Source organism: Sinohyriopsis cumingii, chromosome 1 (genome assembly GCF_028554795.1).
Source record: "Sinohyriopsis cumingii isolate HCF-2022 chromosome 1, ASM2855479v2, whole genome shotgun sequence".
Classification (NCBI taxonomy): Eukaryota; Metazoa; Mollusca; class Bivalvia; order Unionida; family Unionidae; genus Sinohyriopsis; species Sinohyriopsis cumingii.
Window position 1 is genome coordinate 50,065,717 of NC_142961.1, and position 72,089 is coordinate 50,137,805.

Sequence of the window (72,089 nt, forward strand, 5' to 3'; positions counted from 1 at the left end):
TTAGAAGTCTGTCCAACTATCAGCTGATCTGGCGTTAACATCATGATTATGCTTTGCGTTTAAGTCATTTCCTCAGACAAGTAGAGTCACGTGAAAATGTATATAGTTGTTTCATCGCAGTTTCTTGTGCTACGTGTTTAGTCTCGAATAAACAGTAACACAAGAAAGAGTGAAAACAATAAGCTTTGAAAAATTTAACAAATAATTTATTTCCCTGGAAAAATACTGTAAAAATGAAGAAAAAAATAAGAACTTACGGTTTTAAGAATCAAATCCAAAAATAATCCACAAATTAAATTTTAGAAGTTATAATAATGAAATGTTCTATTGAATTCAAGCTCGAGTCCCGACGAAGAATCCAAGATGGAAGACGATGACGTATACTGTATCCTTTGTGGTTTTGTAAGGTCTACAGTTCTGTATTATTCACAAACAATAATCCGGTTTTTGAATTAATGAAATGTCTTTGTCCAAGAATTCTTTATGAGTACTCAAATATTTCCAAGAAAAAGAATTAATCCTTTTGAATACAAATAATTCGAATAACCATTAAAATAACCCCCCAAACTGACACAACAAAAGAACACATTGACATCAAATGTTTTAAGCCCAGACTGAGAAAAATCTCTATAAACAATGATTATACAGTAACTAGAAACGCAAAACAAATTCCCGGATGAGGGTCAATTTTCCAGAACCTTCGAGAAGTATTTGCGTATAAAAGCACGTAGTCCCAGTATGACCTTGACAAGAGCCAATCATTTTGCTCACAGAATAAGATAAAAATAAAAAGTTGTTTACTTCTCCCACTGATTTCTGATATAAGGTCGGGAACTAGGTCAGCTTTAGGTGTTTACAAATGAGCAGTCGAGGTCAAACTATTTTCTGGAAAAGTATCGAGTTCCTAGTAAACAAAACTACATTATTTTGACATATAATGAAATTAAAAATAAAAAGATTTTAAAAGTTACAAACAATCAAATTAAATCAAATATAAATTAAATCAAATATACGTAACAAGATTCATTAGCTTGGCGATGATTATGAAACGCTTTACAATTTTCAATTAAAGCTAAATCATTTTGACATATATTTCACTTTCCAGTTATCGGCATTAACCTTTGCGTTTCGCTCAGCTTCTTAGATATTATTTACTGCAGGGTTGTGCAATGTGATACATTAGATCCATTTTCATAAAAACCAAGCTTTGCAATTCGGACATGCCAGCATTGGCGATTTTATTTTTGTTTACCTTGGTCAGCTACGTGAACGATTTCTGATCCACTTGGGCCTCTTGTTACATTTAAAGATGTTTCATTGCCCATACTTGAAAAAAAAATGGGCCGAAGTACAAATTATGTAAAGTAAGCCCTTTGTTTTCCTTTCAGTGCTACCGTAATAATGGTCTTTTGGCATAATAATATAATAATTGCAATTAAAAAAAGAACCCAGATGCATGGAATAACATTATTCAAGTTTTGATGTGCATGTACGTTGATGAGTTTCATGAATTTAAACTGGGAATGGTGTTATGCAGAATAGGACGATGCTGAAAATGCAGATCCTCTGTTTTTCTTGTCTTTGTGGGAGACAACTTTGTTCTAAAATATAGCTCTAAAATTAAGACGTAAACAGTAAAGTCCGTAGAGGAAATGAGAAACGGATGGCACGCATTACCAATATGTGCTATATTTGATGTTTAACTTCCTCTCCACTAAGAAGTTTAAAAACAATAATAAAAATCATGGGGGAGGAGGGAAACACAAACACAAAAGGTACAAGATCCTGTACGTCTTTATAGATTGTTAGTTAATGTCCTTGTTAAAATTTAATCGTTTGGTAGCACATTCATAGTACATGCAAAGCAAATGACAATATTATTGATATGAGCATAAATACACTGATGTCTCCTTTTCTAGTTGCTGAACCGTATAATTTCACTTTCTGTAATCCGGAACTGTTATGTTTGTTTAATGTCATCACTGCAAAGTCCATGACAAAAATGTGATTGATATAAGCATAAATACAAGGATTTCACCTTTTGTAGTTGTTGAACCCTTTATGCAATCCGGAACTGTTATGTTTATTTAATGTCATCATCAATTTGCCTTGAATAACAATTAATTTTGATTGCTTCCACATGCGCATGTTGGTACATCTGTCTTTCGTATTTGACCTCGTTCAGAGTCATAATTTAACCGCTGTACGTGTTCTCGCAAATTTGCGGTATGATTGTGCTATAAATGGAGCAGAGGTTATATAAATTCTAGACCGGTCTTACCGACCTAGATCATCGCTTTCTATACCCAAATTCACTTTGCTGCTGGTGAAAACTACAAGACGACAACACACGCACACACACACACACACACACACACACACACACGTGTTTTTATTTCACGAGTACGACTGTTTTTTATGGTGATTTCATCTCGCAATGGTTGTTTTGCTTCATTTATTTTTTTCACGTCGGTTTCTTTGAGGGCCCATCACAGTTCTACTATTAATAATGTGATCTTGTTGTACAAATGTTCCACAGGATGGTCTTGTCCAGGCGCAACACACGAGTATTTATATCTCCGGCAATTGTGTTTTCTGCATGAATACGCGTCGGAAGCGATTAACCGATTTTGTCATAGCGAGCGTATCGATATTTGGCAACAGACGCGCAAGAAGCCTAGCTTTTGTTGCCATTAACGGTGACCACAATCGAGACCTCATTTCTTTCGGGTCCTGGGCAGCCGAATACCTCTTCCTCCCCGAGTTGTCTGGGGTAGTCGAAGATCTTTTCCATTTTTTGTTGATCCGCCAATAGTTTTTTTGAGAATCATATCGGATGCATCTTCGCTAGCCAAGGTTCCGATATGTTAACGCTATAAACACCTGGGCGGATCGAACAGACATTTTAGCTTTCCTAGCGACTTCTATTAGATTTCATGAGTTGCCTCCCTTAGAATGTGATGCCAAGTGACCAATAGCTTGTTACAGCGGTGCATTGTACATCGGCTGAATTGGTGGCGGCAGTTGACTTCAGAAGGAATACTTTGTTAGTTTAACATCGAAAGTACCAGAAAGAAGTCATTACACATTACAGATTTATTTGAGTGAGTGGTATTTGTACAAACGCGGACCAGGAGTGGAAAATCTTAATTGGATGCGGTGGTTTGCCGCCGCATCCTATGAAATTCACAGACCCGAAGCACAAAAATATCTGCTCGTTACGCCAGGGTGTAGATTCGGTTAACATATATGAACCTTGGCTAGCAAAAATATATCGGATTCTGTTATGACAGCCATTAACGAAGCCGGTTTTGCAACCGCAGGAGCCTCCGCCAACAACAGTGCTAGACTGGACATATTGCATCGCTCTTTTGCATTTGTGTCACCTCTGACTTGGACAGTTTTAATGTTGCCTTCTTATTATTTTGTTTATCCGTCTTGATTTTATCAAGATGCGTTGGGGTCAACCAAAAAGAGTCATTTATGGTCAGATTTTCCAGAAACAGTTTTAGTGTGACAACACACCCATCCATTTTTATTGTGCTCTTTATTTCCCACTCTAGTTGTCGCTAAAACCAAACTTAACTTCATGATCTGACATTATTTTAAATTATGCTGTTCAGTTACTTGTTTTCTGTTGGAGCGTTCACGACCCTCGTTCGGCCACCTGTGCCCTCCAACATCAAAGTCTTGACTGGAAGAATCACAGCAATGCAACGGTAACTGCTTGCTAAACAGCAGTAACACGTTCATTAAGTGCATATCAACCACCGACTATTTCAACAGCTCCATGTGTTCTAATGAGATAAAATAAATAAGGTACCAATGATTGAAGTCATGCTGGGAAATCTGCAGACCTATGTCGATATTTTGATTTTGAATCAGAGGGTTCCTGTGGGCCGAGAGAAACACAACAAACGCGTGTCTTGGAGCACTGATACTTCATTGATTAGTTAGTTATTTGCCATAATAACTGCTTATCAGTTACTCCATACGAGTCTGTGATTAACGCGAGAGATGATAACGTTGAAACGCCTCCTGGGTTCATAAATTATATCAAGCATGCTTCTGCGGTCATCGAAGAGGTTATCACAGCCAATTACAGCTTTATTTTCAATGATTCGGCTTTACTAGCAGTGGCATCATTATCACGCCAATTAGCAAAATTATCATGGCCTTTTCGGTTTAGAACAACTGTGTTTAGCTCCAAAAATAACCTTGCGAACATCACTGCAAAAACCTGATATATGACTAAGAAGAATCACACATGAGAACATTAATAATCTCAGTGAAATTGATCCCGACTTTGTACAAAGTTCAAGGTCGAAATTCGGGTTGATGGAAATTACAGAGGACGTTTCGACATTTCCTATCACGTTCCTGACGTTTCCAGTGGCATGCTGGATACGATGTCGGTTAGCATCGTTGTGAAACATCATTGATGGACCAGCAGACCTCGCGAAATCATAGCTGTATCTGGCGATTCCAAGAATCGTCGTGGCAACGTCGACTTAGTCCAAACTTCGATTTCCTTTACGTAGATGAGATATGCAGTCTTGAAAAACATAATGATGCGTTTTGACTAATCCAATCTTGTAATTCGTACCACAATTTGAATTATCGGCCTGTTAAGTTTTCCACTGATTTCCAAGGATGCATCGTATTGGTGAAAGTACCGAGAAGTGTAATGGACTTGTAATATTCGTCCCTCTCCAATAGGCATTTAGTGCGGTATGAATACTACTGAAAACTTAACTTGCTTAGATCTCGCATGGACAGAATTGCGTCCATGTCAAACTCGGAATCAGGTACATCTTTGAAAAGAGCTATCGTTTATACATTATCGATTTCGTTTAGTACCTTTTCAGACAGCTCCGTTTTCCGAATCCGATTCCCAATGCTTTATTTCCAATAATCGAATCAGTATTGGCATGTACTAACACGCCAGTCGTTTTTGAAAAGCTTTGTTGACCGCCCTGGATGGAATGTAACCGGCTTTTCTTGCCGAGTCACTAAGCATCGTAGTTGATCTTGAATCGATTGGACCGTGCGCAATACCAGATTTTATATCACATCTCAGCGTGTTTAAAAATCGGTGCCACACACGTGGCCAGGCCCACTAGCATTTTCGGCACACTTGTGAAAAATCCCAGGACGATATCGCCAAGGCCTTGTCCGTAATATGTCGCATAAGCGGGTTTTCTCACGTCAACACGCACTAGTATCACACATTCACGTATAACTCTCATTGTATTAAATATCTAGTCAATTTCTAATGAACACTTGTAGCGATAAGGTTTCTCCGCGGAGATCCAATGCGTACTTGTCCTGGTCCACGAGGGAAAACTATACGTGTGCTAGAGTCGAGGATTGTTGCATAGAAGTTACACGGGCGCCGCGGCAGTAATTGACAACAGATCACCCCGGACGCTTCGGGGAAAACCCGTACAATTTGAAACCTGGGAGGCTTGCGTCGTCGAGAATGAGGCTCTGTTACTGCCACTGGTGGCATCGCATGTTAGATTAATTTGAAGCGTTGAAGAAATCCTGACAATGTATGGCGAGATATTGTATCCCGTGCGTAAGATTCATTCGCTTTCGGTAATCTTATTAATATCTTAAAAGCAACAAAGAACAGTTCTCAGCAATGACCGAGTGATGTCAACCGCGTACTGTGGAGATTCGACTGAGATTGCAGAGCTGAGTGTAGGCTCGTGTTCGTATATGAAATTTTAGAGTTTTTGCCGATCACCAATGTGATCCTTTGTCGGATCTCATCATTGATCTATTCAACTAACACGCGAAACGTCTTTGGGTACATGCTATCATAGTTGAACAGCCACTGACAAATAAACGTGGCCTCTTTGATAACTTCTGGCACATAATTACCGATGCGAAGCGGCCCAACCAGGGTTTCCAATCTGTCCACGAGTTCATTGATTTGTTGCTTATTACACGCGTGGAGATCCGATGGACCAAAGTCTTCTCCTGCATGTTTCGTTCTTCTTCAGGGTGTACTTGCGACCTGCGAAGTTCAGCTTTCTTTCACTGCCTGTCAACATTTTCTTCTTGCAACGATAGTTTAAGTGGTGGTGGGAGTTTGTATTCGGGTTCGGGCGGGTGTCAGTTTCGGGCGGAATTTTAGAGGGTTCCAGTGCGTGATAAAAACTACCGTGTGGAAATATGGTTGGAGTGTTCCATGTGTATATGATTCAGAAAAACAAGTCAGAATATTTTCTTGTGTACAGTATTGCATCATATATGCTATCCACAATTGATAACTGTAAGGTCTCGAGCTTTACTTCAGCACAAGGCCAGCTTTGACTTGATATCAACTTGGCATAAAAATGAGCTGTGCAGTGTGCATGAATGAATCAAGATTAAAATTGTAACATTCCACTCCAGACACTATTGTTATAGAAATAGACACCACTCAGGTGTATTTCCCAATGAATATAGTACTGTTATATTCCAAAACGCACTAATACTTTGAAATATAAATTTTATGTTTTTTCTTCTTTATAGCTAACTAAATCACACTTCAGTGTGATATGCAGATAATTAATACCCCCTTTAGGAATACTACAGTTGATGCTCTTGACGTTTAGCTGTTTACTGTAATAATAGTATCGACACTTTAATCTATTTCACTTGTGAAATCTCCTTATGCAGTAATATATATACTGTTGTTTTTGTCACTCGAATCAATATAGCTGTATGCAACAAGGTAAATAGTGCTGATGTAGTACAGCAAGGTTAATTCTATGGGAGAATCAATCTTCAGCACTGAAGAATGTATTGTACGCTTATTTTATACCATTTGGAATATTATATAGTGTGGAATGCTGCACTATATTACGATCTCAATTGCAAGCACACCGAGATCATATTGGGGGTGGGGACCAGACAGATGCCCCCTCCCCACTTAACCAAAACAATAAAAGGAGTTTTATGTGTAGATGTTTTCCCTCATATATGTTGATTGTTTTTTTGTTTTTTAGAAAAGAATTTCGATCAAAAATGTATTTAGATATAAATTTTGACAGGTTATTTATTTAAACCACAGTGTTATCTACAGGGTAGTTCTTCTGAGTCGGTTTCTATTACCGTACTCGAAATCTCATACCTGGTCCTCTGTTAGACCTTGGCTAGAGGTCACCTATATCCCATGTGTACTATATGTGTGTAATGCTATACTGTATGTGTGCTATATATACTTTTAAGATTGAAGCTTTAAATTATTATTTTTCATTATTTAAATTTTGAATTTTAGCGAAGTAACGGTGTGATAATCATACTTGATTTTTTAAAATAAATCCTATTTTTTGTGTGTGTGTTAATCTGTGTCGTTCTTCGCTTAAATGAGTTTTATATATTAGGTCGGCTGGGCTCGAGTTGGGGTCCATACTATATTTTCCTGTATTTCTCCCCGCTCGAGTTTGGCCGCCTTATTTATTTATAGTTATAATGCCAAAGGAATCCAAAAATTGTTTATTTATTTCCACTACGTGAAAAATTGTACAGTACGGCAGCTGTACAAGGAAAACAAAGAGGGACAGATTCGAGTGATAAACGATACATTTGTGTGTATGTTTGGTATGTCAAGATTTCCCACCTGTGGTACTTTTCCAAGACTCTTTCATAGGCCCGCTCACTTCGTGTGGCGCCGTGTGACATAGCCCTATGCCGCCATTATCTTGTACTTCCCCCATTAGGATCCCTGTCCCTCCGCATATCTAGTCTATTAAAAACATTAAGAAGAGAAAGAGACCAAGGAAGGTAAGAAAGGTAAAGTTAAAAGGGGAGATATGTTTCCCAAGTAATTTCGATTCTATTTCTCTATGACTATCATCTGCCCACAGGCTTTCAGTTGTTGCATATAGTGTTTTTTGGTCAAAATTACCATCTAAACAGAGTATATTCTGTTGTTTGTATTTCTTCTTTTGCATATGTCCCTTATTAGTTTTATTCTAGGGATTTTCCTAACTTCACACTGCACAATTATGTGGTTTTTTTGTTGCTAAATATCGCATTTTTACACAGCGGACATTTTGGCGGTGCTCTGACCATATGCCATCTCACTGCTACCTGTCCTGTCAACCATGCATCATGCATGTATTTAAAGCAGAGGCTTTGTATTTTAAGTGACCCCAGTTTGATCCAGTGACCCCACGCTCTTTCCCAATTAACATATAAATTTTCTTGTTCTACTTTGTTTTTATATTTACTCGTGATATTATCCATTGCCACTTATACTTTGTTTTGCATCTATTTCCCATAAATCCTTATTATCCCTATTTGTTTGTAATAATTCTTTTATATTCCTAAATATTCTCGAAGCTTCTAATTTTTTAACTAATTTATTATTCTGATAAATATCTTTTCTATTTCTCATTAAAAAAACCAGTATATATATATATATATATATATATATATATATATATATATATATATATATATCCCCTCGGTTCTGCCTGTATTCTTTTGAATCTATTTAAAGTATTTGCATATTTGGTTATTATTGGGTTTGGTATTGCTAACCCACCCCTTTCCCTTGCTTTGTATAGTGTTTCTTTTTTTATATAATGCGTTTTAAAGTCCCAAATATAATTTACAATTGGATTATCAATTGTATTTAATTTTTTATTTTCAATATCGATGGATTTTAAAATATAATTTATGTTTGCATACATGTGTGTTTTGGCCACTTGGGCCCGTTCCATGGGGCAAAGTGGCGTGAGTGCTCAGATATTCACATTTTCATTTATTTTTCTTCTCACTTCATTACAGTTTTCTTCCTCTTCTCCTTTCCCAAAATAGATCCCTAATGCTTTAACTCTTTCCTTGATCAGGTGCGTGGGTAAACCAAAGTGTTTACCCTGCCAGTTTCCTATTTTCAGAATTTCTGTTTTTTTATGGTTGATTTTCGACCCTGAAGCCTTACCAAATTCTTCAAATTCCTTTTCTAAGTGTTTAAAGGAATCTGGCTCTTTTATAAAGTTGGTGCAATCATCAGCATGCTGTAGCATTTTGATTTCCTCTTTTATGTTCGGAACTTTAATACCTTCTATCTTTTTATTAAGTCATATTTTCCTACTTAGAATTTCTATTGCTATTACGTATAATAACATCGATAGGGGGCATCCTTGTGCCTCACCGATCTTTTAATGTTAAATTGTCCAGTATTCGCTCCATTGACCTGTAGTCTTGAATTTATTTTACTGTACAAGATTTTGGTCCAATTTTGAAAATTGTTTCCAAAACCGATTTTTTTCGAGCACGTTTTGTTTTTAGTTGTGTTCCAATCTATCACATGCTTTTTCCTGGTCAAAAAGTACCATGGCACCTTTTAACCCACAATCATTAATATAATCTATAATTGTTTTAATACTTATTATGTTGTTTTGTATGTCTCTTCCCTTTGCCCCACACGTTTGATTAATATTTATTATTTTGTCCATTCCCTTTCTTATTCTTTCTGCTAGTAGTTTACTTAGGATTGTATAGTCTCTGTTTAGGAGGGAGATGGGCCTCCAATTCTTTAGGTCCTCCCTATCTCCCTTCCTCTTGTATATCAATTTTATAGTGCCTTCCCTCATACTTCTTGTCATGTTCTTGTTTCTTAGTAAAATGTTGTTAAACAACCATTCTAGGATTAGCGACAACTCGCAGCTGAATTTAGAATAAAATTCCGCTGTAGGTCCATCTCCACTTGGGGATTTACCTTTTGTTAACAGTATAACAGTATTTGTTATTTCTTTTGTCGAGATGAACTCATCAAACAAGTCTTTGTGTTCAGATAGTATCATGTCGCATTCGATTTCTTGCTAATAAATATATATTGTTATGTCTTCTATTCCTTTAGATTTGTATAGATTAGTATAGAAATCTTCAATATATTTCATGATTGTATTCCTCTCTGTTATTCTCTCATTATTGTCTAGTTTTAAACTTTCTATGCATTTTTTTTTATCTTTTGCCACTACTTCTCGTGTGTACTCGCTGGTGGTCAGAATGCGTCTGCCAGAATACGGCACACGACTGCTATTTATGGTATCACGGTACCAATTGTTTTTCCATATGCCTCAATGATAATGTGTTGTGAAATAAATATACTTTCTATCCTACCTCAGCATGCATGTCACACACTGTCATAGAGAACAATGCCAAATTGTCAATTTAACAAGGACAAAACCAGGTACTCCATTGCATTTAAGAGAGATAACTCTGCTGGAACTAGACAGGGGTAAGAGTTATCTAGTCACAACATACTCAGTTTCAGCCATGTGTACCACATTTAAAAAAAAATCATAAAAAATACAAAATATGATATAGATAGGAATTAATATAATCTCACATGTTGCCAAGAGGCTGAACTTTTTTTAAGCCTAACAGAAAATACAACTCTTACATAATGCACCAATCACAGCTAGTGTTGTTCTTTATTTCTGAATGCAGTGTTCCCTGCACTTAAGCTCCACCCACCTGGACTTGCGTAATTGGTACAATTATACCTTATACCCTTGAGACCCGTTGGTCTTACGCAGAGATTGATGGCAAAACCTTGGTCGTAAGCGCCCGTGGGAAACGAATGAATAGTTCCAGTGATACTTAACCAAAACTTAGTATAATATACAACAACAATTTAAGCAGCAGAGGGACTGAGCCCACCAACCTTAAAGTCAAATAGGACCATCTATCAAAAACATTTCCGATAGAAGGTCTTATTTCGCAAAATAAACCCTTCCAGCCAGAAACTATGATGACTAAATCCTCTTTTCTGGCCGGAAGGGTTATTTCGACAGCGGCGAATAACTCGCTATAAAAAATAGTTTCTTCGCGGGGTGACGTCGACTGCGGCTTCGTGGCGTAGTCCCTCTGCTGCTAATCATTTTAGGATTTCTGTTGTGAATTAAAAATTTAAGTAAACAATAATGGCCAACATCGGAGAAGCACATTCCGCTAGACTAGCTCGAGAACGACTAGAAGCAATAAAAAAATTTATTCCTGTGCGAGATAGTGTCAGAGAAAAATTACAAGTAAGACAGCAAGTAAAGGAAGGTTTCGCAGAGGCCGCGGAGGAATTATTCAAACCTGTAACAGCAGCTACCAAAGCGGTTACAACGGCTATCGTAGGAAAACCTGATCCTGATCGACCACAAAAAAGTTTGCTTCAGGCGATAGAAGAACTTCGAAAACCAGAAGCAATCAAAGGAATATTTATAAATAAATTTACTGAAACAGGTATTGAAGAAATAAAGGCTATTCCATTAGATACCTAGGAAGATTTTAAACGACTTTCCGTTTGGATTATTGATAATTTTCATCGCAGACATGAATTTTTAAAACCAGGAGCTGATAAGGGTATGTCTCGAAATGATTGGGTTGATTACGTGTATAAAATAAGACGAGATATTCCTAAGATATCCAAAGGTGATATGGATTATAATATTTTAAGAACGGGTATTTTTACGTATGATAAATATTTGAAAGATGAAAAGAAAAAAGAACAACAGCAGCGGTTACAAGAACGAAAGCGAGTTACAAAACAAAAAAAACAATCACAGCCTGAACAATTTATGTTGCAGGATGAAGAATACAGACTTCCCCCTCCATTGCAACAACAGGAACCTAAACGGAAACGTGGAAGACCTAAAAAAGAGAAACTAGTTCCATCTTTCTCTGCTTTAAAAATAGAAGAGGTTCCGGAAGAAAGTGGGGATGTACTTGAAGATCTAGGGCTGATATCTCCTAAAGGATCCGAAAAAAACGGAGATGGTCTAAAAACAGGAAGCGGTTTTATTTCCTGCCCTGATAATGTTCTCAATGATGTATCACGGCTAGAAGTTCTCATCGGAGGAAAACGAGCTGGAAATAACTCTCCGGAAATAATTAATGAAGCGGCTGATATCTGTCAGCGACTATTTCGCGGCGGCATCATGGATACTCACATCTATCGAGAACTTATTGATGAACTCGTGGACAGCGACTAAAATGTCTTTGACATTTTCAAAGTCGCCGCGATTGAAAGTCGATTAGAGAAATAACTAATTAAATAAAATGATCATACATGACTCTAATCATATGACCCGACGAGAGAGAGTGGTAAATTCGCGATATCCTGTTTACAGTGCATATTATGGAGATGGACTTGGAGATGTTGTTCAAGGATTGTTTACAAGAATAGCTCCAAAGGCGGGACCAATTGCAAAACAATTATCGTCAAAAGCTATTGATGTTATCAAAGACAAAGCTTCTGGTGTAATCGGTGAAGCCGCTGGCAAAGTGTTCACGGCGATCAAGGACAGACTAGCACGATTAATACGCAGAAAGCCTCCGCCGGTAAAATTACCAAGCACCGCGGACATGCCTGCAAATGTTAGCAAAATAATAAATGAAACTGCGTATCAAAAACTAGCGTCGCTGATACCTTCCAAAGAAATAGAAAAAAATATAGCTTCAAGTTTAGTAGCGGGGAGTGGTCTTCGTTTTAGATAATAATAATGTATTACAATAAGATGTTTCAGCGTATATCCAACGTAGCACTTGATATGGTTAAACCAGTCAGAAAGGATTAATCCTTGCGCGATTATCAATTTTATTCTTATGACGCAAAAACACCTAACGCGAAGGGGAGAATTGAGTTTCAAATTCATGACACAAGTAGATATTTTCTGCCTTGTGAGGCCTTTATTGAGGTCACAGGTAGAATCTTAAAAGCGAATGGTGGTGATTACGGAATAGGTGATCGTGTTGGTTTTGTTAATAATGGTGTGATGGCGTTATTTAGCAAAGCCACATACTCGATTGATGGAAAAGATATTGAGTCGTGTTTGGATAATGTTGACGTTGCCACGACAATACTTGGTCTTGCAAGATATTCCGATGACTACACAAGATCAGCTGGTCCAACAATGATGTTTGTAAAGGACACATCTGATCATCCCGAAAATAGAAATGTAACGATGAACTTGGCCGTGGATGCAGTTGCATCCATGAACGAAAATTTCAACTTAGGTTTTGCCGCGCGTCGGGCAATGCTGAGCGGCGAGGAAGAGTTTTCCTGTGCAATTCCGTTATCTCATATTTTTGGATTTTGCAGAAATGTCAGAAAGGTTATATTTGGTGCCAAACACACAGTAACGCTTGTCAGAAAAAACTCTGACAATGATGCAATATGGCGAGCTGCTGAAGTTGATCCTGGTCAAGTAGAGTTAAGAAAACTATTTCTGTGGATGCCAACAATGACTCCATCAATCGCTGAAGAACAAAAATTACTTTCTTTTAAGGATCAAGGTGGAAAATCGTTGTTGTCATGGTTAGCAATGACAACAGATAGTACTTCAATCAACGCTCCTGGACTGTTCACGTGGCAATTGGGATCACAACAGGGAGTATCAGCAGCGCGACACATATTTATCGCGTTTCAGGCAAATTCTAGAATAAATAACCAGGAGGCAAGTCCAATGATATTTGACACACTCGGAGTTTCTGAAGTTTCATTAAGAATAAACAGACATCAAGAACCCGCTGAGGATGTCAGTCTAAATTTTGAAAGAAATGATGTTCCACGGGCATATTATCGATTGATGTCTTATGATGGGCGTGATCAAAACGTTGACACTGGGCTGCAGATATCTCAGCGTGATTTTACAACGTTGTATCCGATCTATTACTTTTCGTTGGAACATTTGGATTTATTCAGAAAATCTGTCGTTGACATAGTTATTCGGGCTCGCCTGGCTCGAGTACCAGTGGCACCAGCAGCAGCAGTTCCAGGTGCTAGAGCGATCGCGGTCATACTTTCCGATAAAACAATGTTACTTGAAGGTGCTGGCGGCCGAATGAGAGTCGTTGATGCACCAGTGGAAAACATGTAGGTTTTTCAAAAGCGCAATTAGATCAACATCATATTAAATAAAATGTCATACAGTCATGTTAATGTCACACTGACTCCTGGTCAGGTGAAGAAATTACAGTCGAAAAACGCGAGCACATGTGGGACATCAATAACGTTAAAACACGATCAGCTAGCGGGCGGTCCCAACAAGCTGTCGCTGACTAAAACTCAGCTAAAACATTTCAATAGCGCGAAGCAATCAACGACTGGAGTTCGACTTGATCTCTCTCCGGCTGCGGTCAAAGATATGGTTAAAACCGGTGGTATATTTCCTCTTCTCGCAGCGATACCAGCACTGATAGCTGCTGCTGCTCCCGCAGTCGCAAAGGCAGCCGCGTTAGGAGCTGTTGGAACCGCAGCTGGAATGGCACTAAAGAAAGCCACCGGGAAAGGATACAAAAAAAGGGATCCGGTCTAAGACTACCGGGAACTCCGGCGTCATGGTACCCAAAAAGGTTTTGAAAAACGCTAGCGTTTTCACACCGATGTTGAAGCTTCCAGCGAGTAATTTTGATTTGCTTGATGCTGTTAAACAATTACGTATAAAAAATTTCAAAGGTGTATTTATGCGAGATCAATTACCAGCACGACCGGCGAGCACAGAAACAGGAATTATTAATCTCGACAACAAGGAAGGCCCTGGGACTCATTGGGTTGCTTACGCGTGGAATTATCTATTTCGATTCGTACGGGCTAGCACCGCCAGTTGAATTTCTTAGGTACGTCCAAGGATTTTCAATTCCAGTTTGGCAGTCAACGTTACCAACACAAACACTAACCGATCCTCCGATATGTGGTCAAGAGGTTTTGAATGTTCTCGCCGCGATAACAAAACATCCAGCGATTCCTCCTCATAAAGTCGTGCATGAATACACGTTGAAAAATCATCAATGATTTCCAAATTTAAACACCCCCATAACAGATAATGGTTGATATTTACGGAAGATCAAGCAGAACCAAGGAAGAAAAAAAAGATATCGATTTATCGAAGTATGCGACCAAAGATGAAATTGATGATCTTTTAAATCTAACCGGGATAGACCCAGATGAGGTTGTTATTTTTCAGGACAGGCACGGCAAACTAAAAACCAGTAATATTAAGTGGAATGACATAATTCGCAGGGTTATTGGAGCTGTCGCGGACAACATTGTTGTATTCACTGACAGCGGCAGAATCAGAAATTCGTCGATATCAATTGCGATGCTGCGAGATGATGCACGAAAAGTTGCAGCGACGCGTGTAGCGAAGACCGGTGATACAATGACAGGTGAACTGAGCATGAACGGCAACCAAATAACCGTTCTAAAAAATCCGGAAGGTCCCGAAGATGCCGCAAACAAACAATACGTAGACACCGTTGACGGTAAACTAGCCACGTTGCGGGCAGAGTATGATGTTCACGTGGGCGCGTTTACAAGATTTCGCAGAAATTATCAAAAAACCGACGAGACCGTGGATAAGTTCTTTGGAGCTCCTTTGGTCGTCGATATGAAACTTTCTGAAATCAAAACCAACATTGACACGATCAAACAAACACAGCAGGATATCGTATCGGGTATTCCTGAGATCGTTAACAAAACCAGTCTGATTAAAGTCCCCACTGGAGTTACCCCCGGGCATATCACCAACATCGTATTCACGGTATCATCGGGATTCGCAACATGGTCCCGACAAAATAGCACTGTCAAATACACAGCAACAGCCACTGGCGTGTACAGGTTGTCTGTGTTTTCAGCCGCTAAATTTGAAATCTTCACAACATATCCTTGGAGACATTCCACCGATATGTATTCCGGGGTTGTAACTGTAATACTAAACAGCGGAACCGAAGAAATATTTATACTTGAAGCCGCAGACAAGAAATTAACCGCAACATCTTACTGGTGGTGTTTGGAATTCGTCGCAGAAACGCCTCAATTGGTTACCGCGTAATTGAATAATGAAATCATCATCAACGACAACATTGAAATCCGAAGGATTTCCAGATGCTCAACAATATCGATATGATTAGGTACGCGAATGGCAATCAACGTTGAAAAACACCATTGACAGATGCGCAACAAAAATAAAAAAATACAAACGCCGTGTGACCGCGCTGGACATAACAGTGTATTCGGTATCCGCGGTAGTTGCCTCCACGGGTGTGCTATTGTCTGCGCTGACACCAGTAACTGCTGCAATCGCGATCACAATCACAATTTCAGCATCAACGACGATTGCGGCAGTCGCCAACATCATCGCGAAAAAAATATCTTCGTGCGCGATAACAAAATTACACGAGTATACGCGGGTAGCCAACGCGGCCAACAGCGCCTACTCGAAATTGTCCTCGTTGATATCATCCAGCGTAGACGACAACAACATATCAGATTCCGAATTCACGTTGATGTCCGGTATATACAACGATTACGAGCGCGCAGCGAATACTGAAACCGCAAACGGTTTTCATTTGAAAACGATGAAGATAAATAATGACGGAGATAATTCAGCATCGAGCGTTGCTCGACATAGCCGCAAATACAACTCCGGTAAGGACCACAATGATATCAGTGTCCTCGACGCAACCTGAATTCGATATTAATTTTCCAACTGCAATTCCAGTTACCGAAATCGCGTTGGCACAATTACGAGTATATCACAGTTGGCCCAATATCAGGTCGACATCATTTCACGGACAGTTGCCAAATAACTCATTTGTTTTTTCATATCAGAATAGCGCTGATGGCACACCAGATTGGAATACTATTACACTTCCCACTGGGAGTTATCAGATAGAGGAAATCAACAAAGAAATACAGCGTCAAATAAAACGTATCACCGGAAAAGAAGCAAAAATATCAATCACTGCACACGAGCCAACGCTGTCCACGATCATCGAAATCTCAACACCGGGTTACGCCGTTGATATCTATAACAGTTCAATCAGAACAGTATTAGGATGGCCTCGAAATCCACCACCGGCACCACCGACACCACCCGTTGCACCAGAAAAATCCGATTATATCACTGACGCAAAGTCATATCACGGAATTACACCCGGTTAAAGGGCGCGTCTGGATGATATAAAAGGTGCAACGGTGGATAGGTGGATCCCGCCTCTTAGTGACGGCGGCGATATTATGTTGACTTTTACTCGTGCAACATATTCAACGGGAGTGGGAGGATTAGGATTTCGTGTTTATCTGAGCGAAATTACAGAATTTTTTAAAACTATTAATGTGGAGCACCGCGCGCAACTAGCGCATCTACGGCAACGCTTCCAAGAACACATTTCCGATGTAACAGGTTCACGTGGAGAAATTATTAAGCAAATCGAAATATTAAATCAGATTGCCGCAGATATGGAATATATTAACCAACGAATGATTCAGGTAGTAACCGACAGTAGCTCCATCATTAAACAACAATTTTTGGATAAGTACTCGCTGACCGAAGCTGAACTGCCGAATTTTAAATTACCAGGATATGTTTCCCCGGTCATCTTGCGAAAATTCGTCACTGATATCGTCGATGAATACTTCGATGACATACTTGCACAACACAAACGAATACTACCAGAACCCGTTATCTTAGCACGCAATAATTCCACAGCGAGCGATGGCCGGCATATTTCTCCGGGCATCGTAGCAATCACTGATGTCGTCGCGGTCAATCTTGTATGTGATGTCATCGATGGCAGTTACAACATAGACACGACAACATCGAATCAAGCCCAGCAAGGGTTTATACTGTATTCATTTACTCCTAGAGAGCCACCTGGATTTTTGATTGTGCAAGAGCCAATCAATCCGGTATCGTTGCGGTGTCATAATCCGACGCTGACAAGGATAAATTTTAAAGTCACTGACCAGCAACATAGACTGTTGGACCTGCGTGGGGAGACTGTTAGTATTAATCTGCTGGTAAAGTCCTAAGGACTTTCATCGTGAAACGATTTCCATCTTAAGATTTTCATCGTGAAACGATTTCCGTCGTAAAAAATCGAAGATTTTTTCAGGGACTTTCATCGTGAAACGATTTCCATCGTAAAAATACAAAGTATTTTTCAAGGACTTTCAATTAATAATACCATATCATAATAATGTCCAAAAAATCTTCGAATTACCAACAGTATGATGATGATGATGAAAATCTCTCTGACAGTTCTGACGCTAGCGTGGAAACACAAAGTGTTTGTGAATCACAGCGTGATTCTGACAGTGATTTTGTTGTCAGTGATGAAGATCTCTCTGAAAACGGTAGCGTTTCCGACAGTGATTTCGCTGACAACGACGACGACGACGATGATAGCACTGTGGGAAACGCTAACGACATCACCATCAGCGACAGCACTGTCATAATAAATTATATTAAATGAACGCGAAAATAATAGTATGTATCAACACGTGAAATGTTCCATCGTTGACAAGCGTGCGCTTGAAGAATTCATCCGAAAAATATTTACCGGAAATCATTCCCCGGGCGTTGTTAAAATAATCATCGATAAACACGGCAATGATGACTTTTTACTGACAGATTTTCAGCTGAAGCAACTCCGCGAAAACAATATCACGATGATTACTTGTGATGCAGACCAAATCTTCAATGTTGCTCACTCGTGCATTTCACGGGAACATCTCGATAAGATACTTCAGTGAAAATTCTTTAAAAATATTTTATATTTTTGAAAATCGAAGATTTTTCACTGACCATTTTCCCGATTTGATAGAGGTTTTGCTATGAAAACCAACGAAATCGGACAGTTGCATAATTTACACAGTAAAAAAAAAAATATTACTTTTTTTTTACTTTCGATTTCACTTCCTTGATTTTATCAAGGGTACCCGATTTCACTTCCTTGATTTTATCAAGGCATCTAACGAAGTCAAGGTGAGGTATTTTTACTTCCGTTGACTTCGTCAAGGATGACTTCGTCAAGGATGACTTCGTCATCGGTGACAAAGCTATCATTGCTTTCTAAATTCTCTGGATTTTCATCCTTGACGCTGTCAAGGGACATACAATGCTTTAATTTCCGGACCCGATTGTTAATTATTTTTTTAGTTTCATACTCAGCTGCCAGTGCCAGCCTGATCTTTTCGATTGCACGTGACAGTGAAACAAATTCATTTATTTGTGTCTCGGCTACGCTGGCTAGCGATTTATACAAATTATTTTGGATCATCTTTATGAATCGATATTGAGCAGGAAGAATATAACGCCCTGCGCACTTAGCTTCGTATAATGATTCAAAATCTGACAGAATAGTTTCAACATTTAATAATATTTTAAATCCTTGTTTTTCTAATTTTTGAATAGCATCAATCACATTATTGATATTTTCTTGATTCATATTTATATATATTTTTAAATATTTAAATATTTATAAATATTTAAAGAAATAAAAAAACATCACATCTCCTTTGAGTCTCTAGGGTGTCTTATGACATCCTACCAAACTCAGGAGGGGGCGGAAACACTTACCCCCGATTGAGCCCCTAAACTGCCAAATAACAGTCTAGAAGGCTCAGAGGGTGTGTTTGCGAAACGACGAGACATTCCCCATTTGTGAACCTCCTAGCTTACCATTTGATATGCTAGCAAGGCTCATATGGGGATAACACATAACACATAACTTAATTCTAGGGACGGCACAAACATATAGTATTTACAGTAGAAGCTATTTACAGCAGCAGTTGTATTTAGAGCAGTAGAAGCTATTTACAGCAGTTGTATTTTACAATTGTATATATAACTTATCTTAGGACGGTACAAACATATAACTTATCCTAAGACGGTACAAACACAATGCGGGGTTATAATTCTACATCCAACAAGTTGCACACGTACCCCTGAAATCAACCCTGTTTCCAGGTAAAAGGTTACTCCGAAACGGGGCGATAACGGAGAACGTGTGCAACTTCGTTGGGTTTCGAAACCCCAATATAGTATTAGGACGATATTGTATATAAACCGACTGATACCCGAAAGTTCAGAAATAGCTCAGCGTGATTTGTTTAAAACGTATTTTCTTAAATATTATCGTGTGGAAACTACAGATGAACCATAAACCCGAACAAGTGTGATAAAATAGCGATATTGTCTGTGAAAAAAAAAGATAAATACACGTTTACCTGATAAAATCCGGAAGATAAAATCATTCTTGCGCTGTCACCTTGATAGCGTCAAGGGGAAAAACAAGGGGAGTTATTTACTTCCTTGTGCAGAAAATCGTCTGCTCGCACCTGTAAAGTGTTATAGCGCGCTGTTGACAAAGTCACCTTGACAGCGTCAACGGGGGGATAATTGTATCATTGACTTGAAAAATCCTTCGGATTTTTACACAGTCGCTGCAGAGTTATCTCCGTTGGAAAATTCTCTCGATTACAGTAAATTACCTAACAATAACAAAATATAATTTTCTGATTATTATATGTTTTTGACAACGCGGATTTGGTAATATTTTCTGCAACTTTTTGTACTGAAGCCGCACAAATACAAAAATACTTGCCAGCTGTATATATCGATTGAAATATTATTTCTTCATTTGTATCTAAATTTATAGATATAACTCTCCTGGCGATCTTATTACCATGACCAGTATTACCAGCCTTGCAATTTTCGCTCTGCGTCACAGCTCTCAAATTGGATAAATTATTATTAAGTTTATCTCCATCAATGTGATCAATTACAAGACCTTTTTTGATCTCTCCGCGGAAACACTCGAACACAAACTTGTGATTAAGATAATGTTTCTTTCCAACAGTAAATCTTAGATAACCAGCATTATTAACAGCACCAACTGGTTTTTTCAGCCTACAGTGTCTCACTATTCCCTGTCGTGATGCTTCATAATTTTTAATGGTTGGATGTGAGACAAATTCTTGGCTCATTATATAATAATATATTTGTCTAATTTATAATTTGTCTGAAAACCTAGTTATATAATCACTTTCGGATTTTAGCGCGTCTCCGTTATTATTTTTATTGTAATATCGCTTGAGTTCACGGTATCGTTTCCCCCCACACCCCGCACATAATTGTGTTTTACCTCTGACACCAATGCCACATCGCAGGCAACGAATAGGTCCTGTGCTTCCTCGTTTGATGCTCTGTATATGTTCACCGCAGAATTCCTTCCTACAGGGCTTACCACAGACTGTTACAGATCCAACTTTTAACTATCTGCAGTTGTTCATTGTATATATAATATTTTCTTATTTAAATATTTGTCTTAAATATAACATGGAGGAGTTTTCGAGGTTATCCGCAGTTGGCGCTGGGAGATTCGATCTTGACAGGCTAAACCCGGATCCACGATGACGGCATCTAACTGATCTGTTCGATATTATCAACGAGGGTAAGAAAGAATTCCGCGACGACGGCGCATCTCATGCATGGTCGACATTTAAAATTATCCGCGACGAGGACATCATCGATGCTACAATGACTGATGCCCGAGCAAAAACAATTACTGATTATATTAATTTTCATCAACGTGAAAAGAAATATTTCTTCAGAATAAAATTTATCGTCAACGTTGAAGACGATACGTGGATTATCCGTGACAAACTCGATCCTGTTCTTGCTAACGGAAAGACCGCTCTGTTAAGCAGCAATTGTAAACCAGGAATGCTGACCGGGATTGATATACCATATTACGCTCGAGCGTATCCTGTAACCGCAGTCATTTATGGAATATATCCTGTAAAAAAAACAAAAATTGATAAACTCGCTCCGATGCGATTTGGAAACGCAAGCGTTTCTGGAAACGCAAGCGTTTCTACGCTGAATTGTGTAGCCGAGCGAGTAAAGGAACATTTTAAAAACACAAAACGAGGAAACGGTTTAACCGACCTGCGACGTAAAAAAATAACATCATGGGGTGAATCGGTTAAAGATACCGGGGCAACAATAAATGATGTTGCTGCGCTATCAAGTAAATTAAAATACTCAATAACAGTAAAAACACTAACGGGGAAATATTATACAGTTCGAAGCATTATAAAAGTCAGGAACACCGATTGAAATTATTGATCATAATTCGCACGCGTGGACTGATGCGGTTACAATATTTCCACGAGACCGTGTTGTCAAGTTTTATCGTGGAAACATATACGAGGTTATTTACGCGCTGAGTAAAACCGACCCTGTGTCGGTGTGGTTATTTAGGAGCTCTGAAGATGGCGACTATGATCAATTTGTGAGACCCAACGGAGAATTATACAGAACAGAATCGTTGCAACAACAAATGAAAAAACTCGCAAAAACGTATATGAGAAATGCCAGCGATGAGCAGTTATTGGTTAATTGTTTTACAGTTCCAAGTGTTGCCGCTCACGCCGCCAGAGAAAGAAATTCGTGGAGACCAACCCGAAGTCAGTTTCTTTCGGATATACAATTAAGTTGTGTCGAGTATGGTCATGGCGGGTTGTGGAATACCCGATATGACTACCGGGACATGATTTCCGTGGATATGATTGCCTGCTACCCAGGAAGCTTTCTCGGGAACGGCGAGTGCCGCGAATACTTTGCGCGGTTTGGACACCCAACGAACTCGATGACACGAGTCGCCGTAAACGGCGTTTTACCCGACGCTGACCTGACAGGATTTGCTCGTGTGACTTCGTTTGAATTCGCCACGGGACTTCATCCGTGCTGTTATGTTTGGTTTGGCAGACACTTCGTCGAAAAGCGCTGGGTACCAATAGTGTTATTGCGATACATGCTTGACAGCGGCATACTGGTATCGTTGACTGTCAGTGAAGCAATCATATGTTATCGACCGCAGACCTCAGTTTGGTTACCAACACCAGAACGTGTTACCCTCGAAGAAGTTATCGGCGAGTATGCACGAGAGTGTCCAAATACCCCGATGGATGTCATCGTCAGTGAGGCTCCTAAAATTCTCAAGATCAAACTCAAAAACAGTGAAATCACAGCGAAAGATCTTGGACTAAGAATAATCGGTAAATTTACTCAGGATGCAGCATTTAATCATAAAATGCATCACTCGCGGTTGATTATCGATGAAGCTGAATTGGATTTTATAATCGCCGACGCGGTTGCCAGAGACATATTTTGTAACAGGGAGGATGTGTTCTTGTCCGACGGGAAAAAGTTGGTCACAATTGTAAGTTATATCGACGGAGAATCGCCTCAATACACACATTTGAGATCTTCAATGCTGGCTTATGTTTCTATAAATTTGTTATCAATGGTAAATCGATTTCCTGGTAACGCAGTCAGAGTTGCCACGGATTCATTTTACATCGACAAGAAATATTCAGAATCACTGACCGATATAATGAAATTCTGCGGCGGAGATGAATGGGGTTCGTGGAGAATAAAAACCGAGATGTTGCACGAGTATTGTGAATCCGCTGATGTTGCAATCGAGGACGATTATTATAAATCAACAATGCCAGAAATATCTTCCGCACCGTCTGTGGATGATCCAATCACCAGACATAAAACTGTTTATTTGAACGGGCCGGGCGGGTCTGGTAAAACAACTCGAGCGATTGAATTATTTCGGAATTCAGATATGATTGTGCTAACACCTACACACAGACTTGCCAGAGAGATGAAACAGCGAGGAGTCAATTCTTGTACTTATCACAGCTTTTTCAAATACAGCGGCGGTGTATGGACGTCAGATCGAATGGGCACAAAATATATCAATGATATAATAATTTGGGATGAGATATGTACGGTACCGCTGGAAACGTTAAAAACATTTCTTGATTGGCTGCTAACGAAAAATACCGCAGTGATTATGTGCGGCGATCACGGTCAACCATCTCCGTTTGTCGGCGCATCTCCGCATGATTGGCTGAGGAATTTTGTTGATTATCACGAAGAAGTGTCTGATGATTACCGAGCACTTGATGCAACGCTGAAAGAATTTAAAACACTAATCAGGCTACAACCGAATAAAATTCAATGTGAAATCATGCGCGAGATGATTCCTGAAACTTCGATGAGTGACTTTTTACGCGTGTGGAAACCAGACGATTTGATAGTGGCGAGTAGAAAGATAGTCAGAGACACACTTCAACAACAGCTATTTCGGTTACAAAAAATAAAGTTTCCAATGCTGCCAACGCCGTTATGTTATAGACCAACTGATACACGGCTACAAAATATAGATGTTGATATTCCAGGAAAGACAGAGAAACAGAATTTAGTATTGAATGATATTGTGCTAGTTGACATCGATGCTGTTGAGGATGCACTAGCGATGAATAAATCCCCGTGGACGCTAGGATACGCAATGACCATTCATTGTTCTCAAGGACTGACTATTTCAGATACAACTGTCTGGATCATTGATGATCGAATCGAATGGTCAAACTTAGTCTACTTGGCGGTGTCCAGAGTCAGAAGAATATCTCAACTGCGAAGAATTGTCTTGGAAAATCCTTCGGATTTTAAATCAAACAATGAAAACAACAGCATCACCGATGGTGATGTAATAAGAAAAAAACTCGCCGGTTACAAACAGAGTGACAAAAAAAATAATCGCGATTTTGATCTTGATGTTGACTTCGTTGTTGCGCTGAAACAACAGCAGAATAATCACTGCGCGAGCTGTAATTGTATAATGCTATGGCAGTATTCGAATAAAAATTCAAGACAATTTACCGTAGATAGAAAAGATAACAGTCGCGGTCATACACGTGATAATGTCATGTTTACCTGTCTTGAGTGTAATCGACGTCGGGGTGCCAGCGTTAGTTAAGTCACTTCAGTGATTTTGGCGGCAATTGTGTGTCCTCGGGAATTACCTGAAGTTGCTCACGGGTGAATCCGCGTTGAGGAGCAGTTGAATCCAACCTGTAGATTGCTGGTCTGGAAACGCTTGCGTTTCTCCCAGTGGATCTTGTCACGGTGGATATCTTATGTGTGGTAACACTCCAGATGGGATCAGTCGCTCTTCGTTTACCACCTTCAAGTTCGCCTGGTTCATATAAATATCTTACAGTAACATTACCCAGTATCGGCTGTGCTGAAGAATCACGTCGTACGGGTATATTTTTTTTCGTGATCGCGATGGCAGGTTTCATGTTGGTTGTTCGAGTTATTTCATTATTTAGCGCAGTTATCACACTTGGTAATCTTACAACCCATTCGCGCGATCTCGTATCTTGAATAAATTCCTTCGCGTACTGATATCCAAATAACCGCTCAGCAAGTGTTCTATTGAATCGCTCAACAATTGCCTGATCACGGTGAATTTCAGTGTGTCCTCGTCGTATGGTGACGTTATGTTGTTTCATCAACGATGATACTGCACCTTGAAATTCTTTGCCAGGATCAACTTGTAATAAATTTGGCCATCGCAGAGGTCCTTGCCGATAAATTCTTTCAAACGCAGAAGCAACCTCAGATGATGTTTTAGTTGTTAACGGTTCCGCATCTTTGTATCTACTGGCAACATCAACTATGGTTAACGCGTACTTGTATGTGCGTCTTCGGATAGTATCATGTGGCAGAAATAATATATCAGCCTGATGAACCTCATTTGGTACACTAACATCGAAATGCGCGAAGTTAATTTGTTTGGGGCGCGGTAGATAAATTTGCCATATTGCCTGTCGGGATAACCAATTTTTAGCAGTAACCGCCGTAACTTTTGCTGCTTCAGCGAGTTTACTAATTGCCGCGTTACCTCTCCAATATCCGCTTGGGGAATAATAAATCGACTCCATTATATACCAGTACCTAACGCTAATTTACCTTTCATTGCAGTTTTTATCAACCAAGACGCTAACCTTTCTTTGAAAGATTTATCAGGGATGGCATTTAACGCATGAATTAATTTCACGTCCGCGAGATGGCGCTGTTGCAAATCCTTGCTTCGGTAAGCTACATCATGAGCATGGCACGCTGCATCGATAGCGTTTATCGGATACTCGCCGGATTTGGGTTGATCCTGAGCATCAAGTCTGATATCAAGTCGGGTTCCTGGACCACAGTAATTATATCCTGGAAGATGTTTTTCTCCTGGGTATTTAGCCCACGGAGGTCCTGGCAGCGCTGTTAACTTGGCTGCGATATCACCTCCGCTTTTTTTTAAATAAATCTAAATTTTTTTGTGCCACATCGTTCACACTTACCCGTGAGCGCTTGTCGATTATTTTTTGTTGTAATTGTTGTCGTATCCGTAGTTGGGGTACGTGCTCGGCATTTCACACAATATAAATCCATATTATTTTATGATATATCTAATGGAAATCACTGACTTTTCCGCGACAAAGCGACGAGAGCCAATCAAGCATAACTCAGTGCTACCAAATTCTGTTCGAATGATTATCATAGGTCCATCTGGGTCGGGTAAGACACAGTTGTTACTTAATTTAATAATGAAGTGGATGAAGTGGGATAAATTATATTTGATTGCCCCGTCTGTGGACGATCAGCGATGTTATCAAGTGCTAAAAGATTTTAACGAGAGTGCAAAAACAATCATTGGAAATGCAAGCATTTCTGAGACCGACGAAAACGTAGTTGAATTCATAACTGACATAAATGATGCACCCGGCATTGATGACATCGATGGATCAATTAATAATCTAGTAGTGTACGATGATGTCATGCTGGATAAACAAACAAACCCTGCGAGAATATTTTCCCGTGGGCGTCATAAAAACACTGATGTCATTTATGTGACACAACGGTATACACAAATTCCAAAAGTGATCAGAGATAATTGTAACGTTCTTGCAGTGTTTAACGGAGTTGACGCACACACGCTGAGAAATATTCATCAGACTTGGTGCAGTGGTGACATGGACCTCAATAAATTTAAAAATTTCTTTAGTCATGCTCAACGAAAACCACACGGGTTTGTGACGATAAATTTACATGATCCTCGGACACGATACCGAGTTGGGTTAGATACATTTTTTAACTAAAAATCCTAAAATGATTAGCAGCAGAGGGACTACGCCACCAAGCCGCAGTCGACGTCACCCCGCGAAGAAACTATTTTTTATAGCGAGTTATTCGCCGCTGTCGAAATAACCCTTCCGGCCAGAAAAGAGGATTTAGTCATCATAGTTTCTGGCTGGAAGGGTTTATTTTGCGAAATAAGACCTTCTATCGGAAATGTTTTTGATAGATGGTCCTATTTGACTTTAAAGTTGGTGGGCTCAGTCCCTCTGCTGCTACTTAGTACGGTATATATATATATATATATATATATATATATATATATATATATATATATATATATATATATATATATATATATATATATATATATATATATATATATATATATATGTATATATATATATATAACAGTCGGAGTTTTAGTCCTTACTGTAATCGATGAAAGTTCGCGAAACACTATACTCAACGACATATAAAACCACGAGAATTACTGCATTACACAACTGATGTTTGTTATTCAGCAAGTTCATATTTCAAAATAGGAAGAAAAATAATTATCAATAAAAATATAATGGTTGCTGGAACTATCAGCTGATCACGGTGCATACTATGTGTACATGTACGTTGACCTACTGACGATTTCATAGGATGCATTTACATATTTGGCATGATAAGAGAAGTTTTATAGATTTTGGGGTATTTGAGGAGAGCATATTCGATTACAGAAGATGATGTTTAATAGATGTCATCGATCCGTATATAAAATACTGGGCTTCATTTGATCCATCACATGTAGCTTTCTTTTCTTTTTTTTTTTTGAGGGTGCTCTCTCCTGTTTTGATCTTTGCAGACCAGATAGGGAGGCCCTCCTGCCCTAATTGTAAGTGTTTGCTATATTTATATTTTTCCAATTTGGTACACTTTTTGTATACATGTATTTATTTATTTTTTGTTATTTTTTGTTTGTTTATTAATATATATATTTTCTTTTTAAGTTTCGATTTTTTTATTTAATCTAAATATTCATCCATCGCTAAAAAGGCTTCTTCTGCCATCCTTCGTTCTTCTTCCTCTTTCAATCTTCTTTTTTCCTTCCTTCTAATTATGTCTCTTTCTCTTCTTTGCTCTAGGGTTCCTGTAATTGGTCTTTAGAGTTTGAGGAGTTGGGTATCTGATTTTCTCGTGCAGGTTGTATTTGCTCTGCGATAACTGTTGATGATTTAGTTTGTAGAGTTTCTTATTGTCGTTGTTGCTGGTGCTGTTGACATTGCTGATTTGGAAATTGAAAATTTTGCAGTTTTACTCTTGCTTGCTGTTCTTGTATTTTTATTGTCTTTGGATTGTCCCTTTTTCCGTTCTAGTTGTTGTTGTAGTGGCTTCCCTTGTTTGGGGTTTTGTTTTTTTATTTGCTCCTCTTGTTGTCTTTGTTGTTGCTGTTGTACTTTTTGCTTTTGATTTGAAGTTCTCTTCAAATTTTTGGACTGTAGCCTCCAAAGGTATTTCTAATAGAATTTCAGATAGGTGTAACTCTCCAGTTCGCTTTTTTATCTTTCGCAGAACTGGTGTAGGTTCTTTGATTAACGCTTTTTCTCCAGCAATCTGAAATTCTCCGTAGGGTAGTACTGGTTTTGTCCCCTTTGGGCGCACAATAAACCCTTGATATCACTTCTGGTTTACTGAGTATATTTTGTTCAAGCAGTCTGGGTATTGGACTTGAATCGCTATCATAACTGAGGCTACTCCCTTCACTCTATCTCTCGATAATCCTAACATGTCTATCTCTTGGCCTCCCTTTTTTGTACGTACATTCCAAAAGAGATCCATCATTTGTTTCTATCAGTCTAGTGTTGAAGTATTTTTTTTAATTCCCTTATCTCTTTGTTTGCTCGGTGTGACTCCATTTTTTCTCGTGCGCCTCGTGCTTGTGAAGTTATTTCCATTGTATATGTACAATTTGTTTCTTCTCAATTTGTGATTTTTTTCTTCTGTATGTTTCTCAACTCTTTTGTTTAAACATCTATGCATTGATTTGCAGGTATCTGATTCATAGCATGGTTTGCTTTGTATATGACATTGCCGGCGATATAACAAGCAGTTTTAAGTTGATAGAGAGCGCACCCAAAGTACGTCTGCTCTCCTCGAAATCTCATTCGAACTCTCTTTCGTAGGTTGCTACCATTGGTGGCGCTCTACAGTTTCGTATTTTGCATAGGTTAGGATTTTAAAGAAAAATAATTTCCCCGGCTTTCCTCACTGGTTATACTGGCTATTTAAATAAGACCTTGTATATCTTAGGTATAATTCAAAAAACCGTTAATTCCCTTTATTTTGGTCTATGATTGATGGGTGTACTATGGGTTATAGAGCATACAGCTTGGCCTTACTTCAAATGTGCATCTGTCAAAAAGGTGCTAGCTCTACTTGGTCATTTTCACATCCTGAACTTTAGAGGTAAATTGTATAAAAAAAAGAGCCGATAACTTTTTTTTACATTTTATATATTTGGTAATTCATTGATTGCACTTTCAGAAGCTGGTATTGTCTAGTCTGGCAAAATTCATTTTCCCTATTTTAATAGCTGCTATGTATAGTGTACTTTAGACTAATTCAGGCTGATTTTTTAACACAAGGGAGCAGTCAGTTTAGTTAGCAGTGTGCTTAAATCATGTAAAACTTCCAAAAGTACAATATCCAAAGAAATATCATCCACATTACATTACTGTAGCATATAGGTATGCCAACATTCTCTCCATTGTGCATGGTTTAAATGCGAACTACTTCACCTTACATACGTCACTCTCTCTAAAGTACATATTAATTGGCGAGCGCCCCCATTGTTGTTTATAATTCACTGAGGATGCGCAAGGTAGGTCAAGTATAATATACCCGTACGGCGAGCGATATGAGTTACCAAATTACGGTTCAGCGATGGATTTTGGATAAATTTTTAATAAATATTTTTTGGGGACGATAATTTCAACAAATACATCCTTTTGGTTGGAAATAATCATTATGTTTGCGTAGATTTATCGTCTCAAAACTAGTTGGGATTTTCCAACAATTTTTCAACTTCTCCAACATCCAACACTTTTCCAACAGTATTCCAACTTTCAACGGTTTTCCAGCAAATTTCCAACTATATGGTATTTAAAGCCCGAGAAATTTTGAATCGAGAGCCAGAACGCCTGAACGCCGGTGTGCAAGCAAGGAGACAAGAGACCATCCAAAGACCAAATTCGTTGGGTATGTACAGCAGTATAAGACAGTCAGGTTTAAGAGTCAATATAGCAAGACATGGGTGTCTACTTTACTTTATTTTAGTTAATTACATAATTTATTTAATATTTATTTTGCAATTATATTTAATGCATTAACAATTTCGTATGTTAAAGAATTTTAAGATACACATATTTAATGCTATAATTTCAGTATTTAAAATGGAACTTAAATCTTAGCTTTCTAAAATAACAATTTCTTCACTTGTAATATTTCATCTAGGATCAATTTTGGTGAGTTTGAAATATTTATATGACACAGTTAGTTCCTGTTCTTTGAGATGATTTGTTTGCAAATCCCAGTTGTGTAAATGTAAAAGAGTTCGCCTTGACGTCAGGGTACATTGCAGTTAGAAAACTTCGTTTAGGTGACCATTGGTGACGATTTTTCACTACATATCGCCCCGTTCTAATTAATCGTGTGTGGTTATTGAATGAGTCCAATTTCTCTTCACATATCACACTTTTGCTAATATTATTTGTGCGTGGTCATTGAACGAGCTTCTTTTCTCTCCAAATACTACGCTTTTACAAGTATACATTGTGTGATTATTGAATGAAAATAATTATCTCCTCATATCACACCTATTCAATTCTATAAATGTATGTGTGCTCATTGAATGTATATATTTATCTTCAAATATCACACTTTCTTAGACTAAAACTCTCAATCTGATGAACTTACATGCGTTCGTCGGGCAAACTTAATCCCCCCCACATCCAACTTCAAGTAGTCGTCAGTTCGGACGGAAACAAGGGAAACAACTCTTTTCTGTAGAGACAGTAACAGGACAAGTTGCCTCCTTTGATCTACCGCAGCCCCAAGATCGTGTATTATATCAATAAAGACAATCTTCTCAATAGTACCCCCCCCCCTTTTCACAGCCATTAAGTAATAATAAGCTGAGTAGGAGTCAAGTCACACAGATAAAGAATGTTGGTGATATTTTCTCCTGTATACCAGTGACTGCAAGCAAGGATAAAGGTCAACGGTGTGAGAAGGATACCCGAATATCAGACCTGATGCCAAAGTTTGCATCTTCGTCATCATGACATGTTTCCGGGAATCTAGGTGATTGCTGAATATTCAGTTTATTGCTGTATAATGTATTTGAATCTTGCATCTTGAATAAATATGTTTAGGATGCATACAAAAGTCTGACTCTGTCATGCCTTTAATCAAGTTTATTGCGTAAGGTGTCTTTACCAAATAAAGTGTCAGCGGTGTCTAGGGTTGTCATATCAAAAAGTGATAGAGAAAGTACTTAACGGCCCAGAACCGTTACGTCTTTTCTGGTGTCAGAAGTGGGATCCAGCTTTAGTGTCCAGAGGCAATGTTAGAGGTCACAGCTGAGATCCAGTGATTGAACTTGTGTCCGCTATATCCCAAAGAGTTTGCAGAGTTCCAAGTAGAAATAACGAGTCCAAACATTATTAGAAACGATGGGAAGGAAAAGGAACAATAAATCTTGACTTGCAACTGTTGACATTGTTGATGGTGAAAAGAGCTCAAGGTTTTCAGAAAATGATAGTGATAATACAAGCATTGTTGAGGTAGGTACATTAGGCCATATTCAAATGGAAGTGCATTAATTAGGGAACAAGTAACGAGTGAAGCTGGTACAGAGAAACAGATGTCTGATTTTATCCCGGACAGAGAAACAGGTCAAGAGAACAAGAATGGGTGTTACAACATGTAAGAAACTTGCATGCAGAAATGGATTCCACAGACAGCAACAGTCCAAACACTGAGGAGAGAGTTCAAGAAAAAGCAGTGGGTCCAGCTGGAGATTTAGGGACAACTAACAGGGAAGTAGGAAATCAGCTTAAGACTGCATTGCAGGAGATTGCACTGATAATTGTAGACTCAATCCAACAGTCTAACAGATCTATCAATGAGAGTACTAGAGATTTAGCACATGCTGTAGCAAATAGAAACCCAAAGGAATGTGCCTCTCAGCCATGGCAGAATAATGTAGGACAAAGAACAAGGGCTGATCAGAGTAGAAGAGTCAACACTACAGATCTTCGTAGGAGCATGTCCGGTTTCGAGTCAAGCAGTGATAAAAATTTACATTTCATACCAAGTGATAGTTCAACTTTAAGAAGCAGTAGACGTACATACGAGAGACATGAAAATACAAAGTTACCTACCTTTAATGGTAAGAAGCAGTGTGATGTGCTGTGATTTGGATTTTTAACGTAGCTTTCAAAAAATTTCAGTCATATCGCTACGATGTCTGCAGTGTGGCAGTTTATAGTGATGTCTAGCACTGGGGGGTGTAGCATGATGTCCCACCCAGTCACATTATTCTGACACCAGGCCAACCTGTCCTAACACTAACCTCTTAATGCTGAGCGCCAAGCGAGGCAGCTGTTAGTACCATACTTGTGGGTCTTTGGTTTAACTCGGTCGGGGATCGAACCCACGACCTCCCGCATCCAAGGCAGACGCTCTAACCACTAGGCCACCGGAGCAGTGTAAGGAGCAGTGGAAAGTGTGGTTTAATGGGTTCAACAAAGTTGCCTATCGCAAGGGATGAACAAATGACTAGATGAACTACTGCCATGCTTACACGGAGTAGCTGGTGAGTTTGTGTTTGGTCAGCTGTCAAGGTTAGCACGGTCAAATTATGTAACGCTTATTTCAGAACTTGACAGTAGATTTCGAATTGTGGAAACAAGGAAAACGTATGGTACACAATTCAGTCGCAGAAATCAGAAAGCAAATGAGACGGTAGAAGAATATGCGGCAGAGTTAAAATGTTTATACGACAAAGCTCATGCGAATTGCGATGGTGAAACGAGACAGGAAGATATTTTACGCAAATGTTTGGATGGCCGCCATGATGATGCAGCAAGATTTCATGTCGAATCTGTGAAAGAACCAAAGAACATAGATGGGGCCGTATTCCAAGTACACTGTAGTCGATTTACTTGAAACAAGAAAGCGCCCACCTGGCTAAGATGGGTATCATGACCACAAGCCAAGGAGACCAACCAGAGTTGTTAAGTGTACGGAGTCCAGTGAAAGCAGCGACAGGACAGACACAACAGACGAAGAAGAAAATGTTCACCAGATTATAAAAATTATGGTAAAGAGTAAACAGAAGAAACCCCATATACAGTAATCAAGAGACCCAAGTGGGTGGATTGTCAGAACTTGAGAAGAAAATTACTGAACTGATGGAATAAATTGAAAAGTTAGAGAAAGAGAGACAGACAGGAGAAGGGAAGAAAATTACGTAATATACGACCCAAATATGGAAGCGTAAGCAAGCAACCAAGAAATGTGGAAGGAGTACAATGTTTTAGTTGCAAGCAACTTGGTCACTTTTCAAGGGAGTGCCCACTAAATCCTAATAACAGGTCAAAATAGAACAGTTATGGGTCAAAATATAGTATACAACAAAGAACGAGGGTAAGTGTCCCCACAAACAACCATGAAAGTGGCCAGTACCACAGTCAGTGAAAATCAAGCCCTGGAAGCTAGGAATAATCCTTTAAACTAGAAGGGGTCGCCTCTAGTGGCCATGAGATGACCCAAACTGGTTTCAACATAGGCCAAGCAGGAAATTTTCAAGAAAACAATTCCAGAAATGAAACAATAATTCTACGACGACGAACTCCAAGAAGCAATGGGGTTTACATAGAGGGAAAGATTGAAGGAGTCAATCTAATTTTCACTGCAGACCCAGGCGCAACACGTACTATTATCTCAGAAAGAATCTATAAACAGATAGACTCAGAAAAGCGCCCCGGGTTGTACAAATCAGTAAGTTTAGCATGTGCTGGGGGAAATCCTTTAAGAGAATATGGAAAAGGAATGTTCAGAATTGAAATAGGCTCTCTCGAGTTGGAAAAAGAAATCATAGTTGCAGAAACTGAAGATGATGGATTATTGTTAATTGACATCCTACAACTTGATGAGAGTGGACCTGCAGATATACATCTCAGCAAAGGATTATTAAGATTACATGGAGTAGAAATACCATGCATACAAGTAGGCCTTGAAGAAAAAGTGCGAAAAGTTAGAGCTGCAGACCATTATTTGATACCAGAAAATTGTGAAGACATTATTGATGTCCATGTAGAACGCCATGAATCAGATGATTCCGGTCGACCATATGAAATGATTATTGAGCCTAACATGAATTTCAAACAAACATATCCACTTATCATGGCAGCAACAGTAGTTGATATCAACAATGGGGTCACTTTCCACTAAGGTTTCACTTAAACAGGATGCAGTGATTGGGACCGCAGAGACAGTTGAAAGTATGGAAGTCCTAGTGAACTCGGAGTGCCAAGAACTTGTTGGAAATTGTAGTGCAATCAGAAGAGTGGAATATGGAGAGCAAGCAAATTTAACAAGTAGATCTCAAATTGGTCTGGAACAGAAAGTTCTTCGAGAATCTAAAGTGCCAGATCATTTGAAGGAGTTATTTAAATTTAAAAGTGCAAGTGAACAACGATCAGAGCAAATTAAGAAAGGATTGTAATTGCAAAAATGCTGATAAAATAGCAGAACACTTTCTCAAAAGACGATACAGACTTAGGACAGACAACACTTGATGAACATGTCATTGATACTGAGAATGCGAAACCCATGAAACAGCCCCTTTGATGTGTTACATTAGCCTTCACTACAGAAGAGCAACAAATCATCAAGCAAATGGAAAAACAGAAGATAATTAGAAAATAAACGTCACCATGGGCTTCTCCACTCGTGCTAGTTAGAAAGAAGAATGGAAAAATTAGACCTTGTGTGGATTATCGACGGGTGAATGCTGTGACAAAGCCTGATACATTTCCTATACCATGTACACAAGACTGTCTTGATACCTTAGCAGGAGCGACTTTATTTTCAACTTTTACCATCAGATACCTGTGAAGAAGGAAGATGTATCAAAAACTGCTTTTGTTACAAAATATGGGCTGTATGAATTCACTGAATGCCAATGGAGATGATTAACTCAGGGGCCACCTTCCAGAGAATTATGGAAATTTCACATCAGGGATTTCAGTGGTATACATGTCTAATCTATTTAGATGATATTATAGTGTTTGAATCTAACTTTGAAGAACACATATCCAGAGTTGAGATGGTGTTAAATCAACTAGAGATTGCTGGGTTGAAACTGAAACCGGAAAAATGCATATTGTTGAGTGACGAGGTTACCTTTCTTGGGCACATGATTTCAGGAGGAGTACAACCGAATCCAGACAATATTGCTAAAATCTTAAAATTTCCAGCACCTACAAATGTTACAGAAGTAAGGCAGATACTTGGAATGGGAAGTTATTACAGATGAGTTGCTAAGAATTATGTTAACTTAGTGAAGCCACTAACAGACTTAACAAAGAAGGGTAAAGAGTATAAGTGGAATGCAAAATGCCAAGAATCTTTTGAGAAACTGAAAACTGCCCTTACAGGAACTGAGATAATGGAATACCCACTATAAGAGGGGGAATTTATTTTAGACACAGATGCAAGTGATATGGGCATCGGAGCCGTCAAATGCAAAGCGACAGAGAGAGGGTACTTGCATATGGAAGTCGAACACTCAATAAAGCTGAAAGAAATTATTGTGTGACAGAAAGAATTGTTAGCCATGAGATATTTTATAGAGTATTATAGACAGTATTTGCTTGGTAGAAAGTTTAGAGTCAGGACTGATCACCAAGCACTAGTTTGGATGTTTAGTTTAAGGGAACCGAAAGGGAGAATAGCAAGATGGTTGGAAATTTTGTCAGCATACAATTTCACTGTTGAATACAGACCAGGAAGGAAACATGGAAATGCAGATGCAATGTCAAGATGCTTGAGCCCTTGGGATTGCAAATGTACAGAAGTGGACATGATGGAACCTGTGAAGTGTGGGCCTTGTAAAAAGTGTCAAAGGAGAACAATGGAAATGTTAAGCTCAGTGAAGTAGGGAATGAATTTAGCAGAAGACAGACATGAAGGAAATGGAGTTTGTAACCGACCTTGTGAGATTGTTTCCAAAGACTTTGAGTCCGTGGACCGAGCATAGGGTTGCCCAGGTGGTGGGGCCAGATGTCCACAAGAAAGAGGGAGGTACAAATATGGAGGTACCAGGAGAGGAAACTCAGATTATGGCACAAACTGTAGAAGATAGAGTGGGTAGGGAGTTTGGGGGCTTGGTAGCTCAGGCAGTGGAACCAAAATCCTCTGGGTCTGGGGAAGGCTCAAATATGGGAGAGATGGAAATGACACAATCTTTGACAGGAGTCGAAAGTAAGGAGAATGGAGGTACGGAAGCTGAAGATATTGTGGTTAAAGGCCATGACTGGACCTTTGGTGTTTTCATGGAGAGCTGTAATAGGGATCCCTTAGGAATGGAAAGCAGTAGTCCAGGGAGGGCAACTGATGTGTACACGAATAGATGTGATAAACACGACACGGTAGTTGCGGACAGCTGTATTGCTACAGATATTGTTGGTGTTAGTTTTAAAAGGCTACAATACACATTTGAGGAGTGTCAGGAGCTTAAGAATTCTGCAGTTGACACAAGTGGTAAAAATTGTGGAATAAAAACAGTATCACATTAGTGGTAGACAAGGCACATTGTCGCAGAATTGTAACCGAGTGGGTTTTTTGACTAAATGAACAAGCCAAACACAATGTGGGAAAGATGGAAATTTATGAATGAATTAATAATGATAAATATATGATGTAAAAATACAATTGAAAATAAACAAAACAAATATTAAATAAAATGAAGTGCAGATCCAAGAACCCTCATGGACTGTACATACCCCTTAAACAGTATTTTGTTCAACAAGATATTCACAAAATCTCGAACAAAATTAAACAGATTCAAAAATAATCTTACACAAGATTCAAAATACTCTTGACACCACTAAGGTTCAAAATAATCTTTGATACACCTAAAGATTCAAAATAATCTTTGATACACCTAAAGATTCAAAATAATCTTTGACACAACTTAAGGTTCAAAATAATCTTTGACACAACTTAAGGTTCAAAATAATCTTTGACACAACTTAAGGTTCAAAATAATCTTTGACACAACTTAAGATTCACAATAATCTTATCACGACTAAGATTTACAATAATCTTATCACGACTAAGATTCACAATAATCTTATCACGACTAAGATTCACAATAATCTTATCACGACTAAGATTCACAATAATCTTATCACGACTAAGATTCACAATAATCTTATCACGACTAAGATTCACAATAATCTTATCACGACTAAGATTCACAATAATCTTATCACGACTAAGATTTACAATAATCTTATCACAACAGACAGCGTTGTTTCGGAAGCTCCAGATGACTCCAAGAAACTTTAGACGGCTTCGTACAGCTTCGGACCGCTCTAGTTATATTCACAATAACATTAAATCGACATTCACGGCTACAAACGCGGTCAGCTACCATAACAGTCAGCTACAAACGGTCAGCTACGAACACAGTCAGAATCATCTTCAAACGCAGTCAGAAACAGCTTCCAACACAGACACAGCTGCCAACACAGACACAGCTATAATAAAACCAAATGGGACATAATAGTTTCTGTATAATTTCTAGATATATGATAATACTTTAAAAATCTGCGTTGTAATAAACACATTATTACGCGATAACACAGTACAAACCGAATAAGCTTCGCCTATCAAATAAAAAGAATGTAAATTTAACACTTACCCCTATGGTTGGAGAATAAAGGAGAGTGTATACTCCTTGACGTGGTCCAAAAACGACCAGTGTGGTTTTTCGTGATTCGTCTTACTTAAATCCATAGGAGAGTGAGTACAAGTCGGGGTAGAATACCCGTGCATATCATGTTAGTCATGATACCTAACACAAGTAATATGTGGCTAGGTACATGTTAATACAGTCGCTTACCTGGAAAAACACATTCACCCTATATAACGTTGTACACATGTACAACGAGAAATAGTCTAATTGTTTTTAAGACAAAACCAAGTTATTTCTTTGCCTAATTCTGTGACACACATTGTTCCAGACATAAATGAGTGCGGTAAAAGCAAAGATATTATGGAAATGGTAGATAGTGAAGCTCATTATCCACTTCATCAAGGTTTAGAGCAATTACGAGTTGTAACCAGAAGTAACAGATTACATAATCTGAGTCAAGATGATAGTACAGTAAAAACAAGGTGCAGATGGGACAAGGAAGTCTGGTGAGACTGATCCTCCAAGAATAGATTTGATAGGAAGATACACAGCAACTGCTTTGAAGAAACTACAGGAAGCAGATGAAGATACAGAAATAATCTGCACATACCTGCAGAATGGATTGAGACCATCGAACACAGAAATAGTGAAGCAGCATGGCATTACTGGCTTTTATGGGATTCTTTACATTTTCATAATGGGTTGCTGTACAAGCAATATCATAAGAGAAATGGCACAGGTACCTTTTCACAGTTGATTTTGCCTAAATGTCTAAGAACAGAAGTTTTGACGATGATGCATAATTGTATACTGAGTGGTCACTTGGTCACTTGGCAATGAAGAAAACCAGGGAGAAGATGCAACAGAAATTTTATTGGTTTCAGATGAAACAAGACATTAATAACTGGGTAATGAAATGTGATGTGTGCGCCACTACAAAGCCCATGCATAAAACACCTTGTGCACCATTAGGTGATATGCAAGTTGGTGCACCACTTGACAGGTTGGCAGTAGACATATTGGGGCCTTTGATTAGAACCCCTAGAGGAAACCGTTATGCTTTAGTAGTAACAGTTCATTTTACCAAATGGGTTGAAGTGTTTCCCATACCGGATCAAACTGCTGAAACATGCGCTCAGACAATACTGAATGAGGTAGTTGCAAGGTATGGGTGCCCAGTATCTATACATTCAGATCAAGGTAGAAATTTTGAAAGTGACATTTTTCAGAGCTATGCAGAATGCTGGAAATTTAAAAAAAACAAGAATCACGGCCAGAAACCCAGAATGTAATGGGCAGGCAGAGAGATTTAACAGAACATTACTTTGGATGATTAAGGCATATTTGAAAGGTGAAGAAGATGGATGGGATTTAAATTTAGGTTGTCTTGCTGCCGCCTACCGCGCCAATCCAAGTGAGTCAACTGAATTAACTTCAAATCTTCTAACGTTAGGTCAAGAAGTTCGTCTTCCAGCTGAACTAATGTTTCATACAAATCCCAAATACCATGGTGGTGAAGTAACATCCTACGGGAAATATGCTGACAGATTACAGGATGCTGTGTGGCACGAAAACACCTTGGTAAAGCAGTGAAAAGGCAAAAGGACAGCCATGACAAGAGGCTACACCAATATCAGTATAAGGAAGGAGACATAGTATGGTATCTCCTTGAGCAGACCAAGCCAGGAACCTGTCCAACACTACAACTGACATATGAAGTTGTTCGTTATTCTGTTTAAATAACATTTTTTTCTCTCAAAATATCCAACATATGAAAGATTGTTCCAAATGGTTTGAACAACCATCATGTGTACGCGAAATATCGTTGTATTACATCACTGCTTTTTGTCGTCTTGATGAGTCTGGTTCCCGTAGTGGTGTTTAATAGTATCTTGCCAAATCGGTAGTCCACAATTTGAAAACTAGACTAACTGTCGATACACCACCAAACAAGATTCCTTTTTTTTTTTCAAAAACACGCGACATTTATTTCGTCACGTCTACGTCGAAACTAAGTTTTTTATTGTTCAGTTAGTACAATGTTAATGTCGTGATTTCATTGGAAGTAATAATGAAATTTCTTATCATCCCTGAGGATATCTCTAAATGCCAATTCAAGAATTCTCTGAAACTCGCTTGCCCACAATTGTCCGTATCTGTGAAATCAAGCTCTTTTTTTTTACTAAGTATTCTTTTTGCTTTGCTGCCTTGTTATCTTTGATCAGAGTTGTGAAAGAGTCGGTTAATTTAAGGTAGTTTCTGTTACATACACACTAACGTTATTACAGTGTTCGATTGATCAAATGAATTGAGTTCACCCGACATACGACCAAGGCCGCTAGATTTTAAGTTAGTCCGATTTTTGTGTATTTTAACTTTTCTTTTATTCCACCTCCTTTTTTTATTCAAAAGACATAATTAACGTGATAATATAAAGCAGGCCAGCTTTTAATTCAGTGCAACAATACAACAAATATTTCCGCAAGTCAGTTATCAAAACACAGTCAGCACTTAATTAGGTTCCCAAAGAAACGTTCGCGGACATAGCTGTTACAGTAGATTGACGCATTTTATGTTTAATTACAAGAGGACACATTGCACTTATGACGATTACACTTAAAAGGAACTAAAAGATGGAACTAGAACACAAATTTCAATTGATAGAAAAATTATTTAATTTGTATTTATTTATTAAAGTACTACCTCCACTCGGCGTGACATTTTCATTGATCAAAATTTCCTTACATATCGTTAATTGCAGTGTACTAGTAATGTCGTTTGGAAAGTTATTTTTAAATTTGATATTTCATGGTGCCGGTTAGAATTTCCAGGTCCTATCTGCCGTTTTCAACGATAAAACGAGCAATACATCAGAATTTCTGTTACCAATTTTGATCGCGATTTTCTTCAAGTTCAACAAATAGGGATACATTTTTGGGGTATTTTCGGGCTTAAAAAGTGGGATCCATGCCTGACACCGCGTTATAAGCGGGTTCGCAAGTTATCAGGGCGCAAGTTATCAAGGGAGTGGTGTATATAGATAGTTCACATTACAAAAGCAGGGGTTTACAACATTCTTCCATTCTTTGTGACTTGACATTAATATTTGTATACCCCCTCTGCATCTTATTATCAAGATAAATTGATGTTTATATTGTTTTTGTTTCTGACTGGATAATTTATTAACCAGAGAGCCTACACAGACCAGTTTCTATTTCAGAGATGGCCAATCAAGTGAATGTGAGTACAAAGAGGAAGGTTGTATACCTGCATGATTTGTAGTCAAAAGAGTGAGAGGGGCAGAATGGTAGCTCGGTACTTGAAAGAACATCTAAATGATATGCAACAGGTCCCCTTTTTGTGCAGACTGTGTGATTAAAGGACCACCACATTTAAAGATCTGCAGGATCATGGCCGGCATTTTGGGGGACACCGCATGATCATTGAAGGGTACAAGAAGAACGGAATGATTATAGATGAGAAGTACTATGCCATCAGTGATAACCCATACTTCCCATTGGAAGGAAGGGACATCCTAAAATATGACTGGGAAACATCTGCAAAATATTGGGAGGAAAGAAAACGCTCTCCACTCCAGGCTAACACCCCAGTCACATCCCTTCCATCCCAACTTACAACTCAACACATGGTCCAGCAGGAAGTGATGGAAGATATCAGTACCTCTCAGAGTTTGCAAGATCTGATTGATGAACGTATAATGCCCCTACTCCAGGAAGAATACCAATTAGAAAACACGAGTCCAAAAGCAGCTACTGCAGCAGACAATAATCTCACTCATATACCTAAATGTAATTGCAGCCTGGCAGAGCATTCTGATGATACAGCATATGGTCACCAACAACAAGGCCCTTGAACTCATCGACACCTCTCTGCAAAAACAAACAGAAAGTATAAGAGACCTCACAAAAACCATACAAGAACTAAAGGCGAGAATTACTATGAGTAACCAGACACGAAGACTGTCATGGTCAAGATCACCACGGGATGCACCATGCGCCAACCCCAGGGAGAATATGAGACAAAACTGAAAGAGAGGACAATAAAACGAGATAGTGTGAACGTGTAAAAGAAGAAATTTAGTTGCATATTCGGATTGCTATAGTGTCGCCAATAAATAAAGACAGACATTTTACAATGAAAGGTATATATGTTTGTTTTCCTTTTGTTTATTTTTATTATTAGAGCAAAGTGGTTGCGAGGACGCTACACATCAAGCAGAGGGTTATGTAATAGTCCGAGTTTTATAGTCTTTACTGTAATCGATGAAAAGTTCGCGAAACACTATAATCAACGACATATAAAACCACCAGAATTACTACTTTACACAACTGATATTTGTTATTCAGCAAGTAATTTTTTGAAATAGGAAGAAAAATAATTATCAATAAAAAAAAATATAATGGTTGCTGAAACAATCAGCTGATCACAGTACATACTAACGTGTACATATACGTTGACCCTCTGACGATTTCATAGGATGCATTTGCTTATTTGGCATGATAAGATAAGTTTTATAGATTTTGGGGTATTTGAGGAGAGCATATTCGATTACAGGAGATGATATTTAATAGATGTCATCGATCCGTGTATAAAATACTGGGTTTTATTTGATCCATCACATGTAGCTTTCGTAGGTCGCAGCCATTGCTGTTTATAATTCACTGAGCATGCGCAAGGTAGGTCAAGTATAATATACCCGTACGGCGAGCGATATGAGTTACCAAATTACGGTTCAGCGATGGATTTTGGATCAATTTTTAATAAATATTTTTTTTGGGACGATAATTTCAACAAATATATCCTTTTGGTTGGAAATAATTATTAAGTTTTCGGAAGATTTATAGTCTCAAAACTAGTTGGGATTTTCCAACAATTTTTCAACTTTAACATCCGACGCTTTTCCAACATTATTCCAACTTTCAACGGTTTTCCAGCAAATTTCCAACTATATAGTCTTTAAGGCCCGGGACATTTTGAATCAAGAGCCAGAACGCCAGAACGCCGGTGGGCAAGCAAGGAAACAAGAGACCATCCAAAGCCCAAATTTGTTGGGTATGTACAGCAGTACGTAACAATCAGGTTTAAGAATCAATATAGCAAGACATGGGTGTCTACTTTACTTTATTTTAGTTAATTACATAATATATTTAATATTTATTTTGCAATTATATTTAATGCATTAGAAGATGGATTATACTTACCGTCTGGATACAAAGGTTAGTCTTGGTCCGATCATCTGCAGATACACCTGCGGACGCTTCAGCACAAGTAGTGCATAATGACGTTGGTCTCCGCCGCCAGTCAAAAAAAAAAAAAAAAGGTGGAGAACAACTTGTTGGTCAAGTGTGTATGCTACGTTAGGTCATTAAACATGATAATTACGACTGATCAAATAAGATGAAGATTTAATCTCCTTAGCTGATAGATCTAGCTGAGTTGAACCCTTGAAAACTAGCGCAGTACAAGGCAGATTTTAACAAAAAATACACAAGCAGCAGAGAGGGCGAATCCCACAAAGTATTTCGCTTAACAGAGCCTTCTATCGAGCACATTTTAGACAGATATTATTTTTCACAAAATAAACCCTTCTAGTCAGAAAAACATGACAAAATAGGCTTTCTCCGCTGACTAGAAGGGTTATCTCATGAAAATATCTACCTATACAACTATTTCTGTTAATACAAGGGTCTATCTTGCGAAAACACTCGGTGGCGCCCTCTCTGCTGCTGAAATGCTAGCATTTCAACACTAGTGTTTCTGTGAAAGTCCCTGGCAGAGTTTGCTTGCAGTCGCCTGTCTAGTTAAAAATTGTATCTAACCCAACTCGATACCGTGTTCGAGGATCATGTAAATTTATCGTTACAAATCCATGTGGTTTTGCCTGAGCACGACTAAAGAAATTTTTGAATTTATTTATATCCATGTCGCCGCTGCACCAAGTCTGATGAATATTTCGTAACGTGTGTACGTCAACGCCGTTGAACAGCGCAAGAATATTACAGTTATCTCTGATCACTTTCGGGATTTGTGTATATCGTTGAGTTACATAAATCACATCCACGTTTTTATGTCTGCCGCGTGAAAATATCCTGGCAGGGTTTGTTTGTTTGTCCAGCATCACATCGTCGTACACGACTAAATTATTGATGCTCCCGTCAATATCATCGATACCCGGCGACTCATCGATGTCAGTAATAAATTCAATAACATCATCACCGTCATTTATCGCCGCTGCATTATCATTAAAATCTTTAAACACGCTGTAGCATCGCTGATCGTCCACAGATGGAGCTACCAAATACAACTTATCCCACTTCATCCACTTCATTATTAAATTAAGTAACAACTGCGTCTTACCCGACCCAGATGGGCCTATAATAATCATTCGGACAGAATTTGGTAGCACTGAGTTATGTTTGATTGGCTTTCGTCGTTTTGTAGCAGAAAAGTCAGTAATCTCCATTAGATATATCATAAAATAATACGGATTTATATTGTGTGAAATGTAGAACACATACCCCAACTGCAGACATAACAACCACTACAGCAAAAAATAATCGATCTGCGCTTACAGGCAAGTGTGAACGATGCGGCACAAAAAGTTTAAATTTATTATAAAAGAAAAGGAGGTGATATCGCAGCCAAGTTAGCCAAGCTGCCAGGAGCTCCGTGGGCTAAATACCCAGGAGAAAAACATCTTCCAGGATATAATTACTGTGGTCCTGGAACCCGACTTGATATCAGGTTTAATGACCAGAATCAGCCCAATCCAGGTGAGTATCCGACAAATGCTATTGATAAGGCGTGTCATGCGCATGATGTAGCTTACCGAAGTAAGGATTTGCAACAGCGCCATCTCGCGGATGTGAAATTAATTCATGCGTTAAATGCCATCACTGATAAATCTTTCAAAGAAAAGTTAGCTAGCTGGTTAATAAAATCTGCAATGAAAGGTAAATTAGCGCTAGGTGATGGTATATAATGGAGTCGATTTATTATTCCCCAAAGGGATATTGGAGAGGTAGCGCAGCAATTAGTAAACTCGCTGAAGCAGCAAAAGTTACGCGAGCTACTGCTAAAAAGTGGTTATCCCGACAGGCAATATGGCAAATTTATCTACCGCGTCCTAAACAAATTCACTTTGCACATTTCAATGTTAGTGTGCCAAATGAGGTTCATCAGGCTGATATATTATTTCTGCCACACGATACTATTAAAATCCGGAGACGTCAAAACACATACAAGTACGCGTTAACTGTAGTTGATGTTGCAAGTAGATTCAAAGATGCAGAACCGCTATCAACTAAAACAGCATCCGAGGTTGCTTCTGCGTTTGAACGAATTTATCAACGAGGATCTCTACGATGGCCAAATTTATTACAAGTTGATCCTGGTAAAGAATTTCAAGGTGCAGTATCATCGCTGATGAAACAACATAATGTCACCATCAGACGAGGCCATACTGTAATTCATTGTGATCAGGCAATTGTTGAGCGATTCAATCGAACACTTGCTGAGCGGTTATTTTGATATCAATACGCGAAGGAATTCATTCAGGATACGAGATGGCGCGAATGGGTTGCAAGATTACCAGGTGTGATAGCTGCGCTAAATAATGAAATAACTCGAACAACCAACATGAAACCTGCCATCGCGATCACAAAAAACATATACCCGTACGACGTGATTCTTCAGCACAACCAATACTGGGTAATGTTACTGTAAGATATTTATATGAACCAGGTGAACTTGAAGGTGGTAAAAAAAGAGCAACTGATCCTATCTGGAGTATTACCACACACAAGATATCTAACATAACGAGATCCACTGGTAGACCAGCGATCTACAGGTTGGATTCAACTGCTCCTCAACGTGGATTCACACGTGAGCAATTACAAGTAATTCCAGAGGACACACAATTACCACCCCGATCACTTAACTAGCACTAGCGCCTGTACGTCGATTACACTCAAGACAGGTCAACATCACATTATCACGTGTATGACCGCGACTGTTATCTTTTCTATCAACGGTGAATTGTCTTGGATTATTACTCGAATAGTGCCATAGCATTATACAATTACAGCTCGCGCAGTGATTATTCTGCTGTTGTTTCAGCGCCACAACGAAGTCATCGTCGAGGTCAAAATCGCGATTATTTTTTTTGTCACTCTGTTTGTAACCAGCGAGTTTTCTTTTTATTATGTCGCTGTTGTTTTCATTATTAATTTTATCAGCTATTGAATCTAACAAGACAATTCTCCGCAGCTGAGAAAATCTTCTGACTCTGGACACAGCCAAGTAGACCAAGTTTGACCATTCGATTCGATCATCAACAATCCAGACAGTTGTATCAGTAATAGTCAGTCCTTGAGATAAATGAATCGTCATTGCATATCCTAGCGTCCACGGGGATTTGTTCATTTTTAGTGCATCTTTGACAGCATTAATATCAACTAGCACAATATCATTCAATACTAAATTCTGTTTCTCTGTTTTCCCAGGAATATCAACATCTATATTCTGTAACCGCGTATCAGCTGGTCTATAACATAACGGCACTGGCAGCATTGGAAATTTTTCTTGTTGTAACTGAAATAGCTGTTGTTGAAGTGTGTCTCTGACTATCTTTCTACTTGCCACTATCAAAACGTTTGGTTTCCACGCGCTCCAAAAGTCGCTCATTGAAGTTTCAGGAATCATCTCGCGTATAATTTCACATTGAATTTTATTCGGTTGTAATCTGATTAATATTTTAAATTCCTTCAACGTTGCATCAAGTGCTCAATGATCATCAGACACTTCTTCATAATAATCAACAAAATCTTTTAACCACGAATGTGGAGATACGCCGACACGGAGGTGGATGACCGTGATCGCCGCACATTATCACTGCAGTATTCGCTGTTCGCAGCCAATCAAGAAATGTTTTTAACGTTTCCAACGGCACCGTACATATCTCATCCCAAATTATTTTCTCGGGAATATATTTTGTTCCCATTCGATCTGACGTCCACACACAGCCGCTGTATTTGAAAAAGCTGTGATAAGTACTAGAATTGACTCCTCGTTGTTTCATCTCCCTGGCAAGCCTGTGTGTAGGTGTTAGCACAATCATATCTGAATTTCGAAATAATTCAATCGCTCGAGTTGTCTTACCAGACCCACCCGGTCCGTTCAAATAAACGGTGTTGTGTCTGGTGATTGGATCATGCACAGATGGTGCGTTCGACATTTCTGATAATTCTGATTCCCAATAATTATCCTTAATTGTAACATCAGCGGATTCACAATATTCATGTAACATCTCCGCTTTTATTCTCCACGAACTCCATGATTCATAGTAAAAGTCTTCGACTTTCTTTGTAAAACAAGCCAGTGATTCTAAGTATCTTTTATTGATATAAAATGAATCCGTTACAACTCTAACTGCGGTGTCAGGAAATCGATTTATCATTGATAGCAAATTTATAGAAACATAAGCCAGCGTCGAAGATCTTAGATGTGTGTATTGAGGGGATTCTCCGTCGATATAACTTACAATTGTGCCCTACTTTTTCCCGTCGGACAAGTAAGCATCCTCCAGATTACAAAATATATTTCTCGCAACGGCATCAGCAATTATAAAATCCAATTCAGCATCATCGATAATCAGTCGCGAGTGATGTAGTTTATGATCATATGCACCACCTTGAGTAAATTTACCGATTATTCTTCGTCCGAGATCTTTTGCTGTTTTTTCACTATTGCTGAGTTTGATCTTGAGAACTTTAGGAGCCTCGCCGATAATGACATCCATGGGAGTATTTGGACTCTCTCGTGCATACTCGCTAATAACTTCACCGAGACTGATATGCTCCGGTGTTGGCAACCAAACTGAAGTCTGTGGTCGATATGATATGATTGCTTCACTGACAGTCAACAATACCAGTATTCGGCTGTCAAGCATATATCGCAATAACACTATTGGTACCCAGCGCTTTTCACTGAAGTGTCTGCCAAACCAAACATAACAGCACGGATGAAGTCCCGCGGCAAATTCAAACGAAGCTACACGAGCAAATCCTGTGAAGTCAAAGTCGGGTAAAGGACCGTTTATAGCAACTCGTGTCATCGAGTTCGTGGGATGCCCAAATCGCTTAAAGTATTCGCGGCACTCGCCCATCCCGAGAAAGCTTCCCGGATAACACGCGATCATATCCACGGAAATCATATCCCGGTAGTCATACCGGGTATTCCACAGCCCGCCATGTCCATACTCGACACAACTTAATTGTATATCCGAAAGAAACTGACTTCAGGTTGGTCTCCATGAATTTCTTTCTCTTGCAGCGTGAGCGGCAACACTCGGAATTCTAAAACAATTAACCAATAACTGCTCGGTGTTTTCTGAATATTTTTCTGCGAGTTTTTTCATTTGTTGTTGCAACGACTCCGTCCGGTATAATTCACCGTTGGGTTTTAAAAATTGATCATACTCGGAATCTTCGGAACTTTTAAACAACCACATCGACACAGGGTCGGTTTTGCTTATCTGCTTGATAGCATCAAATATATTTCCTTGATAATATTTCACAACACGATCCCGCGGAAATATCATAACTGCGTTAGTCTAAGCATGAGCGTTATGATCAATGATATTTATTGGAGCCCCGTATCGATTATATTTTGATTTGTATAATACTTTCTTTGTTATCGTTGTTATGGTTATGGGAAATCTTAATGCGCTTTCTAGCTTGGCAACATCGTTTATTGACGCTCCTGTGTGTTTGACCCGCTCAGCCCACGCTGTTATCTTGGACTGTCTTAACGCAGTCAAACCGTTTCCGCGCATCGCATTTTTAAAATGTTCCATTACTCGCTCGGCTACACAATTCAGCCCCAATGACGAAGTCATTGACGACGTTCTCATCGGGGTGAGTTTATCAATTTTTGGTTTTTTATTGGATAGATTCCATAAATGACTGCGGTCACAGGATACGCTCGAGCGTAATATGGTTTATCAATCCCGGTCAGCATTCCTGGTTTGGAATCTTTACTTACCAGAACGGTTTTTCCATTATCAAGAACAGGGTCGAGTTTGTCACGGATAATCCATATATCAGAATCTGCTTGCACAATACATTTTATTCTGAAAAAATATTTCCGACCACCCTCATCAGCGGTGAGAAAATCAATAATTGTTTTTGCTCGTGCATCATTCATTGTAGCATCGATGACTTTGTCAATGACAGAATCGTCGCGGATAATTCTAAATGACGACCACACGTGAGATGCGCCGTCGTCGTGGAATTCTTTTTTGGCATTCCTGATAATATTAAATAGATCAGTCAGGAATTGTCGTCGTAAGTCCCGGGTTAGTCTGTCAAGATCGAATTTCCCGGCGCCAACTGCAGATAACCTCGAAAACTCCTCCATATTATATTTAAGACAGATATTTAAATAAGAAATATTATATATACAAATGAATCATTGCAAGTGGTTAAAAGTTGGATCTGTAACAGTCTGTAATAAATCCTGCAGGAAGGAATTCTGCGGTGAACACCTACAAAGCATCAAACGAGGAAGCACAGGACCAATACCATGCCTTCGATGTGGTATTGGGGTCAGAGGTAAAACACAGTTATGTTCAATGTGCGGAGGAAAGCGATACCGTGAACTCAAGCGATATTACAATAAAAAAATAATGGAGATACGCTGAAATCCGAAAGCGATTATTTAAATAAGTTTTCAGACAAATTATAAATTAGACAAATATATTATTATATAAATGAGTCAAGAATTTGTCTCACATCCAACCATTAAAACTTACGAAGCATCTCGCGAGGGAATAGTTAGGAATTGCAGGTTGAAAAAAACAGTTGGTGTTGTTAGTAATACTGGTTATCTTAAATTTAAGGTTGCTGGAAAGAAAAATTATTATAATCATAGGTTCTTGTTCGAGTGTTTCTTTGGGATAATCAAAGACGGTCTTGTAATTGATCACATTGATGGACAGAAACTTAATAATAATTTATCCAATTTAAGAGCTGTGACGCAAAGCCAAAATTGCAGGGCTGGTAATACTGGCTGTAACAATAAAAGAGCCAAAGCAATTTTATCCATAAATTTAGATACGAATGAAGAAAAAATATTCCCATCTATGAACTCAGCTGGCAAGTATTTTGATATTCACAGATTTTCAATACACTCCGTGGCGAAAAATATAACCAAATCTGCTCTGTCAAAAAATAAGCAAAAGATTGCTTTTCATTATTGTTAGGTACTTTACTATAATCCGAGGATTTTCCAAACGGAGATAACTCCGTTAGGCATATCTTATGCAATTAGTTCCCTCCCTTTGTGCAATACTCCTTGAGATGTCATTGTGGGTAAATTTACCCAGCGCGACTTAGTGGTATACAATTATTATTTATAACACTTCCGCGTTCACGTATTTTTTAATTCAGAACTTAAATTCAATTCAGAATTTGTTAACTGTCTGTTACCACTACAGAGGTAAATCGTTTACAGGTAACACAACGAGCAGACGGTTTTCTGTGTACAAGGAAGTAAATAACTTCCCTTTATTCCTTAACAAAGTCAAGAATGATTTTATCCCTGACAAAGTCAGGGACAAAGACGTAATTGTCTATTTATCTTTTTTTTGCGGATAAAATCTTTATTTTATTACACTTCTTCGGGGTTATGGTTCATCTGTATTTTTCCACATAATCATATTTAAGAAAAAAACAAATAAAACATTTTAAACAAGTCACGCCCATCGCGTGAGCTATTTTTGAGATTCCAAGTATCAGTCGGTTTATATACGATACGATCCTATTAGAAGACGGAGTCTTCGAAGTTCAACAGCAATCAATACCATCCCGTCATATCCACCCATGGCGGATGCTTTTTGCGTCCATCCAGGGGTTGATTTTCGGGATGGTATTGTCCCGCTGTTGAGTGTAGAAAATGACTCCGTTAGGATAAGTCGTCTTACTATATGTTGTGCTGTCCTTAGTTACTACTATATTTCTACAAATACTACTGTGTAAGCTTGCAAAAATGCGGAGGCAATTTAGAAGCTTTACAGTCCTAGGATAAGTAAGAATTAAGTTATACTACTGTAAGCTTGCTAAAATGCGGTGGCAATTTAGAAAGTTTACAGATGTAAATACTACATGTTGTGTGTTGTCCCTATATGAACCTTGCTAGCATATCGTCAGGTAAGCTAGGGGGTTCAATACGGGGAATGTCTCGTCTCTCTCGCAAACACACCCTCTGGGCTCTCTAGACTGTTATTTGACAGGTTAGGGGCTCACATGGGGGTCGTGTTTCCGCTCCTGAGTTTGGTAGGATGTTATAAGACACCCTAGAGGCTCAAGGAGATGTGATGTTTTTTTCTTTTAAATATATAATATTATATATATATGAATTACGAAAATATCAATAATGTGATTGATGCTATTAAAAATTTAAAAGAACAAGGATTTAATTTGTCACTAAATCCTGAAACAATTATGTCCGATTTTGAATCATTGCATGAAGCTAAATGCGCAGGGCGTTATATTCTTCCTGCTCAATATCGATTCATAAAAAAAATTCAAAATAATTTGTATAAATCGCTGGTCACAGTAGAAGAAGAAGCACAAATAAATGAATTTGTTTCACTATCTCGTGCAATTGAAAAGATTAGGTTGGCATTGGCAGCCGAGTATGAAACAAAAAAGATAATAAATACTCGCGTTAGAAAATTGAAACATTGTATGTCCCTTGATTTCATCAAGGACAAAGTCAATGACGAAGTCAACGCTGATTTCATCCTTGATGAAATCAAGGAAGTAAATACCTCACCTTGATAAAGTCAAGGATGAAATCAGGGACAAAGTCAAGGATGAAATCAGGTACTTATAAATGAAATCGAAAGTAAAAAAAAAGTAATATATTTTTTTTTACTTCCCCTTGACAAAGTCAAGGATGAAATGAAGGTGACAAAGTCAAGGATTTTATCCTTGATTTCATCAAGGATGACAACAAAGTCCCGGGACAACAAAATCAAGGAGATGAAATCAGCGTGATAAGTCGGTTGGGTTCAATGCAGGAGTGTGCATAATTGAGAATTTGATCTCTGTCACATACTATTGCGGTAATATGCTCGCGTCTGAGATTATCTAACTGTTGCTGTGTTAGTAAGAAATCTTCTTCTCCGTATTCATCAATGAGCAATTTAACGTTAATTTCTTCTTGTGCAAATGCAGCCTTGACTGCTTCCTCGAGTGCTTGTTTGTTATACACGAAAACATCTGTGTGGTGGTACATATTTAAGATATATATAAATCTAATCTATAGATTTATCGATCTAAATACGTGTATATACTCGAGGATTTGATGTATATCACAATGCGCGATCATAACATGATCTTTTATCAATATTTGCAGTTGTGCATCAGTCAGTATAAAATCGTCATGACCGTATATATCAACAATTATTTTTTCCGGGGTAACTTTTCCGGTTTTGACAGCGCTATCAAGAAGTTCTTTATTATGTATGAAACATTTCACGCGGTGATACATTATATGATACTTGCTTGATTAATTGTGAACGATTTTCAATCCTAAAAATCGTCGATTTTCAAGTCGAAGACTTCCGCGATTTTCAATATATTTTTTTTTATTGTTTAAAATAATTTATTGAAATATTTTTTATGTTGACGGTGACATTACTGCTGTCGTCGTCGGTGACATCACTGCTGTCGTCGTCAGTGACATCACTGCTATCACTGCTATCATCAATGAAATCATCATCACTGTCGTCGTCGTCGGTGACATCACTGCTATCACTGCTATCATCAATGAAATCATCATCACATTTTTTCTTCAAGGACATTATTATAATATAATATTATTAATTGGAAATCGTTTCACGATTTCACAAGGAGATTAATATGTAGTGTTTCATTTCGCAAATCAAGGGGATTCCCAGACTGGTCTGTCAGCGTGAAATTTATTCTGGTCAGCCATGGATTATGACATCGTAGATAGACCGGATTAATTGGCTCTTGCACAATGAGAAATCCAGATGGTTCTTTCGGAGTAAATGAATAAAGAATAAATCCTTGCTGGGATTGATTTGATAATGTCGTGTCTGTGCTGTAACTGCCATCGATGACATCACACACAAGATTGACCGCGACCACTGAAGTTATATTTACGATGCCCGGGGATACATGACGGCCTTGCCCTTCGGTGTTATTGTTGTGCCTGAGGACAGTTGGTTCCGGTAGTGTTTTTCTGTGTTGTGTGAGTATGTCATCGAAGGACTCATTGATGAGATCAGTGACGGATTTTCTCATCTCGGGCACGTTGTATCCGGGAAATTTAAAATTCGGCAGCGTTGCTTCTGTCAGCGAGTAATGGTCCAGAAATTGTTGTTTATTGTGAATAATTCTGCTATCGGTATCGTTAGTTATTACCTGAATTAATCGCTGTTTAATATATTCCATGTCTGCGGCAAGCTGATTTAATATTTCGATTCGTGAAATGATTTCGCTGCGTGAACTTGTTATATCAAAAAGATGTTCTTGGAAGAACTGCCGTAGCTGCGCTAGTTGTGTTTTATGTAACTCCTTAATGTTTTTAAAATACTTAATGATTCCAGATAGGTGAATAACATGGGATTTACTTTCTTCTCCAGGTGATGATACATAAATAAAACGCCATGATATACTATCTTTATCAAAAAAACCAAAATCAGTCAATAATGCGTTTTTTATAATATCCAGATGGTCTTTATATGGCTGTGTAATTTCATGATATGACTTTTTGTCAGTGACATAATCAGACTTTTTAGGTTCAGGTGTGCGTGGTATTGGTGGCGCCTCGGGTGAGGTTTCAGGCCATCCTAACACTGTTCTGATTGAGCTGTTGTATATATCCACGGCGTAGTCTGGGGTGTTTATTTCGATCGCGGACGACAGCGTTGGCTCGTGAACATCAATTTTTATCTTTGATTCCTTCCCGGTGATGTTTTTTATTCGACGTTGTAATTCCTCATTGATTTCTTCGACTTGATAGCTCCCGGTTGGTAACACAATGACGTTCCAGTCTGGGGTGCCATCGGGTTTATTTTTATATGCAAACACAAACGAATTATTTGCTGACAATTTTCCAAACGACCTCTCTCTGATATTGGGCCAACTGTGATATACTCGTAATTGCGCTAACGCGATTTCGCTTACTGGAATCGCAATTGGAAAATTAATACTGAATTGTGGCTTAGTTGATGTTACTGTTAACAAAGATGTTCGCGCCGGGCTTGTATTTGCGACTATCTGCAGAAGTAATTCCGTCATTATTTATCTGCTGTCGTTTCAAATCGAAGTTCTTTGTGTAATCGTTGTACACGGCTGCCATTTGCACAAATTCGAAATCTGATATTGTTGTATCGTCAAGGCTGGATGATATCAACGACGACAATTTCGAGTAGGTGCTTGTGGCCGCGCTGTTTAACTTTTCATATTCGTGCAATTTTGTTAGCGCACACGATGATATTTTTTTCGCAATTATATTAGCAACTCCTGCAATTGTCGTTGACGTTGAAATTGTGATTGTAATCACAACTGCAGTTGTAATTGCAGTTGTCACCGGAGTTAACGCAGACAATATCACCCCAGTAGATGCAACTACCGCCGATACCGAATACACTATTGTGTCTAACATGGTTACACACCGTTTGTATTGTTTTTTTATCTTTCTTGTGCACTTGTCAATAGTATCTTTTAACTCTGAATGCCATTCGCGTACTTGATCATATGTATATTGCTGCGCACTTAATGTCTCTGTCATTAGAGTTGTCGTTGATGCTGACTTCAAAACACTTTGTGTTTGAAAATCCTTTAGGATTTTAATGTTTGCATTTTCTGATATCATTTTATTGTTTTACGCGGTAACCAATTGAGGCGTTTCAGCTACAAATTCCAAACACCACCAGTAAGATGTTGCGGTTAATTTCTTGTCGGCGGCTTCCAGTATAAATGTTTCTTCGGTTTCCTTGTTTAATATGATAGTCACAACCCCGGAATACTTATCGGTGGAATGTCTCCAGGGATATGTTGTGAAGATTTCAAATTTAGCGGCACTGAACACAGACAGTCTATACACTCCAGTGGCTGTTGCTGTATATTTGATAGTATTATTTTGTTTGGACCATGTTGCGAATCCCGATGATACCGTGTATACTATGTTGGTGATATGCCCAGGAGTAACTCCAGTGGGGACTTTAATCAAACTGGTTTTGCTAACGATCTCGGGAATCTCCGCTACGATGTTTTGCTGTGTTTGTTTGATCGTGTCAATGTTATTTTGCATCAACGCGATTTGATCTGAAATACTTCTATCTGTTCTGACTATACCTAACCGGGCATTAATCGCGTTGACTTCGCTGGCGTTACCAGTAAGTTTTTCTTTGATATCAGAAAGTTTCATGTCGATGACGGGAGGAGTTCCAAAGAACTTATCCGTGGCATCATCGGTTTTTTGAAATTTTCTTCGAAGTCTTGTGAACGCGTTTACGTGAACATCATACTCTGCCCGCAACGTTGTTAGTTTACGCTCAACGGCGCTAGCGCTTTCGTCAACATATTGTTTGTTAGTGGCATCTTCCGGCGAGGTTGGAATTTTTTGTATATCGGAGAAATTCAACTGGCGGTGCTAACCCATACGAATCAAAATAGATAATTCCACCTGGATCGATCGCGTAAGCAACCCAGTGAGTTCCTGGACCGTTACTGTTATCAAGATTAATAATTCCGGTTTCTGGATTATTTGGTTGTTGTGGTAATTGATCTCTCATAAAGACGCCTCTGAAATTTTTTATATTTAATTGTTTAACAGCATCGAGCAAATCAAAATTTGACATCGGTGTGAAAATGCTAGCATTGAAAACACTTTTTAGAACCTTTTTGGGTACCATGATGGCGGAGTTCCTGGGAGTCTTAGCCCTCGTCCCTTTTTTGTATCCTTTTCCTGTGGCTTTCTTTAGTGCCATTCCAGCAGCAGTTCCAACTGCTCCTAACGCAGCGGCTTTAGCGGCTGCAGGGGCAGCAGCAGCTATCAACGCTGGTGTTGCTGCGACAAGTGGAATATACCACCGGTTTTAACCATTTCTTTGACCGCGGCTGGAGAGAAATCAAGTCGAACTCCAGTCGCTGCTTGTTTTGCTTTACTGAAATGTTTTAGTTGGGTTTTAGTCAACGATAACTTGTTTGGACCGCCAGTAATCTGATCATTTTTTAGTGTTATCGTTGTACCACATGTGCTCGCGTTTTTCGATTGTAATTTCTTAGCCTGACCAGGAGTCAGAGTGACATTAACGTGACTGTATGACATTTTATTTAATACGAGATTGATCTAACTGTTTACATGTTTTGTACTGGTGCATCAGCGAATATCATTCGGCCGCCAGCACCTTCAAGCAACATTGCTTTGTCGGAAAGGATGACCGCGATTGCTCTATAATTAGCTATAGTTCCTACGTCTCTATTCACGGTAGCCCGAAAGTGTATATCAACGACAGACGGTCTGGTTAAATCAAGATGCTCTAACGAGAAGTAATAGATTGGATAATGAGATATAAAATCCAATTGTGATATTTGCAAACCAGTATCGATATTTAGATCACGCGCTAGATATTTTGTCAATCGTTGATATGCACGTGCAACATGATTATTACCAAAATCTAACAATATGTTCTCAGACGGTTTTTGATGTCCGTTTATTCTCAGAGAAACATCAGTGATACCAAGTTGATCAAATATCATATGCGAACGTGTTTCATTACCCACCCTTGCAACATCCTGAAGAGCAATGAAAATATGTCGCGGCGCGGAAACCCCCTGCTGTGATGCTCTATGCCATGTGAATAAACCGTTATTGGTACTTTGAGCACTATCTGTGGTTGTTGTAAGCCACGATAACAACACTTTACCACCTTGATCCATAAAAGAAAGCAGTCGCTGTTCTTCAGTAATTGCAGGAGTCATTACCGGCATCCACAGTGATAGTTTTGTTATGTTTACCTTACCAGCGTCACCTAGAGGTCGCCATATAGCATCATTGTCGTTGGCTTTTCTAACAAGCACGACCGTATGTTTTGCTCCAAAAATTACCTTTCTGACATCTCTGCAAAATCCAAAGATGTGCGACAGCGGAATGGCACATGAAAAATTTCTACGATTACCTTTCAACATTTGTCTACGTGCAGCGAAACCTAAATTAAATTCTGCATTAGCACCACGAACCACCGGCCACACATCAGCGTCAGCGTTATCAGCAAAGTTTCTTGGTCGTCAAATATCGTACTGATCACTGTTAGGAAAATTAGAAGTATCCTTGGCAAACATCATTGATGGACCAGATGATCTTGAATAATCATCAGAATATCTTGCTAGACCAATTATTGTTGTAGCAACATCGACATCCTTCTGAATCGATTCAATATTTTTTCCATCAATCATGTAGATAGCACTATCAAACAAGGCCATAATTCCGTTATTGACAAAACCGATTTTAACATTGGGTCCGTATTCTGTATCATCTGTTTTTATAATTTCTCCTTCTACTTCAATAAATGCTTCAGCGGGCAGGAAATATCTACTTGTATCTTGAACCTGAAGTTCAATTCGTCCTCGTTTATTTGGCTCTCGTGCGTCATAAGAATAATACTGATAATCACTGATTCATTTTTAAGGACCGGTTCGTCTATGTCGAATGCTGGGTCGGATTCCCGTTTAAACATTTTATTATAAAAGTTATCGTCTAAAACGAAGACCACTTCCCGCCATCAAACTTGTGTTTATTTGTTCAGTCCCTTGATTTATCAGCGCTGTTAGTTTTTGATTTGCGGCTTCATTTATTACTTTACTAACATCCGCGGAGATATCTGCGGTGGCTGGTAATTTTACCGGTGGTGGACCCCCTTTGGTTCTGCGCATTAATCGTGCTAGTCTGTCCTTGATTGCCAGGAATGCTTTACTGGCAGCGCTACCAACAGCGCCAGTAGCTTTATCTTTAATAACATCAATGGCTTTCATCGATAATTGTTTTGCGATCGGTATTGCTTTAGGTGCCATCCTCGCGAATAAACCCCGAACAACATCGCCGAGTCCGTTTCCATATGTCATCCTGTATACGGGTACTCGTGAATTTACCACCCTGACCATGACTGGTCTACGATGAGAATTGTGTACGATCATTTTATTTAATTAGTTATTTATTTAACTAGTCGCTGTCCACGAGTTCATCAATAAGTTCTCGGTAGATGTGAGCATCCATGATGCCGCCGCGAAATAATCGCTGACAGATATCAGCCGCTTCATTAATTATTTCTGGTGAGTTATTTCCGGCACGTCTTCCTCCGATGAGAACTTCTAACCGCGATACGTCATTGATAATATTATCAGGGCAGGGAATAAAATCACCTCCCAAACCACTGCCAGTAGCGCCGGTATCAAATATATCGTAAAACTCTTCTTCTTCATCTGGATGCTCCAATGGCGGTGAAGGTTCCTGCGTTTTTTGTTTCAGTTTTCGCTTTTGTTCTTTTTCTTTTCGCTTTTGTTCTTTTTCTTTTTGTTTTTGTTCTTTTTCTTTTCGCTTTTGTTCTTTTTCCTGCTCTCTTTCTTCTTTTTGTTTTTGTTTTTGTTCTTTTTCTTGCTGTCTTTGTTCCTGCTTTTTTTCTTTTAATGTTTTATCATAACTTTCTGTCCCTTCTAAATAAATCCTATAACCAGGATCTTCCTTGTCTATATAATCAACATTTTGATTTATTTTAAACAACCAATCTCTCCATGTATCACTACTTACTTTAACGTATCCGGGTTTCAAAAATTGATTTTTGAAAGAAAAACGTTCGACAGCAAACTCACCAAACTTGGCTTTGTCCTGTCTAGTTTTCAATTTATATTTTTTAATTTCTTGTATACCCTCTTCAGTAAATTTCTCCCTAAAATCGATTACTTTCTTTCCTTTTTTGGGGGTTTCACCAACAGCACCTTCAAGTATTTCTTCTCCTTCATCTTCAAGTTGTGGTTGAGCTGCAACAATATCAGTTGAAAGTTTTTGTAAAATCTTTTTTGTTTGTTTGGTTCTTCTACCAATCTTTTCAGTTTGCTCAGCGGTTTGTTTTAGCACTGGAAGAATACCCTTTTCATCTCCCAATAAAGCTCTTTCAGTGATCGCCGCAGCTTTTTCAGTAGCTGTTGTAACGGGTTTAAATAATTCTTCTGCACCCGTTGCAAATTCAACTTGTGCTTGCTGCCGCGCTTGTAATTTTTGTCTTACACTATCTCGTACAGGAAGAAATTTTTTATTGCTTCTAGTCGCTCTCGAGCTAGTCTAGCAGAATGTGCTTCTCCGATGTTGGCCATTATTGTTAACTTAAATTTTTAATTTACATCAGCAGAAACGGCGACGACAAGCAAACTCTGCCAGGATATTTTCCAGAGCAGCAGAGAGGGCGCCACCGAGTGTTTTCGCAAGATAGACCCTTGTATTAACAGAAATAGTTGTACAGGTAGATATTTTCATGAGATAACCCTTCTAGTCAGCGGAGAAAGCCTATTTTGTCATGTTTTTCTGACTAGAAGGGTTTATTTTGTGAAAAATAATATCTCTATCTAAAATGTGCTCGATAGAAGGCTCTGTTAAGCGAAATATTTTGTGGGATTCGCCCTCTCTGCTGCTACACACACATTCATTAATGTGGATATTCATTTTATGCTGATTGGAAAACATAGTTCTTGTTTATATCAAATGAGAAGAAACACTAGCCTTAGCTGTTAAATGTCGTCTGCAAAAGTCTCAGCCGAATGCTGTAAATACGACTGTCGATTATAAGTCTGGCTAACAGCCACCACCCCACCACCCCACCCCCACCCCCCGTGTTTGTTTGGATTTACGCTAGATGATTTACATTTTGACCTTACATTGAAATGCTGTTTCGAGTCAGGCCGTTTACTTTCCATACATTTCATTTAATACCACGCCATTTGAAATATGAGTTGATCATTCCATTCTGTTCTTCAGACCATTTCAACTAATGCCAGATCATTTGGAATCTGAATACATCATTTTATTTTTGGGGTTAAATCATTTCATTTTAGACAACATAATTTCATTTAATACTACGTCATTTGGAAGCAGATTTTATCAATCCGTTTTGTTCTTTAAATCATTTTATTTAATACCACATCATTTGGAATCTGAATTCATCATTTCATTTGTTGGGTTAAATCATTTCATTTCAGACTACGTAATTTCATTTAATAATACGTCATTTGGATTCAGAATTCATCAATCCCTTTTATTGTTAAAATCATTTTATTTAATGCCAGATCATTTGGAATTTAAATTCATTATTTCATTTTTTGAGTTAAATCATTTCATTTTAGACTACACCATTTCATTTAATAGCACGTCATTTGGAAGCAGATATCATCATTCTGTGTTGTTCTTTAAATCATTTTATTTAATACCAGATCATTTCATTTAACGCCACATCATTTGGAATCTGAATTCATTGTTTCATTTTTGGGATTCAATCATTTCATTTCATGCTACATCATTTCATATCACACAACATCATTTTGAATCTGAATTGATCATTCCGTTTGTTGGGTTAAATCATTTCATTTCACACAAGATCATTTCATTTAATACCACGTCATTTAGAATCTAAATTCATCATTCGGAGCAGCAGAGAGGGCGATCAGACTACTTTAGGGAATGGTCACCCTTGTTTTTAGACAAAAAAAAATAGTAACCCTTCATAGAGGTCAATACCACATCTACGATTATTGTTTGTCCCAAACAGAATTGTAGACAAGGCCCTCTCTGCTGCTATGTCATTCTGAATAATCCTGGGAATCTTCATCTGAATCCTGGGAATCTTTTGTTTTGTTCTTCAAGTAATATTCAGGTTCTGATGGTGGTTTTTCTATTTTTGGATTTATGTTCTTTCTTTTTCTGTAATATATCATCAAACTTCTGTATCGATCTCCACCGCAATTTTTGCAAATCTGATATAATCCTCTAACGCCGTTGTTACATCCAACACAACTTCGTGGACCAGCATGAGGGTTTTTCTTTATAAGATAATTCTGTTTTTTGCAATATTCTCCACAACATTTTTTATCACATTTGTTAGTGGTTCCTTGACGCAGCCACGCACAGTTGTTCATTATATGAATGATATCTGTTTAATTAAATTTAATTTTATCATCACCCCTACTATCCAAATATTTTGTCAAGACCTACACGATATCTTGTTCTAGGATCGTGCAAATTTATTGTTATAAATCCATGCGGAGTAGCTTGTGCTCGTGAGAAGAAATTTCTGAATTTAATTATATCCATGTCACCGCTGCACCAGGTTTGATGAATATTTCGCAGCGTGTATGTGTCTACGCCATTAAACACAATTAAAATATTACAGTTGTCTCTGACCACTTTCGGAATTTATGTATATCATTGAGTAACATAGATCATTTCTGTATTTTTATGTCTGCCGCGAGAAAATATTCTGGCTGGATTTGATTGTTTTTCTAGCATCACATCATCATACACAACTAAATTATTAATAAATCCGTCCAAAACATCAACGGACGGTGCTTCATCAATATCTGTTATAAACTCTATGACATCATTATCTTCGTCCAGTAATCTTGCATTTTCGTTAAAATCTTTTAATACTTAATAACATCGTTGATCATCAACGGATGGTTCTACTAAATATAATTTATCCCATTTCAAACATCTCATTATCAGATTAAGTAATAACTGCGTCTTACCCGATCCAGATGGTCCTATGATAATCATTCTGATGGAATTCGGTAGCGCAGGATGGTGTTTAACTGGCTCTCGTATTGTTGTCGCATGAGAAATCAATTATATCCATATATTTTATAACATGAATTTATATTGCTTGCGCTGTAGAGTTAAAACTCCAACTACTGATTTAGCTACGGTTATAACAAAAAATAAAAAAATAGCTTATGGTGGAAAATGTTCTGTGTGCGGTAGAAAGAAATTTTCATTTTTACCTAATAAGCGCGGTGGTGATATTGCTAATTTGATGTCAAAGTTTCCAGGTACTCCATGGGCTAAATACTCAGGAGAAAAACATCTACCAGGATATAATTATTGCGGTCCTGGTACTCGACTCGATATCAGACTTGATAATCAAGATCAACCAAAACCAGGCGAGGAACCAGTAAACGCTATTGATCGAGCTTGTCATGTTCATGATGTAGCTTATAAAAGTAAAAATCTACAAGACAGGCATATTGCAGATGTGAAATTAATTCATGCATTAAATTCCATAAAAAATAAAAATATCAGAGAATCATTAGCTAATTGGTTAGTAAGATCTGCGATGAAAGGTAACTTAGCGTTTGGGTCTGGTAATATATAATGGAATTAATTTATTATTCACCAAGAGGATATTGGAGAGGCAAAGCAGCAATTGGTAAACTTTCTGATGCAGCAGCGGTTAAACATTCTACTGCTAAAGCGTGGTTATCCAAACAGGCAATATGGCAAATTTATCTACCACCACCGAAACGAATTCAGTACGCGAATTTCGATGTTAATGTTCCTAATGAAGTTCATCAAGCAGATATTCTGTTTTTACCACATGATACTGTACGCAGAAAAACGTACAAGTACGCGTTAACTGTAGTTGATGTTGCAAGTAGGTATAAAGAGGCAGAGCCGCTATCAACGAAAACATCATCTGAAGTAGCCGATGCGTTTGAACGAATTTATCAACGAGGATTCGGACCACAAGGTGGTCTGCGATGGCCACAGCTACTACAGGTTGATCCTGGTAAGGAATTTCTTGGTCCAGTATCATCGTTGATGAAACAACATAATACCAAAATACGGCGAGGACATACTGCAATTCATCGTGATCAGGCAATTGTTGAGCGATTTAATCGAACACTTGCTGAGCGGTTATTTGGATATCAATACGCGAGGGAATTTATTCAGGATACGAGATCTCGCGAATGGGTTGCAAGACTACCAATCGTGATAGCTGCATCAAATAATGAGATTACACGAACAATCAACATGAAACCCATTAATGCAATTACAAAAGAAAATATACCAACACAACGAAAAGATATTGAAAAACAAAAAATATTGGGTGATGTTACAGTTAGATATTTATATGAACCGGGTGAACTTGAAGGTGGTAAAGCGAGAGCAACTGATCCTATTTGGAGTGTTACCACACACAAAATATCCACCGTGACAAGATCCTCAGGTAGACCTGCAATCTATAGATTAGATTCGGCTGCTCCTCAACGTGGATTTGTACGTGAACAACTACAGATAATCCCCGAGGATACACAACTACCACCGCGATCACTTAACTAGCACTGGTGCCAGCACCCCGACGTCGATTACACTCAAGACAGGTCAACATCACATTTTCTCGTGTATGACCGCGAGTATTATCTTTTCTGTCTACGGTAAATTGTCTTGAATCATTACTCGAATACCTCCACAGCATTATACAATTGCAACTTGCGCAATTATTATTCTGCTGCTGTTTTAACTCAATAATAAATTCAACATCAAGATCAAAGTCGCGTTTATTTTTTTTATCAGATTGTTTGTATCCGATTAATTTTTTTCTTATTATATCATCATCAATGACGTTAAATTTATTAACGATTTCAGGAATTATAATTCTACGTAATTGAGATATTTTTCTGACCCTCGATACCGCTAAATAGACTAAATTTGACCACTCGATACGATCGTCTACAATCCAGACTCGTGTGTCAGAAATAGTTAATCCCTGAGACGAGTGGATCGTCATAGCGTATCCCAATACCCATGGAGATTTGTCAGCGCGTAATGCATCTTCGACCACATGGATATCAACAGCGACAATATCATTTAATACGAGATTTTGCTTCTCAGTCTGTCCTGGAATATCAAATTAATATTTTGTTTTCGTGTATCTGATGGTCTATAACATAACGGAACAGGCAATTCTGAATATTTTTCTTTCTGCAGCTGAAATAACTGCTGTTGTAAATCGTTCTGATTATTTTTCTGCTTGCTACTATCAAATCGGTGGGTCTCCATAAATTTAAAAAATCGTTCATTGAGGTCTCTGAGATTACTCCGCGTATTATTTCACACTGAATTTTGTTTGATTGTAATCTGATTAATTTTTTAAATTCCTTTAAATTTGCATCGAGAGCTCTATGATCATCATCTATTTCTTCGTAATAATCGACGAAATTTTTTAACCAATCATGTGGAGATGGTCCAACAAAGGGCGGCGGTTGACCATGATCGCCACACATTATTATAGCGGTATTTTTCGTCAACAACCAATCAAGAAACATTTTTAGTGTATCCAATGACACCGTACATATCTCGTCCCAAATAATTATTTTAGGTATATATTTTTCTCCCATTCGTTCAGGAGTCCATGTATCCCCGCGCCACCGAAAGAAACTATGATACGTGCACGATTGTACTTGTCGTTGTTTCATCTCCCATGCAAGTCTATGTGTGGGTGTCAGCACGATCATATCTGAATTTCTAAAAACATTAATCGCTCGAGTCGTTTTGCCGCATCCACCAGGTCCATTGAGATATACTGTCTTATATCTAGTTATTGGATCACTCAACGACGGCGCTTTCGACATTTCTGATATTTTATTACCCTTACGATAAAAATGTCTCATCGGAACATCTGCTGATTCTGTATAATTGTGTAATATTTCCTTTTTATTCTCCACGAACTCCATCGTTCATCATTACTTGTAAATTTCATAACAGACTCTAAATATTTACTCGAAATATAAAACGAATCTGTTGCGACTCTGACTGCGGTCTCAGGAAATCTATTAATCATCGATAATAAATTTATAGAAACGTAAGCCAACATGGAAGATCTTAGATGAGTATACTGTGGGGAGATATCATTTATGTAACTAACGATCTTACCCAATTTTGTTCCGTCGGATAAATAAACACTCTCTCGATTCACAAATATATTTCTCGCTGTTGTATCAGCGATTATAAAATCGTACTCGGCATCATCTGGAATTAATCGTGCGTGATGTCTTTTATGATCATATGCACAACCTTGAGTAAATTTACCTATAATTTTTCTACCTAGATCTTTTCCGGTTTTAAGTTTAATCTCGAGAATTTTAGGAGCTTCTTTGATAATATCATCTTCGGAAACATCAGGACATGTTTCCTTAAACTCGCTAATAATTTCATCAATACTGATAGAATCTGACATGGGCAACCAAACTTCTGTCTGCGCGTGATATGATATAATCGCCTCACTGACAACCAACGATGTCAGTATCGCACAATCTAGCATATATCGTAATAAAACTATAGGCGCCCAAGGTTTTTCACAAAAATGTCTACCAAACCAAACATAACAAATTTGGTGGAGATTTTCGTTAAACTCGAATGATTCAACACAAGCGAATCCAGTCAGATCAAAATCAGGTAATGGTCCATTAATTGCCACTCGCGTCATCTCGTTTGTAGGGTGACCAAATCTTTTAAAGTATACAGAACAATCTCCGTATCCTAGAAAACTTCCCGGATAACATGCAACCATATCAACCGAAGTAACATCGTTGTAATTATATTTGGTATTCCACAATCCGCCGTGTCCGTATTCGACACAACTTGCGCGTACGTTCTCGAGTAAATCAAATCGTGTTGGTTTCCATGAATTTCTTTGTCAAATTACAGTTTTTCGTCAGGTCAAACCTCAAGCGGTTCTCTAATTGTTTCATCGATAAGTCGTCAAAATTCCTCATTTTGTTTCGAAAATTACCAGAAAAATTAACAACAATTGCATGAAAAATCTCATTTTTTGAGCTAATTTTACTGATTTTTGACGATTTATCGATGAAACAATTAGAGAACCGCTTGAGGTTTGACCTGACGAAAAACTGTAATTTGACAAATTTTCCTTGACAAATCGACTAAAATAGCTGAAAAAAATAACAAATTTGACTAAAAATGTTGAAATATTTCTGATAAAATAAAATATTTCTGATAAAATTAAAATAAAATAAAATATTAAGATCAAAGATCTAATCACCCCTTATATCAATAATATTTTATTTATTTAAAAACATTTTTTTAAGTTGATCGACTTTAATACAGGAGTGTGCATAATTTAGAATCTGATCTCTGCTACAAATGATCTCGATAATATGTTTTTGACGGAGTTCATCTAACTCTTCTTGTGTTAATAAGAAATCCTCGCTTCCGTTTTCATCAATAACTAAATTAACGCTAAATTGCTCTGTGTCTTGTGAAAACACTGTTCTGATGGCGTTTTCAAGTGCTTCTTTGTCATGTATAAAAACCCTCACGTGCTGGTACATTATATAATACTTACTGGATTAATTAAGATTTCACATACAGATTTATCACAAGCTCTTCTCCACGTATGTCAATTAAGCGATTAAGGTGATCTGTGAGCATAAAATTTATTCGTGTTAACATATTATTGTGACACCGCAGATACACAGGATTAGTTGGTTCTTGCACGATTAAACTTCCAGGGGAAACTTGTGGTGTAAATGTATATAAAATATATCCTTGTTGAGCCTGATTTGATTTTCCGAGATCTATTTGATAGCTACCATCGACTACGTCACAAACCAGATTGACCACGATCGTGCTGGTTATATTAACGATTTCCGGAGATACGTGCCTGCCGCCGCCATGTGGATCATTATTATGTCTAAGAACGGTTGGATGTGGTGCTAGTTTTCTCCATGCATCGAGTATTTTAGGAAAATATTCATCAATGACATCATTGACAGATTTTTTTAATCTATCTGGATTATAATCAGGGAACTTAAACGTTACAATGTCAGCTTCGGATATTTTGTACTTGGTTGCGAAAAAACTTCTATTATAACCCGATGATTCAAAAACCAGGTTTATGATCCTATTATGAAAATATTCAATGGTATCAGCTATGTGATTTAAAATTTCTACTCGTTTAGTAATTTCTTCACGCGTAGCTGTCAAATCAGACAAATATTCTCGAAAATTATCACGTAAATTGTCTAGTTGTTCTTCGTGATCTGAATTTATGATATGAATGACATTATTGATATTTATATCGTAAAATGAATTACCACCATCAACGTTGTGTAAGAGCCAGTAGTACTCACCAGTTCGCTCGACATGAAATTGATCCCGTTTATCCCATACCCGTTTTTCTATGTTCCACCAGAAACTTGTATAATTCATTTTAATATTATGATGAAAACTTTTCGATGATGTAAAATCATCCCGAGTTGGTTCTGGTGGTCCTTCATACACTGGGGGAACATCCGGCCAAACTAGTACGGATCTTATCGTTGACTGATAAATATCAACGGCATAATCAGGAGAGTGTATCTCAACCGTCGAGGATAGCGTCGGTTCATGAACGTTAATCGATATTTTCGCTTCTTTTCCGGTTATTGATTTTATTCTACGTTGAAATTCCTTATTGATCTCTTCAATATCATAACTACCAGTGGGTACCATTAAATGATTTTGATCTAATATTTGGCCAGCTGTAATATACCCGTAATTGAGCTAATGCTATTTCTTTTACTGGAATTGCAGTAGGAAAATTAATACTAAATTCAGGATTAGTTGAACTTACCGAGATCATCGTTATCTTTGACGGAGTTGTATTAGTCACGATCTGCTGGAGTAATTCTGTCATTATTAGTACTTGTATCTTTAATACCGATACCTTCGTCATATATTTTAGTCATCATTGAAAACTCGAAATCAGATATAATTCCATCACTGAGACTCGCTGATAACAACGAGGATAACTTCGAGTATGCTACCGTCGTTGTGTGTAATCTTATCATGTAATCGGATAATTTTTCATTCATGCAAGTACATATTTTTTTGTGATGATATTGAGCACACCTGCAATCGTTGTTGCTGCTAAAATACAAATAGTTACGGCTACTGGTGCCATCATTGTCACCGCTGATAATATAACACCTGCTCCAGCAACAACAGCGGATACTGAATAAACAATCACATCAAAGACAACTAATCGTCGTCGATATTTTTTTACTTTTACTGTATATTGTTCGACTTGATCTTTTAGCGCCGCCTGCCAATCACGCGCTTGATTGTATCTGTATTGTGCACCGTCCATATATTTTTATGCAGTAACCAACTGAGGTGTTTCAGCTGCAAATTCCAAACACCACCAGTAAGATGTTGCGGTTAATTTCTTATCATCTGCTTCCAGGATAAATATTTCTTCGGTTCCGCTATTTAATATAACAGATACAACCCCGGAAAACCTATCAGTTGAATGACGCCATGGATACGTTGTAAATATTTCAAATTTTGCAGCACTGAACACAGACAACCTGTATACCCCAGTGACTGTTGCGGTATATTTGATGGTTTTATTTTGCTGGGACCATGTTGCGAATCCCGATGATACTGTATATACGATGTTGGTAATATGCCCGGGAGTTATTCCGGCTGAAATTTTAATCAAATTGGTTTTATTAACGATCTCAGGAATCTCCGCTACGACGTTTTGCTGTGTTTGTTTGATCGTGTCGATGTTCGTCTTGATATCAGAAAGTTTTATGTCAACGGAGTGCGGAGTGCCGAAGAATTCTTCTGCGGTTCTTTGATGGTTTCTGCGAAATCTTGCAAAAGCACCCACGTGAACGTCATACTCGGCCCGCAGCGTGGATAATTTACCATCTACGGTGTATACGTATTTTTTTGTTGCTGCATCTTCGTCGGATGTTGGATCTCTTAAAACTACTATTTTATTTCCGTTCATGCTGAGTTCACCCGTCATTGTGTCACCGGTATTTTTTACGCGATTAGCAACGCTTCTTGCAATTTCATCTCTGATGGTTGTAAATGATACACTTGAATCTCTGATTCTACCACCGTCAGTAAACACAGGAATATTATCTGTAACTGCACCGAGCACTCGTCGAACTATATCATTCCATCTGATATTGCTCGTTTTTAGTTTACCATATCGATCTTGAAAAATAACAACCTCATCTGGATCAACTCCAGCCAGGTTCATAATATCAGCAAGTTCATCTTTAGTCGCATACTTCGACAGATCAACGTCGGATTTTATTTTCTTACTGGTAGAAGATCTTCTTCCGTAAATATCAACCATTATATAAGATCCAAGATCTGTTTAAAACGCTTTACGCGCAACGAATCGGTTGCTTGTATAATCATGCACAACTTTATGTGGCGGTTTGGATGATTTTGATATAGCGTTAAGTACATTAATTACCTCACGGCCGCATATTGGCGGATCTGTCATTGTTTGTGTGGGTAGCGTTGAATGCCAAACTTTACAACCAGAGGTTCTTGCGTGAAGTGGTGCGACATACTTGATAAATTCAACAGGTGGAGCTAACCCGTACGAATCAAAATAAACGATTCCACGTGGATCAACCGCGTATAATACGCAATGAGTACCGGGTCCTGAATTTGAGTCTAGATTAATAATACCTGTTTCGAGTTTATTCGGTTGTTTTCGTAATTGATCTCGCATAAAAACACCTCTAAAGGCTTTTATTTTTAATCGTTTAGCAGCATCAAGTAAATCAAAATTTGATGCTAGAACATTTAACGTGGAAGCCTCAGACCTCTTCCCCAACGAGATCCCGGCAATCTTAGTCCGCGTCCCTTTTTTTGTATCCATTTCCTGTTGCTTTCTTTAGAGCCATTCCAGCAGCTGTTCCAACAGCACCTAACGCGGCTGCTTTTGCTACGGCTGGAGCAGCAGCAGCTATTAACGCTGGAATAGCCGCAAGAAGTGGAAATATACTACCTATTTTAACCTATACCACCTATTTTAACCATGTCCTTGATGGCGCTCGGAGAAAGATGTAATTGAACTCCAGTTTTTGATTCTAGGGCTTTATTGAAATGTTTAATCTGATTATTTGTCAACGATAATTTGTTTGGACCACCACCCATCTGATCTCGTTTTAGTGATATTTTAGTTCCACATTTGCTGGTGGTTTTTGATTGAAGTTTTTTGACCTGACCAGGAGTCAGAGTAACATTAACATGACCATACGACATTTTTATATAAATAATATTTTTCTGAATAATTAAAGATTTTCCACTGGTGCATCAACGACTCTCATTCGACCACTACCATCTTCAAGTAACATGGCTTTATCGCTGAGTATGACCGCGATTGCTCTGTAGGTGCCGCGAATAAGAGGTGGACCAGCTATATCAGGAGGAGGGTTAGTAACACGAGCTCGAAAGTGTATATCAACGACAGATTGTTTGGATAAATCAAGATGTTCCAGTGAAAAATAATAAATCGGATATAGATTTGCAAAATCTAGTTGTGATATTTGCAAACCAGTATCTATATTTTGATCACGTCCCATGAATGACATTAAACGATGATATGCACGCGCTACGTGATTTTGATCAAAATTTAACAAGATATCTTCAGCTGGTTCTTGATGTCCATTTATCCGTAAGGAAACTTCATTAATTCCAAGGTTGTCAAATATCATATGTGAACGTTCTTGATTATTCGTCCGAGCATTATCTTGCAGCGCAATAAAAATATGTCGTGGTGCAGAAACACCTTGTTGTGATGCTATATGCCATGTGAACATGTGAATAAACCATTAACATTACTTTGAATAGCATCTGTGGTTACTGTTAACCATGATAGCAATGATTTACCGCTTTGATCCATAAAAGAAATTAATTTTTGTTCCTCAGTAATTGATGGAGTCATTACTGGCATCCACAATGAAAGTTTTGATATATTTACTTTACCATCAGCAACACCAGCACCTCGCCAGATTGCATCATTATCATCACCTTTTCTTACGAGCACAACTGTGTGCTTAGCTCTAAAGATGACCTTTCTAACATTTCTGCAAAATCCAAAGATGTGAGATAATGGAATTGCACATGAAAAATTTCTATCATTTCCTAACAACGCTGCCCGGCGTGTTGCAAACCCTAAGTTGGAAGTCGCATTAACACTTTTTTATAATATCAAAATCAGCACCTGGTCTGTCTGCGTGTTCAAAATCAACTGGTTGTGGATCAACTGCAGTATTTCGTAGTGCCAGTAACTTAGTATATTGAACATGATCAGCGTGGTTAGTAATATCTTTAGCAAACATCATTGTTGGACCGGCCGATCTTGTGTAATCATCAGAATATCTCGCTAGACCAATTATTGTTGTAGCAACATCAACATCCTTCTGAACTGATTCAATATTTTTTCCATCAATCATGTATGTGGTGCTATCAAACAACGCCATAATCCCGTTGTTGACAAAACCAACACGCAAATTAGCAGCATATGGCGTATTAGCTACAACATTCGTTACAAGTCTACCTTCTACTTCAATAAACGCTCCAGCGGGCAAGAAATATCTACTTGTATCATGAACCTGTAATTCTATTCTTCCCCGCTGATTTGGTCGTCTTGCGTCATAGGACTAAATTTAATTGTCACGTACAGATTCATACGTAAGGACAGGTGCCTCCATATCAAATGCTGTGTCTGATTCGCGCTTGAACATTTTATTATAATTACCATTTTTCCAAATGATGATCTAAATCATCGTCGACGAAGACCGCTTCCTGCTATTAAATTTGCTGTTATATTTTTTTCTGCTTCTTCAGATAATTCCGCTAGTTTTTTATTTGCAGCCTGATTGCGTCCTTGATCTGCTAACGCCGCTAGTTTTTGATTTGCAGCCTGATTTATTATTTTACTTACGTCTGCGGGCATCACTTCAGTACTTGGTAATTTTACCGGTTGTTGTTTTCGTCGCAATAATCGTGCTAGTCTATCTTTGATCGCCGAGAACGCCTTACCAGCAACATTGACAATTGCTCTAGGAGCTTTATCACGAACAATATCGATAGCTTTCATCGATAATTGTTTTGCAACAGGTACTGCTTTTGGAGCTATCCTTGTAAATAATCCCTGATTAACATCACCAAGTCCATCTCCGTAAGTAGCTCTGTAGATTGGTAATCGTGAGTTTACCGCTCTGACCTGTACGGGTTTACGATGATTATTATGTATGATCATCTTTTTTAATTTACCATTTATTTAACAACTAGTCATCAACAAGTTCATCGATAAGTTCTCGGTAAACTCCGATATCCATGATACCACCTTGAAATAATCTCCAACAAATATCAGCTGCTTCATTAATTATTTCTGGTGAATTATTTCCGGC